General features: G+C 42.0%; 1 protein-coding gene across 1 annotated transcript; it reads left to right on the forward strand.

Annotated features, from left to right (window-relative positions):
- The first annotated feature begins 21348 nt into the window (after positions 1–21348).
- LOC149281476 (adhesion G protein-coupled receptor F5-like) lies at positions 21349–59085 on the forward strand. Its single transcript, XM_089499205.1, has 16 exons — positions 21349–21535; positions 22721–22787; positions 23299–23444; positions 41148–41257; positions 41960–42036; positions 42541–42683; positions 43987–44205; positions 44905–45111; positions 50603–50662; positions 51014–51246; positions 53356–54711; positions 55585–55626; positions 55730–55789; positions 55880–55976; positions 58336–58350; positions 59009–59085. Exons 1-16 carry the CDS (start codon positions 21349–21351, stop codon positions 59083–59085), a joined length of 3096 nt encoding a protein of 1031 aa, XP_089355331.1.
- The last annotated feature ends 13004 nt before the right edge of the window (positions 59086–72089 follow it).

Below are 72089 nucleotides of genomic sequence, written 5' to 3' on the forward strand. Positions count from 1 at the left end.
ATCGTGCCATAAAAAATGACACGTGAAATGTATTAATTATAGCAAAAACCGGAATTACCATTTTTTTTTGTAAATAAATACGTTCACTTGTGTCCCGTAGCTCATCACACAGCACTCTGGTCCTTAAAGGGTTAAAGAACAGCATTAAGGCCAGCGGTCTGCACATTCCTTTCAGATCCGTTCACCTCTCCTCCTTTTTGTTTGTTTTTAACCCCCGCATTTAGCGTTATCGTTACGCTTCTCTGCGTTAGTTATTGCCGTTGTTTCTGCTTAACTCTTCCTGTGATAAATGTACTTGTGTTGGACAGCCACATGCTACAAGGGTTAATTATACTGACAGTGAATGCTCTGTCATACACAAAGTCCCCCTAAAAATATTCAGGGATTATGTCCTCATAAAAATGGTAACCAAGAGGTGGCTGAGAATTATAGGAGTTGAAGTACATCAACAGCTATAAAGCTAACTGTGGGCCACGTCCGCAGCTTTTCCCGGGACAAGAACGGGTCTACCCCGAGCTACTTTAGATCGTGACTTATTGGTCTCTGGTTATATGATGTTGAATGCATTTTATTTAGACACTTTAATATATGATCACATTTCTATTGTTTCTATTTATTGGGGCTTTTAGGGCTGTAGAACCCTGCGATACCCTCATACCCAGCAAACATTCTGAGCTCTGAGGAAAGAGTGGCATCAGGGGAGGAAAAAAGGAAACATGGATTTGGGACTCCCAGAGGGGCTCGGAGCTATGACTCGGGAGCTGTGTGCCGGGGACCCACAGACATCTAACGTTTCACACTAACAGCGCAGCTATAGGCGTAAGGAGAAGGATAACACGGTGTGTGTAAATGACACACAACGTATTAACGTCACCAGATTTCACCCACCAATGAAAATCGCTAAAATCACACAGGTGCCGACATTCTTTCCCGTTTATTTTAAACGGAGAAGACGAAAAATGTGTGCGTTTTATAAAACTGGCAAAAATCTACAAATTTATCAAAATGACATGACAGAGTCTGGTTCCACCAAGGCAAAGAGGGACTGTCCCTCCGAAACAGGGACTCTTGGGAGGTATGAAACGCCTGGTTGGACTAGGAGCGAGCGGACGCTGGATGGGCTTCGCGGTTGGACCGGATCTCTTCAGATAGCCCCGTCCAGTTTGATCTGCCGGTCTCCAGTAAGCGTTGCAGACGGCCCCTGGGTACCTAGGGGTCCCTCATCCGCACGGCCACTTTCTGGGCCGCTAGTGAAGGAGCGTGAACTGGATTACTGGTGATAACTGGAAAGGGGCGTCAGCGGCTCCTTATCTCCCGCAGGCAGGTTCGTGTTACGTGAAACGCTGTTACTTTTGTGTTCCACATAGTGGGCTTTAAATGTTACGCAAAGACTGGAAACGCATTGTGTGCAGTTCCTTTTTAAATCAATGCCCTATTTTTAGCCCCTGATTTTGGCTTCCATTGTATACAAGGATACACAATACACAGTGCTCCTGGGGGGGGGGGTCCCGCGCTCAGAACCTCGTATAAAAACCAATATAAAAAGAAGGGCGGCTTGTAAACAAACAAACAATGTAAACAAAGGGTTTGCTTTACTGGTCCCCATGTCTGGGTACAGCCAGTCTCAGGTCCCAAGGTCTGGACTGGACGCCTTCATATAATAGTCTGATGTATGAGGATCATATTCAGTGCTTTTCCATGAAATCCCTGCTTGAATACAGGTTACTTAATTCAGAAGTCATGGTCTTCGTAAGGATCGTCATTAGAATGAGTCACTGTAGTTCAATCTTTGTGATGGACCATTAAGGGGTTAATGTTTCGAGAGCCCGATGTTCAGCGTATTTAGATACAATGATACCATTTTTATGTAAAAAAAAATAAAGAAATAAACATTTCAGCGCGATGCTTTAACCCCTTTCTGTCTGTGCACTTATACATGAATATCTTTCAGAGCACACGTCCCGTGCTGCCCATAGTCTGGAGACCTGTCCGGAATCCGGGCATTGAGCTTTTCCCGTATCATTTATCTTACGCCGGTACCCGGGTCGTTTGATGATGTGGGGTGAATATTCCTTAAGCGTAAATAAACGCCTGACATTTCTTGGCTCTGCCTCCCCCACCCGAGAGCAGTAAATCTTTGTCTTATCTCCACCGTGAGTCACGGTGATGATGATGATGACGATGATGATTCACAAACACGGTTAAGTACGGTCTGACACTGACCATACAAGACTTCATCTACAGTGACGGGGTCACGGAGAGTAAGGGGCGCTGAGAACTTCACGAGCAACCGCTCGGCGCCCCTGCCCGGGACTTAGATTAAAGCATCGTTTTTTTTAAAAAAACTTTATTTAACATGAATGATGTTAAATAAAGTTTAAAAAACCCCCGATGTTTTAAGTTAAGTCTCGGGCAGGCGCCCCTGCTACCATGGCGGCCTGTGCGGTCGCACAGGTCGCACACCCCTGCGCGCGGAGCCGGGTGTTACAGAAGCTTTCCTGGAACGCATATATATATATTAACCTTTTTTACAAGGTGTCATTTTGGTGTCTGAATTGTAACTTTTCAGCAGAAAGAAAAACTCTCGATATTTAATTCTGCCTTGAATAGAACATAGTATGTTTCGTGTGCAAATGCAAAGGACGCTCTAGTGTTCCAGGTAGTCTATGAAACAAAGAGTGCAAGGCATTTACATTTACTGGAACCTGCAGCTCCAGCGCTGCAGCTCCCACACGTCGCCATCTGATTGGCCGCTTGACACCGCCAGTGGCAGAAAAGCACTTCCATTTCCTACAAATCTGTACAGTTTTAATATCCTATTCACGTTGTTAAAGGGCCAGATTATTAAAGTGGACCCCTCTCTTTCTGCATTCTACTTCTTACACTTTTGGATGGCTTATTATTTTCACTAAAATATTAATATAAAAATCACAAACACCCCGGCTCCTTATCATACTTCTTTGGTAAACGGAAGAATGGCTCAGTCTGAATGTCCCAGCCTGACTCATGAAATGTCTTGGGAAAAGAAGGACATTAGTATGAAATGCTCTGTCTCTGTTGGATAGATGTGATTAATATGAATTATTTGAAACTGGAACCAAATGTAACCAGGAGTGGAAGTGATTTTTTTTTTCTGTGCCAAATTCAATTACGGTCGGAAGTTAAAGTTTCAGGTGATAATCTGATAATGGTAAACAGCGGTGAGTCTGTGATCTAAACCACAATTAGCCCATTGAGGAGCGTTTATGGAAGTTTTACGAGGATTACAGAGGATTATCAGTAATAGGAAACATTTTAGGCGGCGTTTAATTTAAACCTATAATTAAAGGATGATTGTAAGGAAAAACCCAAATCCAGGCTTTAAAAATCACTGACGGTTTTTTTGTTGAGATCTGACAAATTTTGAGATGGATTTAACGTCGATAATCTGGCTCTTTACTTGAAACTCAAAGAATATAATGAAATTCCGAGGGCATTTTAAAAAGCTGAGATCAGCAGAGCCAGCATTATCTGATCGATATCAGAAGTTCTCTCCCATCTCCTCCCTCACTCCTTACAGAGGCTGCCTGATCCAATCAACAACCGTCAGGAACGTAACAGCCTGCAGAGATAGCGATGATCATGGAGATCATGAGTGCAGGAAGCATCATGTCTCCGATATATACACTATTGTTCAAAAGTTTGGGGTCACTTAGAAGTGTCCTCGTTTTTTTTTTTTTTAAAGAAAAGGAAAGTTTGTCCATTAAAATAACATGAAACGGATCAGAAATCCAGCGCAGACGGGGTTAATGCTGTAAATGACTACTGTAGCTGGAAACGACTAATTTTTAATGGAATCTCTTCATAGGTGTACATAGGCCCGTTTATCACTCCCATCACTCCTTTATCACTCCCATCACTTCTGTGTTCCAATGGCACGTTGTGTTTGCTGATCCAAGTTTACGTTTAAAAGGCTAATTGATGGTTAGAAAACCATTTTGCGATTATGTTACAGCCAGAAATGTCCTTGGTTTCCATGAAAACAGCGAAGTGACCATAAATTCTGAACAGTAGTGTATATGTGATAAATAAATGCAGGCGTAATTACAAAATATTTTATTTATATGCGATAATAGGGGTTGGCCAACTTTTTGTGCTGCTCCTCTTACCTACCCATGGGGGATTTTCCCGTCACCTAATAAACTTACCACCAATCAGCTCCAGTGCTGGCTTGATGAAGCAGCCAATCAGCGACAGGGAAGCGCTCCCATTAAAATCAACGGGAACGTCTTTACACGTGTGCACCGCGGCATGTAGCGTTCAAGTAGAGCTTGGAAGATGGAGATTCAGGAGCCATATGCCCACCCCATGCATATTTAAATCCCCTTACTATGTTATTTTATAATCCTCGGCAGCACAATGCTGTCCTGGATTACAGCGCAAACATTTTAGTTTAGTAAGGAGTTGCGCAATTTCCAAAACGCTGAATTCGTTGTAATAATGACTCGTTTGTCTCAATATTTGGAGCGCGTTGTCAATGGAAGAATCATGTTCTATGCGATATGTTTGCTTTGGATTTTTCGGATAAACAAACCTTTGTTGTAAGTCCTCGGAGCTGAACATCTCCAGCGCAGGAGCGCAGCTTGGGAACTTCCTTTTCACCAGAACAATCTAGAATTTCCTGTCTTTGTTAAAAAATTAAATTCATCTTCGCAAAGGTTCCTGTTCGATTGAATTTCTCTATGAAATCTGGCTGGACATCAATGGCTCTCTAGGTATCTTATGTAAAACCGTGTTCGTGAATTGTTAATGTTAAAAAAAAAAAATGACAAAAAATGTGAACATGGATTATTGATTCAAAATCCAATCAGAAAGTTTGTCCAAATAAATAAGCTTATTAACAGATCAAAGTGCAGGCTATAAGTAAATTATTTTTCATATTTAATTAATTCATTTATTTTACTTATTTTTTTAAATTTATTTATTCATGTATTTATTTTATTTTTATTTATGTATTTATTTTATTTATGTATTTATTTTATTTATGTATTTTTTATTTTTTTTTTATTATTGCTGTACTGTCCACAGTTTATTCTGATGTCCCTACTTGGTGGAGCTATTAATGTGTTAACAATTATTTTTTGTCATTAATAATATTAGTAATTATGAAATTAAGGTAGATACATGTGCGCTATATGAACTATACTAGTCTGGATTGGCAGTGAAGGGGTTGTGTTTGTGCTTGAATTGAGTGTTACAAATTTCTACATGTGGTTTCTGATTGTATAAAGTCACAAAATCTGGCTAAAATGCATCAATTTTAGTACAGATGTTTTCTGTTAGCTTTTCTTTTTTTTTTATAAATTCGGCCCCTAGGATTTTATATTAAACCAGCCATTGAATCACTAACCATAACATAGTAACGTAGCGATTTAGGTTCGAAAGAACACACAAGTCCATTCATTTCTAGCTTGCTGTTGATCCAGAAGAAGTAACAAAAAATTCCCCATTGAAGCGATTTCCAGTTGGGAAAATTTCTTCTTGATTCCAAATCTTACTCAACAAACTTTAACTAATCCGGTCCTTATAACTGATTATATCCCCTTATATACTTCTTTGCAAAAAATCACCCAGCCCATATTTAACAGAATCTATTGACGCATAACATCTATAGATGGTGAATTCCATATCTTTATTGTTCTTCTTGCTGCTTTACGTGAAAAGTCCTTTCTTCGAGTCTGAATGGATGACCTCTCGTGCTTTCCAAAGTCCTATTAATGAGCAGGTCTTTAGAGAGCCGGCTTAGAACCTCCTTTTGGAGAACAGGTGTCCAGACTTGCACTACAAATTCAAGACGAGGTATTGATTCTTACCACAAAATCAATACCCCTTTTTATACATGACAATATCGTACTGGCTCTTGCAGCAGCTGACTGACATTGAGCACTGTTGTTAAGTTTGTTGTATGATTTCCATAACACAAACCCATCTTAGGTATAATTTACACATTTATTTATTTTCCCAAAATGCATAACTTTGCAGTTGTCAACATTACATCTCTTCTGTCACTTGGTTGCCCAGTCCTCCAATTTGACCAAACCTCCTTGGAAGAATGGAACATTGAACAAGAGTAGACCTAGGCAGGGCCGGCCCAAGACTTAATGCCGCCTGGGGCAAAGTTTAAAATGCCGCCCCCCGCGCCGACGCCGGGGGGGGGGAGCGGCATTTTAAACTTTGCAGACACCATTATCTACCCTCCCCCTTTGTACTTACCGTTAAACAGTCTAGCAGGCTCGCAGAGGAGAGAGAGAGGCGCCGAGATGGTAAGCGAAAAACCACTCGGCGCCCCTCTCTCTCCTCCGCTTTAAAAAAAAAAAAAGCGCTTGGGGCGGCAAACTTTGCCGCCCCTTCAAAAGTGCCGCCTGGGGCAATTGCCCCACTCGGCTCCATTGTAGGGCCGGCCCTGGACCTAGGACAGAACCCTAAAGGAACTCCACTTACCGCTTTTTATCCCTTACTGCTCACGATACATATATTTTTATAGATACAAATTGATAATAAATGTAGCAACTCACCTTTTTCTCAGCCGAGCTTCCATTGGATAAACCGTTGGCAACTCCGATCATGGCGTTTACAAGATCACAAAATATACGCGTAAGATTCACATTAAGGAGGGCTAGGAATTCTAATAATGTACCCCCTAAACATAATGTAAACGATATTGATGTGTATGTTAGAGCTGGAACACTGATAGTAACGCTTATCTTTATGATGTGATGTGTGTGGATGCGTGTCAATGCTATACAGCAGTTAACGTGAATTTTTGAGGTTTTTTAGATTAAACAGAGTCTGTAATGTATGATTCCGACATGCTTCACTGGCAGGGAATGATGGCCAATAACTGATAGGAACGTCGACGTATGTAACACTGTATATTCCCGGTCCTTGGAGATAATCATGGACTTCACAAAAGCACCAGAGATTATTTTTTTCACTTATTTTGTTTTCACTGATTTCTTTAAGTGCTTCTTTATATACACCTATTCACATATATATATATATCTATAAAAGGTTGCCTAGATCTCAAAATGCTTCAATTGAAAATTATATATATATATAGTTTTATATCATTATTATTATTATTAATAATCAAAAATATTAAATATGAATAGCAGCAGAAGTGGTAGCAGTTAATACAGTGGGACAATTTAAACGTGCATAGGGATAGACATATCATACTTCACCAACGTTTTCTTCCTGGATCCTGGTACAAAGGATACTGGGTAGTGTGGAGCTCATTTTCAAGCATTTAGGCTTTTTTTGTGTGAAGCATCCACAGTTAAAACACAATGTTTTAAAGCCGGGACCGGGCCTAAAAAAGGGACCGGACCTAAAAAACTGGACTGTCCTGGGAAATTCCGGACTGTTGGCAGGTATGGCATATGACTCCTGAATCTAAGCTCTGAGTCTTTACAGAATGAGTCTGATCTGCCATCGCGTTCTATGTTTCTATGAAGTTTCCTGTTTGATGTTGTCTTTGTTACTTTTCTGTATGCTATGAAGCAACGCGTTACGTTCTGTCGGGAGGATAGACGAAGCGGGGCGCTCTCTGACCGTCAGGAGACGGCTTTGCCAATAACATCCATCTTTCAATCACAATCTCCAATAAGAAATCCCAGCTAATTAGTGACCGGCAGATCTCATGAGCTCGATACAGAGGATCAAACATCAGTGCTCGGGAAGAGCGCTCAGCGGGTGCGGGAAAACACGTCTTCCCCTTCCTATGTATTGGAAATACCCGTGGATACTCTGCATAGAGCAGAACATTGAGAAGGTCCTCTGTCTGCTCTGATCACGATGTACACCATACATTCCAAGGGACAGAATCCCCCACTTCTGCATACGTACCCCACAGCATGTTACTCTACATCCCTATAATGTAAAGGAAAGGAACTTTTCCCTTATAAAGAAAAGGACATTTTGTCCATTAAAATTACATGAAATGGATGAGAAATCCAGCGCAGGCGGGGTTAATGTTGTAAATGACTATTGTAGCTGGAAACATCAGATTTTTTAATGGAATATCTTCATAGGCGTACAGAGGTCCTTTATCACTCCCATCACTCCCATCACTCCTTTTTCACTCTCATCACTCCCATCACTCCTGTGTTCCAATGGCACATTGTGTTCGCTGATCCAAGCTTACGTTTAAAAGGCTCATTTTCCATGAAAACAGCTGAGTGACTCCAAATTTTTAAACAGCAGCGTATTTGTGATGAATGCAGATGTAATCACATTATATTTTATTTATATGCTATAATAAAGGTCCACCAAATAAACTTACTACCAATAAGATCCAGTGTTGGCTTGATGAATGCTGCAAATGAGGGTCTATTCAGACCCCTGTGCGCATCTGCGGCAAGAGCTCCCATCTGGACCACAAACAAGGAGGACAGCTGCAGCAACAGGGCTGCAGCTTCTAGGTCAGATAAGTCTTTCATTTTTTTTTCGTATTGAATGCGTATTAAGGTACTGCGGCGAGTCTCCCTGCTCGGTCTCGGTGACGGCTTGTAATGCTGAGCGCCGGAAATGACATCATCTTCTGGCGCTCAGCATTACAAGCCGGCACCGAGACCGAGCTAGAGGGCTCACAGAGGAGAGAGAGGGGTGCCAAGCGGGTACTGACAACTTGGTAAGCGAAAACCACTCGGTGCCCTCTCTCTCTCTCTCTCTTCCATTGTCGGGACGGCCCTGATTGCGCCCTGATTTAACCCCTTAGCGACAATGGGCGGTCCCTAAACCCATTGGAAACAATGTATTTTGAGCCCGTACATGTACGGGCTTTGTCATTAAGGGGTTAAAGAATTCAGGCCACTTTATTTTGACTTTTATCTGCACATCTTTCTGGACCATTTTACTTTCTCCTCTATGATCTCATTCTGTAGCCTTGTTCACAAAATTTCCAGAATTTGCCAGAATGGTAGAAACCCTAAACCTGCGCAAAGCGTCTGCATTGCCTCCCTTTAGAGAAAGAGCTCAAAAAAGTGCTTTTATGTTTTGATATTTTCACCGAGCCTCACTTTTCAGTGAACTCTTCATTCATCCACACGCCGGGGATCCTGTTTCATCCGTTTCCTCGGCATTAAAAAGCCGCCACGCCGCTGCCTATATTAGGTCGTGTTCTGTGAATGGCCTCCAAAGCGCGTTTTTTAAATATTTACATTTTGGAGTGATATTTGACAAATTTCTAAATACAGAAAGTGTTATTAGGCTTTAAAAGTAATCTCTCGTTAGATCATTTACACTTGAGGTGAAATTATTTAAAAAATGACAAAGTGCAAGATACCTTAAAGATTACACTTGCTTTAATTTAAGGAAAAATCCTGTTCATAAAAACATAGAATCTGATCGGCCCCATTCGGCCCGTCTAGTCGCCCGTTCCTCCTGCTGTAAAGATCAGACCTTAATCAGTCGTTGGTGTCGTTTAAGATTCAGGAGCCGTACGCCTACCCCATGCATGTTTTAAATCTCTCATTGTGTTAGTCCCTGCCATTTCTGCTGGGAGCCTGTTCCACATAGCTACCATACTGTTAGTTGAGTGCGGATGGAACACGTTAGCAAGCCAGGGCTTAATAATTAGAGTTTAGCATTATACAGAGGTCAGACGAGATGGAAGATCCATCCAGGAAATCCCAGAAGTAACAGCGGTCAGACAGTCCAAGGTGATTAATGAGTAGTTAGATGGATAAAGGGTACAAGAGTAGTGGATATATGGCGGCAGTGCAAGCAGTAGGACAATTTACTGGATGGGAATCCAAGGCCTGGATACATTTGTCTGGAAATTGTGCTCCAAATGTTTCAAATACACAGTTACAGATCTCCCCAACCGGCCCACTCAGGACAGCCTCCATAGACTGTATAAGAAGGGGCTGCGCAGAGGGGGCTGCTGGAGGAGCTGTTCAGTGCAGATTGGAGTGACAGGTGGGGAAGTTAGCAGAAGGTTACAATAATCCAGATGGGAAGGAATGAGTAGTGTGAGATTTGGCTGGTGATTGGATGCTAGGGGTGAGAGAGCAAAATCAGGGGCAACGCCAACACAGTGAGCGGGATATGGGAATAAACCAGCAAAAAGGATTATGGATTAGGGTAGGAGATGCTGGAACGAGAACGCAGGAGAATGGTGTCCGGTGGGCAGCTAGTGGGGTAGGAGGACAAGAGGGCATCAGAAACCTTGTTAGGGGTAATAGGACTAAAGCAGCTGAGAGTGGCTGCTGGCAAGGAGAGGGGTGAGGGTGCCGTGTAAGTAGCATGATGTAGGACGACGCTATCCCTGATGCTACTTTATTTCTCTTTTCTTTTATTTAAGTGGTTGGAAAGTTCCGGTATGAAGTCAGACATTTACATACGAAGAGATAAGCAAAGATCGAAATATATATCTATAGTCACTCAGTAGCATATTGATTTTAAACATATATATATATACTGTATATATCAGTGTATAAATATATATATATATATGTACTTATATATGGCGTTAGTTGGAATGTAATTTGCTCACTTTTGTTTGTTATTTTGCGTTGTGATGTTATTTCTTTTGTGCGGCTTTCATTTGGATGCGCCCGGGGACTGCCGTCGTTTATTATGGATCCGTCTGTCTTTCCTCCCGTTTCTGGGTTGAATACCTGAGCGGTTATTGGAATTGTTACTGGAGGTCACATGATTTTTACTATTGTCCCACAGAATATCCCTTGGGGGCAGTTTCACATCCGCTCCCTATTCCAGGAGAACATACCCTTGCTGGGCCGTACAATCACATTCAAACAATCTATGGGGTTTATTTACTAAACCAGGAGTTTGTAGTTCATTATGGCGAGCAGTAAATATTGCTTGGGCTGGTTTAATTGGTAGCGTTATGGGGAATGACAGAGACGACAGATAAGTTTCTAGTTTGAGAGGCCTGAGGACTGGTCTGGGTCTGATTTTTTTTCCATCTGGCTTTTCCTGACTCTGTACCGGAGTTCTGGTGGTGTTCTATTAATAATATGGAATTTCTGAAGTGCATTTATCTGACCAGCAGCGGCATCTACTCTCTACTGAATGGTTTACGGCAGCAATCTGAAAAGGATACCTGATTTCCCCAATATTTACCTTTATGAGACCTTTACCGTAACGTGTGGCTTTTGTATATCAATTACACCATCACTTGGCACTTTAAGGCCAGCGGCCGCCTCTTCATGGCCAGCCCGTCTCTGGTCAGTGCTGGATAGGGTGACGTATAATTGTGGGTAAGGGGAGCCCCTCAGATGTGGTTTCAGGGTCACACCGAACAGACTCCCATTTAGCATTCACTAACCTGAGTGTCTGCAGGCGAGTTAGACTCACGGACTTTCCTTTTCATTGTGAATAGCGCTGCTGCAGTCAGGCAAAGCATTCATCTGGCTCTCGCGCATGTTAAGCAAATAAACCTTTGTAGATCTGCAACGTTATTACATGAGGGTTCCATGACCAAGAACAACACAGGAGCCTTTTAAGATGCCGTTTTCACGTGGGTTAGGGCATTCAGTACTATCGATGGCGTTTGCGACGTTGCTTTTAGTTACAAAAGGGTTACAAGCCCAATATAGTTCTAACACCTCCTCCCATAGGCACTCTAGAGCTCACGCTCGCCCCTACATCACATGGTTTCGGATACTCAGCTCCGTCGTCTGACTCAAACCATCTTTCTTAAATCAAGAATCACTTTGGAATACCTTGACGGGATTTCCTTCACCTACCCGCATTGTGATAATTTACACAGAACTGGGGAGAAGGTGATGGGGTTTTTTAAACGAAATCCACCAACATTTTTTTTGAAATGCCCTATTTATCTGATTTCAAGGAGAAGGAAGTATATACTGCATCCGGTTGGAATAAAACATAAATCAGTCCGGATAAAGGAAGTTCCATCGGATATAATATTTTTTCACAGCCTTCCAGCCCTCAAAGCCAGAGGACCCAGTGTTCTCCTCTGTCACAGGTATTACACTTGATCTTATCATAATCTTATTGGAGTTAGCCCTCCATCATGTATAGTGATGAAACTGCAACTCCCCTGCCAACTCCCCCTTATGGAATAAACCCCTGTATAGTGGCTGACTGCATTGCAGGTTCCTTCCAGTCTTGCGACTTCTAACAAGGGTCTCTGGAAGCCAGTCAGGGGCAATCAACAAGCAGGCACACATTGGGTTATAAAGAGGCAGGGGGTCTGTAGAACAAGAAACTGCCCCAGAGGCCCAGCGATCGGCCATGACTGGAGCCAACTGGTGGATCCGGTGGCTTCCCATGAATGGTCCTTGTATGCAAAATACCCTCTCATGCCGAAGCTAAGAGCAAAGGCGCAGGGACCGGTCCAGATCTAGGGTCAAGTTGTGTTATTTCTGTAAGACGTGCAGGGCGAGGACAGGCGAGAGAACATTCGAAGATGTCAGAGCTTTAAACATGAGCTTAGAACGTAACTATTATACTGTTTTATTTCTTCAGTGTGAAGACTGTGTTCAGTACAAGCACTTAATACTTACAAGAAACCCATTATTGCCCAGCTCTGCCCTTTGTAAACAGATACGAAGGAGCCTTATTCTCTCCGATGCACTAATCTGGCATCTCGGAGTCTTCCTGGCACCAATAAACCAGGCATTAGGAAACCGCTCAATAGCCGGCATGCTCTGTTACTCTATTAACATCATTTATTGTTTTTAGAATGTCCCTTCACTTATTATGTCTTTACAGCTCTGATTACATTGCACATGTAATAAAAACACACAATAAAAACGGAGGGTAGATAAATAGAGCAGCTTCCAAGCAGAAGTGGTAGAGGTGAATTAACTATTCATAAACCTTGTTCTTGAGACTGCCCTGGAAAAACTTGGCCTTCCCAATTAGGGGATCATAATATAATATTGACTTAATAGAAGAAGCCTGAACAAGCTTGAACCACACAGGTATAGTGAAAATGACGAAGTCGCCCTCCTTCAGTATGGCTTGGATATTAAACCACATTCCTACCCCATTCACAAAATTCTCTTCTTTATAGCAAACCGTCCTTGGCATCAATTATAAATCCATAGAAGAACGGATCAGACACAGACAAATAAAACTAACAGACGTGAGATTCCAAAATCTGGGAATGACTCTACTAATAAGAGGGCAGGCAGAGGGGAGGCAGAGGGGACAGAAGGCAGTTTTCCCCTGGGCTGCCCAGATTTGAAGACTTTCTGTGTATTGCTTGCAGTTCCTCAAATAGCCACCGGGGGTTCTAGGGATTTTTTTACAGCATTTACCCCCCGAGCTCTATCCGTTCTGCGCAGTCTTTTGGTAAAGTTGCGCTGCGCAGGACTGGATTGTGTACATTGAGTGCTGTCATCCTTGCCATCGTTGGCCACGTGATCTATGGCGCTGTGTGACCGGGCCCATGGCGTGGGTTTGCAACCCTTATTCCAGAATCAGACTTTTTGTCTTTTATTGTCGGAACATCTTTATGACGAGTATATGTGTAAATCTGTTCCAAATATCTGTTGGAAAATGGATATTTTGTATGAATTTTTTATTTTTTTTGAATCAGGAAGGAAACCTGCTTCATCTGCACTTCAGTTTCCTTTGGTTCACTACATGAGAGATCCAGAAAGCTAAAGATAACTGACAGATCTGTCTTTACATAATAGCTTAAAAGATTCAAAAGACCAGTACAACGGGAGGGTGCGCGGAAATTGGGACTGTCTACTAAAAAATGGGACACTTGGGAAGTATGCTAACAAACGGACATATGAGTTATTAGTAGGACTGGATTGATTATTAATATTCCTGCGCGCTTCTAAAATATAATCCCACAAAAATAATAAAAATAATAATAAATAAAATAATCGTCTGCAGCTTCCACCACTACAGCACTGCTACGGCCCTCGGTGGAACCAAAAAATATTTTTTTCCTGTAAATCCAGTTTTCTGCTGAATTATCAATACTGCCAATATTTGCCTTCGCCGCAGGACGCGTCGTCAAATTTCTTCCTTTTTTATTTGTATTTGGTTCTATATTTTACAATTGCATTTTTGTTTTTTTCAGAATATTCCGGTAAATTTGACACAGTTGTATTGTTTTTCAATTTACACAATTTTGATGTCATGATTTTACAGCGTTTTACAGTTATTTTTACAGACATTTTTTTGCCGTGTATTTAAAGATATGCTTAATTAAGTCACCTGCATTCAAGCAGGGATGCCAACCATGAAAGACTGGTAGCAAAAGCATCATCTGGAAGTGTTACATCACAGCAGTGTGGAACAGGTAGTAGTGAGTTCTGGACTATGAGAATCTGGTCCTTCACCCCAAGACCCTGAGACTTTGGGTCAAGCCCTGGAAGTTCCCAGGTATGATCATGAGCAGTTTCCACGCATGTAACAAGCCATGATCCCCTGCATATGCTGGATATTATCTCGCTGCTCCGTGCCCGGTGGACACCGTGGCCGTCATTCTCCAGAAAGAAGGACTAAGGACAGAGGTTCTCCTGCACTGGGCACTTCTTCCAACGAGGCAGAGCCCTGCTTGTACTCTCTCTACGCTGAATCTGTCAATGGTTTTACGGCCGCCTATCAACGGCCTCTTTAGTATCACAGGAGAACTCATTGTTCCCAGCAGAAGTGTGAAGGAGACACCACTTTACACGAATAAAGAAGTATTTCTGGGTCTCTGCATTCAGCAGTACAAAGAACGAGAGTTGGATTTAGTTTACAAAAGCAGCGTAGGTCAAACTCTGGCCCGGTAATCAGGGTTTGACTGCTGGATCCTCTGGACTAGAGGGATACAGAGGACACAGAGTGGGGTCTATTCACTAAAGGGAGAGCTGAGAGTTTCAGCTCTTTGACTTCACTTCTGCTGCAGGAAGAGCTTGGCTGGCCCTGTACAATGTATAGTTAAATCAGCAAGATTTTTCCAAAGGCTCCTCACCCACTGAATTATACATTATACAGGGCCAGCTCGGCCTTTCTTGCTGGAGAAACTTGCCAGTGTTGGCCCCACATATTGAATAGTGACGCGAGAGAGTTAAAACTAGACCCTAGGATACGTTGTTGTGTGTCACCCCATAACAGCGGCAGATGGGTAGCCTGCATAACGTGGAACCCTTGGCTTTGCCCGTAGCATGGTTTTATGGCACGGAACGGGTGTTCAGTACTTGAGAAAGCTCTCCAGCAGAAGTGCTCCAGGCTCAGGTAGTGGGGACTGGGGACATTGAAACAAACCCCCGATACCAAAAGTCTAATGGGATTTGGGGTCTTAGTTTTCACGTCTCGATTTCTAGACAGTCTCTACAGAGCTTTGATCTTCACTGGACGCGGGTTTCAGTCACACAAAGTCGAGGGTTCCTAACCTAGAACTGTCCTAGAACATTTTATCGAGGGTGCCACAGACACAATGGAAATGGCGTCTACACTTGGCTCCAGAGGACAGGCCTTGATGATAAAGGGATCTTCATGTTTAAGAGGAAAAGTTTCAACCGTTCCTCCAAACCGTCCTTTCTTGGGTTCTTTTTGGAACCCAAATCTACTTTCTCTGTTTTCTACCCCGATTTTCCACTTTTGTTTTCTAGGAGCTCAGAATGTCTGTGTTTTCTGTGAACGTCGGCGTACTGCGGTCCTGAAAGTCCCCATATTGTGTAAAGAATAATGGAAACTATGTATAAAACGATACATTGTATACAAGAGAAACTTGTATGTATTATTATTACTTATTATTATTATTATAGTTACTATAGTATTGTGAAGGGCCAGAGTTCGCCCTTCACAATACTATAGTAACTATAATAATAAAAAGGTGGGAAGTGTTACTCTCCTAAAAATCCACCTGCAAATGAAATAATTAATAATACCGTATTGGCTCGGATATAGGCCGGACCCTTAAAGTTAGGTGCTTTTTTAAAGAAAAAAATGTCTTAGTAAAAAAAAAAACACTTAGTGGAACAGATATCCTGCCGCTCTGCCCCCGCGAGATATGCTGCCACTCTGCCCCCGCGAGATATGCTGCCGCTCTGCCCCCGCGAGATATGCTGCCGCTCTGCCCCCGCGAGATATGCTGCCGCTCTGCCCCCGCGAGATATGCTGCCACTCTGCCCTCCCCAGATATGCTGCCGCTCTGCCCCCCGAGATATGCTGCCACTCTGCCCTCCCCAGACATGCTGCCGCTCTGCCCCCGCGAGATATGCTGCCACTCTGCCCCCGCGAGATATGCTGCCGCTCTGCCCCCGCGAGATATGCTGCCACTCTGCCCTCCCCAGATATGCTGCCGCTCTGCCCCCCGAGATATGCTGCCACTCTGCCCTCCCCAGACATGCTGCCGCTCTGCCCCCGCGAGATATGCTGTCACTCTGCCCCCGCGAGATATGCTGCCACTCTGCCCTCCCCAGACATGCTGCCGCTCTGCCCCCGCGAGATATGCTGTCACTCTGCCCCCCGCGAGATATGCTGCCACTCTGCCCCCGCGAGATATGCTGCCGCTCTGCCCCCGCGAGATATGCTGCCGCTCTGCCCCCGCGAGATATGCTGCCACTCTGCCCTCCCCAGATATGCTGCCGCTCTGCCCCCCGAGATATGCTGCCACTCTGCCCTCCCCAGACATGCTGCCGCTCTGCCCCCGCGAGATATGCTGCCACTCTGCCCCCGCGAGATATGCTGCCGCTCTGCCCCCGCGAGATATGCTGCCACTCTGCCCTCCCCAGATATGCTGCCGCTCTGCCCCCCGAGATATGCTGCCACTCTGCCCTCCCCAGACATGCTGCCGCTCTGCCCCCGCGAGATATGCTGTCACTCTGCCCCCGCGAGATATGCTGCCACTCTGCCCTCCCCAGACATGCTGCCGCTCTGCCCCCGCGAGATATGCTGTCACTCTGCCCCCGCGAGATATGCTGCCACTCTGCCCTCGTAGATATTGTTGGAACGCGTGAACCAGGTGGTTTGGTTTCTATATCGCCCTGTACGATGGATTTATAATATCACAGACATATTGCATAATATTTCGCCGGGCGGCATGTTTTTGGTAAGGCATCGGTCAAAGAGACGTATTTTGTTTCTTATTTCCTCGAAGGAGAAAAGCAGTGAATTGATAAGACCCGCTGAATCTCTCCCCGTGATGAGGGTCGCCCCGGGCTTATTAATGACTAATGAATGGGGTTCGCGTTACGGAATCTCCCTCCAGGAGGGCGGCGCTCTACAACAAAACCAGCATTCTCGTCTTTCTACTTCTCTACATTCCCTTTGAGTTCTTCCTTAATTCCATTGAGTTGGGGACGTTCTCGGTGAATCCCCATCCCGCTCGCTCCCCTGCTGATTTGTGCCTGAGGCATTATTTACTCGATCAGGTTCAAAGCCGCATGAATGCATGGGCGCATGCACAGGAGCGCCTTGCTGCGGCTCGCACCCAATGGGAATGCAGCGTGTGGTTTTCTTCTATTGTGTTGGGGAGAAAGAAAAGGGGTTTCGTTGGGTTTGGGGTCTTTAGAGTAAGATCCCACAGTATCGGTAGAACCCCAGAACGAGACTGGATCCCAAACAAAGCCCCGACCAGATCCCCCCCCCCGTGACTCAAACGTTAGATCTGGGGTGAGATCTAATCGCGGCTTTAGAATTTATTCCAGAATTAATGTTTCGCATCAGAAGTGGCAAAAATAAAAAAAAGGAGCAAAAGCCCTCAAAGTCACCCGGAAGCCGAAAAAGACATGTTTAAAAACAGCTGGAAATCGGGAAAAGATCACAGAAACGGCACATCAGTCCCATGTTTAAATTGACTCACTGTATTAACCTCTACAGCTTCTGCTGGGAGGCTGTTCCAGGTATCTACCATCCTCTCAGAAAAGTAAAAGACTGTTATGGGACTGTTGGCAGCTATGGATCACGATCCGATAGTTTCTCCCAACCTGCGTTAAGTTATAAGGACTCGGCTGAATCTCTCTTGGGTGGAAGATTTTGCATCTATGCTGGAAAAAACTTACTGGGACATTTCCTCCGTTTTATCAATCCCTGCTATTTGGCACAAAAATGTTATTTTAAGTTAAGAAAAGGGGGAAATAAAATGGCATAAAAATAGATAAAAATTATCTGGAGAGATAGAAGGATCTCAATACGGACGGCTTGAAGGAGATGCGATACGAAGGGTTAAAAGGGTTTAACAGGAGGGAAGTTTATTTTAATGAAGTCCATAATCTAACATTAGCTGGTCAGAGGCTTAGGTGGAATGTAAGGTTGTGATGCAGAGTAGTAGATAAGTGGAACAGCCTCCCAGCAGAAGTGGTAGAGGGTAATACAGTGAGGGGATTTAAACACGCATGGGATGGGCATACGGCTCCTGAATCTAAGGTGAGACCAACGACTGATTAAGAGTCTTTACAGCATTTCTGTTGGGAAACTTTCTTTGAGTCACACACCGGGGTCTTCAAGAGCCAAGAACAAAACAAATACCCCCCCCCCCCCTTATCCAGGGGAAGCCAGCAAGACCAGAATTTCTGCATAACTGTCACACGGAGAGAAGAGCGCAGAACGAGTCCGACGGCTTTCACAGAGAGCGACACATTCCTCCCCGACGTCACCAGGAAGTCGTCCCAGCAAAACCCCAACGCTGCTTCTGGATTATCCTCCATTCAGTCCAACGCATCGCACCGCAAACCTCAGCTCATCCCCCAACAACCTGCAAGAAAAAATCGGGGGGGAAAAAAAAAACGGACTTTTTCTACTGAGTTACCATGAACGATGCGTGATTTATAATGGAATCAACCTAAAAATTACAGAAACTCTAAGCGTCAGCGCCGTCAGATCAACGGCCGGGTTGTTGGAGCGCTGAGGTGAGTGGTACGTCCGTAAAATGTATGTCTAAAGCTACCGTTATTATTAACTTTACCGGGAGCGTAGTAGATACGTGGAACAGCATCCCAGCAGAAGTGGTTTAAACACACATGGGACAGGCATACGGCTCCTGAATATAAGACGAGACCAGCGACTGAGTGTTTACAGCAGGAGAAATGAAATGGGTTTTACCGGCCGTGAAAGTCTACGTTTCTATGCTCCTCATCATTTATATAGCGCCATCATATTCCGCAGCGCTGTACAACGGGACGAAACCAAACATGTATGAATGACTTTGTGTTAGTGTTGAATATTGCGTTTTGAAATAACTAATCGTATGAATACGGGTGAAACAGAGACATTTGGCTGCAAAAGTGTTAAAGGGGGCAAATCTGTTCACAACCAGCGTCTGCAGCGGTGTACATAACGATTATCATCTTAACAAAGCAGTTTTACCCCGGCTTAACTGAGGAATCTGTATATTCGCTTGGGGTCGTTATGTATTACCGTATTTCTGGTGGAATTATTTATATGCGGGATGTGCATTTTTTTGATCACAGCAGAGCATGTTCAGTTGTTTCCTATTCACGCTGTAAGTTGCAGGTGCATTGTGTTGCGATGGTGTAGCGGCTGGGTGCAGAGAGATGCAGACTCATCACCTTTCTGTACTATTTGGTATCCATCACGACACGTTATATATATATATATATATATATATATATAAGGGATTCCATGTGTTTCTAGGAATCTGCATGGTTTACCTTACTTAGAGGGTGGTAAATAAGTGGAACAGACTCCTAACAGAGGTGGTAGAGGTTAATACAGTGAAGGAATGTAAACATGCATGGGATAGACGTACGGCTCCTGAATCTATACGGGTCTTACCTGCCATCAGATTCTGCGTGTCTGCATAGGACGGGTGATACCAGGGATGAGACGGGGAGAATCCAGCATAAATTATGGTCCAATAGGAGTAGAGAGCTTACACCTGTTATAAATAAATGTGTTAATATGGCGGATGGGGTGGAATAAATATGGTAAGCTCAGCCCTATCATTCCATTAGATTTTTATATATATATATATATATATATATATATAGCGCTAACAGATTCCGTAGCGCTGTTATAACAGGTCATTGGGAAATCATTGGATCACTCAGTGATGACCCGTCTCATCTGCTCTTTATTTCATGAGCTTCCACGTTCACATGTCACGCCAGCCGTATGCATATCACACGTATGTGCAAAGTGTTTGATTATATTTCTGCTGGCGAGTTACTTTGTGGATCGCCATGCCTGCGTGTTAGGAAACGCTTCGCTGATTATGTGATAGAATCCTACAATATACACATTGTATAATAACATTAATATTACACGATAGAAACATTTACATACATTATACAATGATCTAACAAAGCCGTATGTCTATCCCATGCATGTTTAATACCCTGACTGTATTACCCACTACCACTTCTGCTGGGAGGCTGCTCTATTTACCTACCACGTGTCCCTGAAGCTCCCATGTCGATTGATTAAAGTCACGGTTTGTCTCCCCGGAGAAGAATGTGTCATTTTGTATTAGAATCCCATTTTTTGGTGGCCCCGTTGGGTTGATTGTTGATTGAAGACACATTAGAAGTCTATGTGAGGGTCGGGCCGCGCACGTTGTTATTGCTCCAAAAATCTTTTTAAAAATAGATTTTTCCGGCATTTCTCCCAGGGCTTCGCTTTATTCCAGGAAAATACTGACTAAAAGTACCGCTGGGTATATGGGGCAATTAAGAGGTTTTAAAGGGTCCTATGTTAACAATGTCCCTATGCTCACTTCTTTAAAACATCATCTTGGTGACCAATACAGGCAATAACTTTTTTTTTTTGGCCGCCCCAAATAAATTTGGTCCTAAAAATTGAATTTTAAATTCCTAGAAAAACACTTAAAAAAAAAAAAGTTTTTTTAAATTCTTTTTTTTTTTATTTTTGATTTTTTTTGCCATTAAAGAAAATAGCGTTGTCCGGTATTTCCTAAGAATCTATTCCAGGCCAATGAAAGGATTAAGCTGGCTTTTTCCTTCCCTTTCATAGAAAGTAGGACTCTGTGCTGTTGTGGGGTAACATGAAATTAAAGCAGTACGTGAAAGCTGCAACTGATGTATCTGCCGTATATATATATATATATATATATATACACACACACACCGGTATATATATTATATATATAATATATATATCGTACACGGTGAGGAATTCCACACTTCACTAGCTGCCAGGTTTCAATGTTTTCCTTTAAAAGAGGTGTATTTGGCTTCGGGACGACATCTAATTAAGAGGGTGGACACAATTTAGAACGCGAGAACCCATTTAACCCATGATTTATGTTATTTAATAAGCAGGGTTAGGAGAATCATCTCTGTGATATAGTAGTCAGCCTTCCGCTATATAAGCAACACCCCCGTGTGATATATTACACCGCGGCGGGGTTGGGGTGACCGCATCGGATCGTTTTTCCGGGACATGCATACATTTCACATGTGGCTGACCATCTCGTGTAAAGCGCTGCCCCCTGCAGTATGCGGGAGGAATCAATCACGTTATACACCCCACCGGGTCCAGTCCGGTCATCCGGCTCACGGGGCAAATGTGGTAGATCGGTGGCTGCAATGCGAGCGTAAAAACGCAGCCGCGCATATTCAGCCGCTAGGTACGCTTACGCTATCCGGTGGCTGCTGGCCTTAAAGTGCTGGAAAAAAATGGTGGTCACCCTAGGTGGGGGGGGGGGGGACCCCTACTTGGGTAAGAAATGAGCCATCAAGCTGAGAGCGCGGATCGTATGTTTCCTGCAGAGTGCGTCTGTGTGAAGGAGAGACTTTAATGTGCGATATATTCTTCAAAGTCTTCTTTTTGGGTCATCGATGACCGCATCCCTCCCAGCTGCCCCGGCTTTCACGAGACCTTTCTTCTCTTTTGGCCAGAGAGACAGGGCAACCTTTTAATGTAAATAGCGCCGGGATTACTCTGAGTGCCGTTGGATTTATGAAGGAAGTTTTTTTTTTTTTTTTAAAAACCCACTTGAAATGGCATTTTATTAGACTTTGTCGGGATTAGCGTGATTGCGGAGGTTTCGGGACCTGGCCCGTCGTCGCTGTAAAGTCTCTCGTTGGGGGTAATTGGTTTCTGCAGTATAATGGCTGTGATTAACGAAATATTCCGTTTTATGGGGAGTTTATGACAAAAATGGAATGTGGAAAAGTTTCATAAAGACGTTTCTTCACGTAATTCCATTGTTATTGCGAGGCAGCCCCGCGGCCACAAGCTCTGCATGCGTTCTAATTAAAAGTCGATTCCTTTTTCTTTTATCGTCTTTAGCTGCAACCGTTGGCTCTCGTTCTGGGCCGGCTCCGCCAGTTACATGCTTGGTTTAGTTTATTGGCGTTTTTGTCTCATAAATCTGATTTTGCTCATTTATATAATATATATATAAAAAGATGTGTCTCTACAGACACGGGGTGGCGATCGGTATAGTCATGGATAACAGACATGGATCTCACAGCTTCTTCGACTTGGGCTTCACTATTATTTTCATAATGTAAATTGCGTACTATCATTTAATCATAGGATTCCCTGCTGCTATGGCAACAACGGATAGCTTGGGGCAATTAATACAAAAAGTATGTACGGGATTATCATTATTATTAACATTATTATTATTATTGTTATTACTGCAATTTTTTATTTATTATGAGAGATCTGATTAGTGATAACAATCATGCATGTATCATAAGTGGGAACATTATACATGCCTTTCAAGTGTCCCAAAGGACAGTCCCACTTTGACACCCAAATCCCTGTGTCCTCTTTTTCCTCCCCCGATGTTCCTTTTTTCTAGGAGCTCAGAATATTAGCTGGGTATGGGGGTATCATGGGTTTCTAAAAGCCCCAAAGAGCAAGTTAAAGTAAAGTGTAGCCATGCTATAAATGGGGGAATGAAGGAAAGGAGGAATGAAGTAGAGAGAGAGATGAAGGAATGAAAGAGCAGAGCCCTTGTCTTACATCTGTTCATGTTATATTTGTATTGTCCTGTCATTGTTATAGCGCTACAGGATCTGCTGCCATCTAATAAATATAATCTAATAATAATAATAATAAGGGAGGAATTTATTTTTTAATTAACACTTAATTTGAATTTTTTATTGCCTTCAGGGGTTATAAATACCTACAGAGCCCAAGGACTGACACGTCTGCTCTGATGTGGGTCGTTTTGTATCTGTCACATTATTTTTATTACATTAGAATTTGATAGAAGTTTTTTTTAGCATTGGGGTTATTGGGATTGTTCGGAGTTTCTCCTTTAAAGGCATGATATAAAGCCCCCTATTAGTATTTTGCCCCACCGTTGAAAAGCGTCTGTGGTTGCTCCTGCAAGTGTCCCTGTTTCGGCAAATCTTATTTTTTGACCCACATCAGGTCCAGACTGGCCATCTGGGGCATCGGGCAACTCCCGCTGGGCCGGTGGCTGGCAGCCCTCCATACTCACCCGGTCTGCCACTCCGGCGGCAGATCAGGTGCTGCAGTGTGCGGCTACCAGATGAATAAGCCCGGCCGCGCAATACGTGAGCCTAAAATATAATGTGAGGCTGCACACACCCAGCCGTCGGCCACAGTGACGTCATCACAGTGAGGTCATCAGATGGCTGCCATCCCTGACCCCTCTGCCCTTCTTTAACTGAACCTGCTGAGTTTTAATATTGCATTGTGGCATTCTCCCAGCTTTAACTACAACTCACATCATCCTCACCATTTCGACAAAAAAAAAGATGACGCACCCCGGCTCAGTACAATCCTATAAGAGAAAGTCATCATGTGGCTGCCTGCGGATGATGAGCATTGTAGTCTATCTTCTATAGCCGGTGCTAATAGCGGGAATGTGCTTACTTATGAGAAGTATTTACCTGTTGGAGCGGCGTATGGCTCCCGGACAGGTCTGATAACTTCATGAGATGTCTCTTTGTATTAATCCTGACTTTTGTCACAGTGACAGAGAAACAAACAGGCTTCTTTAGTGCTTTTCATGTTTGTTCAGTTGTACAGAAGCTGTTCGGATCTCCTTTTTATGGCGGTACGGGATTAGGAAAGTACATAATAAAACAGACCTGGCCCTTTCTATCTTATCCTAGTAGATTACTGAGACAGGTAGATTGTATATGCTACTGTCAATCAACAGTAGTTGTACAGTAATTCCTCCCCTGAAGACATAAACGTTGCTGATTTAACTCTTCACTGTTACGTGATGACTGTATCAGGCTCTGTCTTGATTAACGAGCGAGTGATTTCATTTGATATTCCAGATCCCTGGAAGAAACTCCAAGATGTCTCTGCTGTTACATATTCTGCTTGTGCTGCCTTCCATCATGAGGCCCGCCGAAGCTTCTCTCCTTTGGGATCTCCCGTCTTCGCTTCCAGCCATGGTGAGTTCCGTTTAGTGAATATCGTGTAAAGCTGCCAATCAGCGGCAGGAAAGTGCTGCTATTCCAATCAGTGGGAGCACTTTCTGCTCATGCCATACCCTTTCCAAGCCACGGCTGCTGATTGTAACCGGAAACATGTAGCCAAACGGCTACTTGGGAAAGGAGCGAATGTATATGGGGGGGGGGTGATTTTGCAGAATCCCTCCTTGCAAATGGGGACCACATGAAAATTTAAAGGGGGCACTCAGCTATTACATGTATTGAACTGCACATGATGGCTGGAGTATCCCTTTATTATCCAATGCCCTTTGTTAGTCTTTTAATATGGTATTTTATTACTATTACTTATCAGTTTATTTAAAGGCCAATCCTTATTTATGTAGCTGAGAGTAATGGGTGTCTGGCTCACAGCCAATGCCCACTTTTCCCCCGGGATTCGCCGGCTCAAAACACCATGATTCACGCTTTTCTCGGTGTCTGCTAAAAAGTTTACGCTACGCTCCTTGTTTATCATGTTTGTCAGAGACAAGTACATGATTTCTCCTAGATTATAGTGTTCTTTTCCCCTGGGTTATTACGGATTAGGCTCTGCTATCACCCGCTAGCCAGATGACTGTATTTACAGCACATTATCCTGATCGTCCTTTACGCGCTTCCGTAAACCCGAACAGGCAAAACAGTGCATCGGAGCCATGGAAGGAGAAAGTTTACACTCAGAACGTAGCCTCTTATTCCTCAGGAACTCGTAGATAAACATTTTTCAGAGAATAGTTCTAAATGGTCGGGTGGATAAGCAGAATTAGAAATCAAGTTTCCTTCCAAGGTTTAACCCAGGAAGGCTTAGTGTGAAGTCTGGAGATCTTTGCCCTGGGGGGGGGGGGGGGCGGTGATGATGAGCTGGGAACCCATTAAAATCAGCACAAAAGATATTGGAAAACGAAACAAATGACATCATGGGAGCTGATTAAAAAAAAACAAAGTAATATTCCAAATGAAAATGGAACGAGGACTATGAAGGGTCCAAACGGCCGAAGCTCCAACAGCTTAGAAAGATAATAGATGAGCTCGTAGGATTGGAGAATATGTCACCCTACACTGTACATTCTAATAAATGTAAAAAAAAAATAGAACTATATCAAATATTCTTAAACAGAAGAGAAATCAAGAGAAGTAAATCAGATTAGTGTCCTAGCTATTCTCCTAGGGGACATTATTTTCTTGATGTTCCTTTTTTCTCTCTCTCTCTCTATCTTCTTTTTTCTCTGTTGCTTATATGTTAACTGTAAACAATGTATTGTTTTTTTTTTTTACTTTATGTATGTAATAATACTGCTGAGTATACATATTTGACAGATTGTATTTTTGGACTTTCTTAATAAATAAATAACAAATAAAATCAGTGCTGAGTTCAGTGCCAGCTGCCGTGTTCTACAAAAGGAACCTGTTGGGTTCTGAGAAAAGTTTGGCCACGTAATGCGGTAACTGAACACAGACCATAGAGAATGCAGCCCGTAAACTTTACTTTATTATATATATTTGTATAATTGGGACATTTCTCTCCCTTTAGTGCATACATGCTAATATATCATACATCATACACATAGAACTTGACATCAGATCGGACCCATTCCGCCTGTCTAGTCGCCCCGTTTCTCCCGCTGTAAAGACTCAGACCTTAATCAGTCGTCGGTCTCGTCTTATATTCAGGAGCTGTATGTCTATCCCATGCATGTTTAATGCCCTCACTGTATTACCCGCTACCACTTCTGCTGAGAGGCGGTTCCATTTATCTACCACCTTTTAAAAAAAAAGACACATCACTAATCACTTATGAGTTTGCGACTTTGCAATCTTGAATTTGAAAATGAAAAGTTAGTTTTTTCTTACTATACGGTATAAATTCTCCTCTACCTGCACGTCCTGTTCTCTCATTGAGATGACATTGCCTTTACACTCTTTACCTTTTGCTCTTTGTAATAATATATGAAATGCGGTTTTCGCTTATACGATCCTATAACCTGAAGCTTTACGAACCACATGCTTAACGTACATGACTTCTTTACACACCAACCCTTATTAACCCTCCGAGGCAACATTGGAGATGTCTTACTCACTCTACGGCGACGATGTCTCTACTCTCCATATCTTATACTGAAAATATAACACTTGGGGTAAAGTCAAAGCCCCACTACAGTGAAAGTTCTAAGACGCCGTACGTTCTGTGCAGGAAACAAAACAAACAAAAAAGTCTGTGTTGTAAATATAAAACGGGCAAATAACTTTAGCAGATCTCTCATTTACTCTTTTATCTAAAGGTTTATTTACATAATAACACTGTGGGGTTTTTTTTAGACTTAATTTCGGTTTCTATATCTGCTTTTTGTGTCACATGACAATTAAGTGTTTCCGCAGCCGTCATACTTGCTGCCGAGTGCCGGGGTATGGCATGTCCCAACACACTGACAGCCAGCTATGGAGGCTCGGCATGGCCATCCATAATGTAAATGGGCCGGTGGGTTAGCGCAGAGATCTCCCATGTAACTGGCCCATTGAGGCCACTGGGAATCCCAACCCCTTAACAGGGCTATCTGCCTTGAGTTTTGCCCCCTGGACCTGCCACCCGATGCCAGGATTCGCCAGCGGGTACAGCTCGCTCTCTTCTGCGTGCGTAAGAAGCGAGTTTATACAAAATGTACACCCCGCGGCACTTTCAATAAAAACTCTAACATTTCCTCATATGGTGAAGTTGACTTTTTTGATTTCGATGTTTTTTTTCCCCCCCTTCTCCGAAAGTGGCTAATTTCATTAAACTCCGTGATCTGTTTGGCATGGTTCGCTATCTCTATATAAGGCCGCGGCGCGATGATACGGGGAATTTTCGCGTCCACGCTATTTTGTCTACGGTGACCGTAAAACACGCTGGAACAATTAGAACTCTGATTAAACCCAGAGCCGGCCTTCGCGATCGGAAGATGCGGTTACTGGATGCTGGCATGGGATCCCCTTCTTTCTGTTTGCAGGAATTAACCTTTCTGTCAGGACCAAGATTAACTTCTCTTTAATTCTCGTACACAGCACTCCCACTGAACCTAATCTCTCTCTCTGCGCTTGGCTTGGTGTCAGCCCCTGTTCAATCCCAGTTCCCTGCACCGAGATACTGGGATGTGATGGATCTTTAACCCTTTTTGGGGTGACGCTTTGCTTTTGAATTCCTTCGCACCCTCTCTGGCAGTCAAAGGGTTAAGCTACGATGAAATTCCAGCCAAAAATATGGGGGGTATAAAGAAGGATTCTGATGCAAAAGTAGTATTTTTTGGGGGGTGTAGACAGCGGCATAACAGGGAGCCAGTCTCGTTCCCTGCGTTTTTATTATCTTTTATTTATATAGCTCCAACATTTCCCACGGGTCTTCTAACAGTCCCTACATTGAAAGGGTCTGACAAAACTAGGACTGACAGACTAAGACAAACCGATAGATTAGGTAAAGAGCGCCCTGCTCACAAGAGCTTACAATCTAAAGGCAATGGGAGCACCATGAGGTCGGGAATGGGGGCGCCATAACTTGGCCCATCAACACTATGGAGGACTGAGCCAAGTTAACCCTTTAACTGGGATATGATGGCACATCTGGATTTCTTTCCCCTTCATCTCCAGTTTAGTGGATAGACTTTGGGATATGCCCCCCCCCCCAAAAAAAAACATATGGGGGAAACATAGGAGAATATAGCAAAGGATCGCGAGCGTAAGGTAACCGCAGAGCAGGAGCCGTGCGCTTATTATCTCTACCATGTTATAACAAGGTGGCCTCCACGCTACACAACTCTGTATGAACTTTATTGGGTGCAGGTATCATGTTATAATAACTAGAAATTATATAAGAAAAAAAAATAAATGGAGTCTGATAAATCACCCAAATCCAATGTATCTGATGTATCTATCTGTATCTCTTCCAGTATCAAAGAGGCAGCAATGGGACTGGATCTGAAAACTTCATGGAGAGAGGTTTATCAAGACACAAGCGTGCAAGTAATGGAGCTTCCGTTATTACTATGTTACCAATGTACTCATATATACAGTATATACAGTATACATATATACCGGTATATGTGTTCTATATCCCTGTGTTCAAAGAAGCAGATGTCTGGCTCCATGCTTATCCCACGAGGAATCTGCTATGTGTATAGTGTATATGATACGGTGCGTTTCACCTATACAATCGCTGTAGTATATATATGTATATATATATATATATATACAGGTCCCGGGGTTCTTTTCATTCATGGCAGTGCGATTTGATGTTTGCCGGTCACCGCCTTTGTCTTCGTAGGTAATCCTGCTTTGAAAGCAGAGCCGGGCAGGGTGCGGCGGGGAAGAGATTCCTTCTGCTGAATTATCTGCTGGCATTCAGAGATCTATGAGAGGATTAGCGCTCAGGAACCGATGACTTGAGTTTGCACGGGTTATGATATATCCTTAAATATATGTCCTTAAAGAGAAGCTCTCCCTCCGCAGGGTACCATATGCTTAGTGAGCGCATGGAGCCCCTCACAACTAATCTGTATTTTAGAGGGGCTTTTTTTTTTTTTTGGGGGGGTTGTGGAATCTCGCCGTTTATCTTCAATCCTTGTGATCGTTAGAATTTTTAAATTATATTTTTACGGATAACGCGTGCGTTGAGCACATACCTGGGAACTAAATGAGCGGACCCTGAGACCCTAGGTTTTAACCCTTTAATGGCCCACTCTATAAAGCGACTCACAGAATGTGTTATAACGAGCAACGTAATTACAATAGACACATTTGGAATCACTGAGACAAAAATAATAAGGATTATGGGGATAAAATGTAATTCTAGTGCAGTGCCAAAAGTTATGCTGTTGCCATAGCAACTGAGGCAGCATCCCCAGGAAGTTCTTATGTATAGTTATGTATAAAGAGCAGAGGGGTAAATGTAGAGCACGAAGCAGGGAAAATCTCTTTGTACAATAAGAATAACCCCTATTGGTAAATTCACTTGATAAGTGATCTGTGTGCATTTTAATCATGCCATTCACGTGAATTTAGTACTCCTACGCACATGGCGCGTGTCTTTTTCCTCCTCCGCAGGCTGACGTTTTTCATTGTTAATGTTTGACGGCCGACAGCTTTGAGCCATGACTAACCAATCTATCGATGGTTATCTGCACTTGGTAACATCAGACGGCCATTTAAATAGAAAGAAGTTTGGATCACAGTGCCCTTCACTTTCTACTCTGATTTATTAACACCTGGGCTTCTCATTTGGTGGTTTGCTCTCTGCTATATCGCCGGAAAAATCCCTGCTTGAATACAGATAACTTTATTCAGGATATCTCTAGCTCCTGTCAAGTCATGGTTTCCATAGCAACCATCAGTAGAACCGTTTGGTTCCATGGCCGGGCTGGGGATGACGAGGCAGCCCCTCCAGCTACCTGCAGCTCTCCATTTTCATAATGCGAGTGGGCGGTCCCACTGACATTCGTGGGCGGTCCCACTGACATTCTTGGGCGGTCCCACTGACATTCGTGGGCGGTCCAACATTTTTTGAAGAGGATGTAGGCGGGGAGTGGGCGTGGCTTAACACAGCTTTGGGGACCCAGATTTTCTCCAAAGTTACCTGGAGACCCAGGGAAGTGTCGCTTCACCCAGAGCCTCCGGGGCCAAACCCAGAGTTCTCACGTATGCCCCGGGACATTTGCCCGTGGGTGAGATGGCCAGTCCAGGCCTGTTTGGTTGCCACCGTTCATATATAAAGACCGGGTATGCCAGTTACTTTCAGGGTAAGGATTCCCCTCCTGCGATACATAACATTTACGGAGTCACTATGACAATGGCCTGCAGTTAATAACATGGTGAGAAAGCATCCGTTTTCTTTGATTTTGGTGGCTTATGGCTAGAAATAGTTTGGGAAACACGTCTTTAAAGGTCATGTATGTGTGAAATTCTTAGCGCTCTTGCTTTTGTCTCGAGGAATAAGCGGATCTGACGGCGGTAAGCTCCCGTCTCGCTGCGTGCGTAAACGCGCGTTTGTTTGCGGGGTTAGCAGCATTCTTGGTTATTAGACTGTTACATTTGCTTTATAAAGTTTCTTTAAATATTCTGACAATAGAATAGGGGGGGATGTGCGCTGTTGTTATAACTGACACAGACTGACCTTTAAGGTGAGTTTGTTAAAAATGCTAAGGGTGTGGAAATAACACAAAGAATAAGTCGCATGTGATTGGCGCTATGCATTAAACGACCCGTGAAGATGAAACGTACATGGCTCTGGCGCATAAAGAATATCCATCAAAACTGTGCTTGGAGAACTAGCACAACCCCCAGCACTGTATAAAATAATAACCCCCCCCCAGTGCTGTATACAGTAATATAACCCCGAGTTGCATACAGTAATAACCCCCAGAGGTGAATACAGTAATAACCCCCCAGTGCTGTATACAGTAATAACCCCCAGCGCTGTATACAGTAATATAACCCCAGAGCTGTATACAGTAATATAACCCCCAGCGCTGTATACAGTAATATAACCCCCAGCGCTGTATACAGTAATATAACCCCCAGCGCTGTATACAGTAATATAACCCCCAGCGCTGTATACAATAATATAACCCCCAGCGCTGTATACAGTAATATAACCCCCAGCGCTGTATACAGTAATATAACCCCCAGCGCCTTATACAGTAATATAACCCCCAGCACTGTATACAGTAATATAACCCCCAGCGCTGTATACAGTAATATAACCCCCAGCACTGTATACAGTAATATAACCCCCAGCGCTATATACAGTAATATAACCCCCAGTGCTGTATACAGTAATATAACCCCCAGCGCTGTATACAGTAATATAACCCCCAGCACTGTATACAGTAATATAACCCCCAGCACTGTATACAGTAATATAACAAACAAATAGCTGAATATTTTGAAAACTTTAATCTGATACTAGTAGAAAAATGGTGGGCGTTCCCTGTTAATCTTTATCACTAATAAAATAGTGTATTATATTATTATTAAATGTAAAATATTTATATATTTTTTTATATTGTGTGAGTATATATATATATATATACCGGTATTTCACGCATCGGCCAGTCCAGAACCTCTCTGTGATGAATAACTTCACAGTGATGTTACAGTTGCTAACAACACAGAGACCACCTGGCACAGAGACCACCTGGCACAGAGACCACCTGGCACAGAGACCACCTGGCACAGAGACCACCTGGCACACAGACCGGGATCATAAAACACGAGGATCGGTTCACACTCCCTGGAAAAGTAGGAATAAGAACACAAATTAATCTTCGCGAGTCTCACAAGTCAAACGTTCTGACAGACAGAACATTTTACTCAGCAGCCAGACAGCGTCTTGTAACGGAGAACATGTCAGTTTGTAGGAATTCATTCCAAGGTTCTTTTGTAATAGGACCAAATCTTTTTAATTCCTGCATTTATTCAGCTGGTTTAATATGATAAAAAAATAAGCAATACAAATATACAATAAAATATGCATAAAAACAGAAAAAAACATTAACCAAATTCCCTAGTGTGTTTAGCTGTATCAGATCTGCTGTTTAATCACTTACTATAAACTTTTTTTTTTAAGTTTCTATGGCAACAGCCTATGAGCGCCTGCTCGTATGTCACATGACAATTATTCCCTGCAAAAATCATGAATGAAGCAAAATTTTACATGATTAAAGATAATTACACTTTTAGTGCTGCATTTAGCTGAATACATGGCACTTTTAAATGCTTGAACCTGTTTACTAACCTCATGTGATAATATATATAATATAATATAATGTATATATATATCTTTATGATTTTGCATAGTTGAAATATTCCCTCTCTGGCGGTACGCGGTACGTATCTCCATTAAAGCTCTAATTTATGTGAAAGGGCTGAATTTTGCTTATAAGCCGTTACGTTTGATATATGCTGCGTGACGGCTGCATTATTACTGTTATTTATCTTTATTGCAGTCTGTTCTGCACGGCAGTGAAATAAGAAGGATCGTGTAACTCACTTAGATAAGCCGCCCCGTCGTTGCAATCACGTCTCCGTAATAAGACATTTTATTTCTAATTCACCGTTATATTCTTCGGATTTATTTGGGAAGTGGGTTCGGTGGTTGTTCTTTTCATATCTGATCCTCGTAGGTAACTATTATATTTCCCACCTGAATTTCCTTCCCCGGGGCACTGACACCTAGTCCTACTACCCCTTGCCACCCCTTTGTGGGCTATACATGCGCAGATTGAGGGTGAGCTAGGGTAATATAGACTAAATATGGAAAACGCGTTGAGTTGACCACTGAGGACCATCTTTCTGATACCCCTACAAAACAGAATGAAAAGCTAATCAACTGTTTAGTCTGTCTATATGGAGTTGAGTCCTATAGAGGAGCTACTGGGTTGTAGTTATACATCATGGCGGAGTGGAGAAGACAATAGCTGAAGTATGGATGCCACTGAGTTTAGGTGGAAGTTCAAGTGAGCTAAGGGGTGACGTATTTCTTCACTAAAAGGGTTGAGGAGACGTGGGACAGTCTTCCAGCAGAAGTGGTTGAGTTTAACCTAGAATGGAAATTTAAGGAAACATGGGATATTCGTGATAAATTCTATGGGGGAGATTCACCAAGATGGCGCAGGTCCCTCTCCCTACCCTACCCAGAGTCTAAACACTACCCCTAATCAGAGTTCCCAGGTACGGTGGGTAACTTAGACGTTTCCAACAGTCCTTTGAAGCACCGGCATTTATTAGGTTTGTTTATCGGTTCCACTGAATCTTCATCCCAAATTTTTACTTCTGCCCCTGGTCTCTCTCAGTACAGACAGCGGAGCTGGTACAACCTCTCTCGACTAATCCAGAAATATAAATAGTGAGAGAGGGAAAACAAACAGATCCGTATCGGTTACGGCTCCTGCTTATAAGGAGAATCCTCAACTTCTCTGTGCATTTAAAGGGACAGCTCTGGAGCGGGCTCCGCTGGCCCCGCCGGACGCACAGCTCACACTTCTAAGTAATATGACTTTAAAGACGTCTCGCTGCTGTTTTACAAGGCGAAGCAAGCGTTTCTTTCTAGTGACTAAACATCAGGGTATCTTCCGGGAGCTTTTATTTACAGGGCCGGATTAAAATCTCAGGAATTTACATAGATACGTAGATAATGACGCCAAGCGATGTAAGCGTGTCTGCGGGCTGGATCTACACGTTACATGTGTTTTAATATCATTCAGCATGTGACCGGGTATATTCAGCTGGGGGCCAAGCGCTGCCCCACAGGATCTGTCGTTGCAGATGTGGGGCGTTATCGGCCACCGGCCCACCCGATGAGCCAGATGGCCGGTCCGAGTCTGAGACCCGTCGAAGTAGGGCTTCTCCCAAACCTTACCTAGGGGTTACATGCAGAGCACTAATGACCTGTTTCCATTCATGTCTGGGTCCCCTTCAACCAATAGGTTTGTTGCTCTGTCCATTAGACCACAGGTTTCATTGAAAAACAAAAATATATCATAAAAACACATTTTTGTTACATTTGCAGACCTTATAAGGAAACGAGCATCTATTTCTTTCAAAAAGATCCCTCTTTGAAAAAGTCCTCGTTTGGCAGACACAGGATCCGATATAAATGTTGGGTTTTCTCTATGCTGTGCCAGTGCGTGCTGGCCTTCCACGCCACGCAGCAAAGCTGATGCGAGCAAAGGGGACTGCATTTTTACAAAAACAAATTAACAATGCGATTGATAAAGGTGCGGGGTTCTAACCCACAATCGGTATTCTAAATTAATAAAAAAATAAACAACACAAATACTGCATCACTTCAGTGGCATAACAAAACATGCTGGGAGCCCCCTGCGAGACAGACATTGGGGGGCTCTAAGCTCCCCACTACACACACAGTAGCATGCTTACACACACAAAGTGACACACACAGTAGCATGCTAACATACAGACACTAATGCACACAGACAAACATTACACACTAACACACAAAGCTATAATTACACATACATAGTAACACACACAGCTATACTTACACATACATAGTAACACACACACATACAGCTATACTTATACATAGTAACACACACAGCTATACTTACACGTACATAGTAACACACAGCTATACTAACACAAACATTGTAACACACACACACATACAGCTATACTTATACATAGTAACACACACAGCTATACTTACACATACATAGTAGCACACAGCTATACTAACACAAACATTGTAACACACACACATACAGCTATACTTATACATAGTAACACATACAGCTATACTTACACATACATAGTAACACACAGCTATACTAACACAAACATTGTAACACACACACACCTCTACCTTTGTTGGCCGAGAAAGGGGGATCCAGTAGCATACTTAAAATAACATAACACACACAGCATAATACTAACTTATACACCCATATAACACATTTACACAAACATACTCACACACAGTAACATACTTACACACACACATATATGCATACATGAAGTAACATACAGTTCTGGCAGGTTTCATAGCGCTATCGCAGCTGGAGGCGATTAGAATTAAAGGTTACAATTAAAATTACAATAGCATGAACTAACATGAGAAAGGCCCTGGTCTAGTGAGCTTACAATCTATTTTTACTTTTTAGTTACAATTTACTTTTAGTCATAACATAATGGGTGTAGAAAATGTAAGACAAATATCCACATTGCTAGATGACCCCCGGCGTGTATCTTTTCTGCTGTCCCTGATAAATTTACCCTGATAACGGTGCAGAAAATATCAGGTGTCTGCGCTGCCATCTACTGGCCAGGTAATGTCATTTACAGGCGATCAGAACAAAAAAAGGACTAATTCTGCCAGTAAATAAATGAGAGAGAATTTTAAACGCAAGATTCATTTCATTCTCAACGATTATTAATCAAGTTTTACCCCATTCATGAATGTCTCGGACTGCAATCATTTCCTGGATCATAGTAATTTCTAAACATATATTTATTAAAAAAATGCATCATGGATGATAGGAATATCTGATTTATTTTTTTTGGCATTTTCTGAAAATGTTTTTTTTTAAACAATTAAAAATATAAAAACACATTTTATATAGTAAGTATATGTGTTATATTCTGATTAAAGCTGCTTTGCAATGGCAGAAAGCTACAGCCGGATATGGGGAATATGGAAAGTTTTAGGGGTTACTTTTGGAAATGTAATTGTTAAGAAAAAAAAAATTTAAAAGAAAGGGGTGCCCTGAAATAGATCTGGCTTTGAATATATAAATGATAGGGCCGTGAACCCCAAAAGTAGTAATATAATATAACCCTCCCGCCTGTCTGCAACACACTGCAGGCAAATAGTCTATACATAGTATGGGGTCCCTTTAAGTCAGTAAAGTGAATTGTGTCGATTTGTTGAATTGAATACGATTTGTTACTGTATATAATTGATTTTTATTATATTTCTAGCCGGAGACGCAGAATATTCCGTGGATATTGAAATCAGTTTCCAGGATCCGGTATTACAAAACGAAATCAGGACCTTTATAAACACCCTGACGTTTCCCATAGCGCTCAACGACTCTGCGTCCAACATAAAAAGCATCAACGTAACAACAGGTACATTTCTGGAAATCTGCAAGTTTTCTGAAAATATTTTTTAACCCCTTAAGGAGAACGGGTTGTCCTTAAACCCATTAGAAACAATGCATTGTGAGAAGGGGTTAAAAAGTCGTGCCTCATAGAAATTTCTGATTTTTTTTTTTATAGAAAACCTTCCAGGATCATAGAATTTTTTTTTTTTAATATTCTGAAAGTAGCGAATTAGGGCATTTGTTGAAATGATTACAAAGGATTATGGTCAGTGGCGTCGGCAGGGGGGGGCCAGAGGGGGCCATGGCCCCCCCCTACATCATGCTGTGCCCCCCGGTGTGCCCCCCCAATTGAAACGCCGGCTTTTTTTTTTTTTTAATAGACCCGGAGGAGAGAGTGAGAGGCGCCGAGCGGTTGCTGAGGAATAAGTTCTCAGCAACCGTTCGGCGCCTCTCACTCTTCTCCGCGACCGCGAGGCCTCTTCCTGGTTCGCAGTGCCGGCATTTCAAGCCGAGCGCCGGTATATGTCGTCATATCCGGCGCCCAGCAGTGAAGCCGGCAGAACCAGGGATACAGAGACCTCGCGATCTCACCGCTGGACAAGCCCAAGGTAAGTGAACTTCAAAGGGGGGGTTAGAAAGTTAGGAGGGGGTTAGAGAGTCAGAAGAGGTAGATAGGAAGGGAGAAGGGGTAGATAAGGATAGATTGGGAGGGAGAGGGGATAGATTGGGAGGGAGAGGGGGTAGATTGGGAGGGAGATGGGGGTGGATGGGATACATTGGGAGGGAGAGGGGATAGTTAGGATTGATTGGGAGGGAGAGGGGGTAGATAGGATAGATTGGGAGGGAGAGGGGGGTACATAGGATAGATTGGGAGGGAGAGGGGGGTACATAGGATAGATTAGGAGGGAGAGGGGGTACATAGGATAGATTGGGAGGCAGATGTGGTAGATAGAGAGGCAGTTGTGGTAGATAGGATAGATTGGGAGGGAGAGGTCTTTATGGGACAAAAACGGCGTACGTTCAGCTGTTTGGGGACAAAGTTGACATAATGTGTAACTTAGGTGCTGGTCAGGTTCTATGTGGGCAGTGTGGACGCCAGGGCTGGCTTTGGGGTGTGTGACCAGTGATCTATGCCTGTAATTTAGGGGGGTTTATCTATACCTTTAATGCAGAGTTTATATGTAATTTCCAATTGATTTATATCTGCAAAGCTGGGTTTTGTGTCATTCTGTTCATCTGTATCGGCTATATTTCCATACATTATTAATGTTTACCTGCAAATATAGGATTTGCATGTCTTATTCAGTTGATCAATACCTGGAGTGCTGTTTCCATGTGTTGATTATTTGATCTATACCTTCAGTGCTGAGTGTTCATGTGATTTCCAGTTGATATATACCTGCAATGCTGGGTTTGTGTGTTCTGTTGGTTTATACCTGCAATGCTATGTTTCCATACATTATTTATGTATACCTGCAAATACAAGGTTTTTTTTAATCTCATTCAGTTGCATGTGCTGTTTCCATGTGTTGTTTGTTTGATCTATACCTGAACTACAGGGTGTAAGTAAAAGAGCGCTATGGTTTAGTGAATGAGGGGACAAAGGGACTCTGGGGATGATTACAGGGGAGAGGACTTCTCAATGTCACGGTGCAGTCAGAAGGAGGGAACACTGCACTGACTCTCACTGTCTTCCCCTGATCTGCAGCCAGTGTGGCAAATATATTGGCAGCAGGGGCTAATATTAATATATATCGGAAGCTGGGACTAATGTTTATATATATCGGCTGCAGGGCCTATTATCAATAAATATTGGCTGCAGGGGCTAATATTTATATATATTGGCTGCAGGGACTAATAATATATATCGGCAGTAGGGGCTAATATTAATATATGTTGGCAGCAGGGTATAATTTCTATGTATATCGGCAGCAGGGTATAATATAAGTATGTATCCGCAGCAGGGGCTAATATTAATATATATCCGCAGCAGGGGTTAATATTAATATATATCTGCAGCAGGGTCTAATATTTCTATATATCTGCAGCAGGGTCTAATATTTATATATATTGTCAGCAGGGGCTAATATTAAATAATGAAAAATAACTGTCACTTTAGCTGTTATTTTGAAATCATATTTTAATCACAGTCTTTACTTCAAAGAGATAAGTGCATATTATGTAGTTAAAAATGCACGTCTAACGTGTGTGTGTGTGTGTGTGTATATATATATATATATATATATATAGTGTATATGTACCGTTTTATAATTGGCCCCCCTACTTTGGTCCCTGGCCCCCCATGTGCCCCCCCTAAATATGAAACCTGGAGACGCCACTGATTATGGTGTGTTGTTGTTTTTTTTAAAGCCTGCAGTCAAGCGAACGGGAGTCTGCAGTGTACATGCGAAGACGGTTACGTGTGGCCCAGTGCAATCTGCCGAACATACGCGGCCTGTGTTGGGTCAACTAAGCCCTGCAGCTGTATCACAATGCAGCAATACAATGGATTATACTGTCAGCTAAAACTTGGTAAGAAACCAACAGAAAAGGCCCAGCATCGTCTAGACTCACTGAGCAAAACGGACAAAACCAGGTGGCAGAGGACACCACCCTGGAACATTCCCCAGAAACTGCATAGGAAAAAACCATACAATGAGCACAGAATGGATCAGACAATGGTGTAAATGCTGCCTGAACATAGAACTAAAGACTTAGACCTTAATCAGCCATTGATCTTGCCTTGCATCAGATTCTCTCAATGTATTGGCATTTACCCCTTCTACTGGGAGACTGTTCCATTTATCTATCCCAGCTGTGCTTCCAGTCTACCCCTCCTGCATTTGACCCTGCCACCCCACACACACCTAGGGTCCCATCCCTTCCCACCACCAACATGTCATGGGCTGGAAATGTTTGGAGGGGGATATGTACTCATTAATACAGATTTACAGATGTTGCCATCATTTAAAGGGCCAGTTCTTTAACAACAGATTTTAGGTTCCCCCTCCAGACCTGTAACCCCAGGGAGCTATGTTATTATTATGCTATAATAGGTTTTTATAGCACCATCATATTCCATAGCGCTGTACAATGGGTGAACAGGACATAACAAGTAGTGCATCACATAACAATTTGGACTTACAGAAACAAGAGGTGCTCAAAGGAGCTTGCAATCTAGAAACAGATGAACAGCATGTGACATTTTATAGTATAGGTGCCATTTGTCATAGTGTTAATGTGTATATAGTGTATATGTGTATGTATATATATATACGGTATATATAGTATATATGTATATATATAGTGTATATGTGTGTGTGTGTGTATATATATATACGGTATATATAGTATATATGTATATATATAGTGTATATGTGTGTGTGTGTATATATATATATATATATATATAGTGTATATGTGTATATAGCAGGGGTGTCCAAGTTTTTTCTGCAGTGGGCCACTTCATCAGAATTGTATACGTGCGCGGGCCGCACTCATTTTTCACTGTGACAAAAAATATGGCCTTTAATAAAATTATGCAGATTAAAATAAAGTAAAATGACACAAAACCTTTACTCTTCCTCTCACTGATTTCTGGGCCTTGAAAGTTTTGCGACTACAAATTCAGGATTCCCTAGATTTATTCTAGGGATGAACTAAAATAAAAATTCTGGACCAAAACATTCAGGGTTCACTTAGCCAAAACCAAAAATGACCCCCACCTTTAAAAATAATAAAAACTCACATGTTTAATAAAAGTAGGTAACACACAATTGGACAAAATTAGCAATATGACTTGGCATAATAGGAGTGTGATTGCTAACAGCAATCACACTCCTATCATGCCAAGTCAGCCAGTACATGCTGGTACAGGGTGGCTGTAAGTGATGTGCAGACCCCATACTGCTGGCAGCATCACTACACAAGGGGGGCAGCTAGCTAGGTTTCAGCATGTACTGGCTGACTTGGCATGATAGGAGTGTGATTGCTAACAGTAGTCACAGTCCCATCATGCCTAGGTTCCAGCACTTACACATCCATCCAGTAAATGCTGGAACCTAGGCATGATGGGACTGTGATTGCTGTTAGCAATCACACTCCTATCATGCCAAGTCAGCCAGTACATGCTGGTACAGGGTGGCTGTAAGTGCAGACCCCATACTGCTGGCAGCATCACTACACAAGGGGGGCAGCTGGCCAGGTTTCAGCATGTACTGGCTGACTTGGCACGATAGGAGTGTGATTGCTAACAGCAATCACAGTCCCATCATGCCTAGGTTGCAGCACTTTCACATCCATGCTATCACACACACACACACACACACACACACTTATTCATATAATCATTAATTCACAGATTCATTCCCTCAATCACACACACTCATTCAAACACCCTCCCCACCCCCTTACCTGCACTGCAGCTCCTCGATGCCGCTCACTTCAGCAGGGGGCACGGCCTCCCTCTGCCTTCTCTGCTAAAGCACAGAGGAAGTAGGATGTCACGTGAACTCCGCTTCCTCTGTGCAGTCCAGAAGACCCTCCCACAAGTAAGTAGCAGGGCTTGAGGTGCGGCTCGCGTAAGATCGGTTGCCCTGGCTGCCGATCTTACGCGGGCCGCACCTCGAGGTCTCGCGGGCCGCATGTTGGACGCCCCTGGTATATAGTGTATATGTATATATATATATAGTGTATATAGTGTATATGTATATATATATATAGTGTATATGTGTATATAGTGTATATGTATATATATATATATATATATACAGTATATATAGTGTATATGTATATATGTATGTATATATATATATATATATAGTGTATATATGTATATGTATTTATATATATATAGTGTGTATGTGTATATATGTGTATATATATATATATATTGTATATAGTGTATATGTGTATATATATATACAGTATATATAGTGTATATGTATGTATATATATATATAGTATATATATATATATATATAGTGTATATATGTATATGTATTTATATATATATAGTGTATATGTGTATATGTATATATATATATATGGTATATATAGTGTATATGTGTATATATATATATATAAAGTCCAAAATATATATATATATAGTGTATATGTGTGTGTGGATATGTATATATACATATATATATATAGTGTATATGTGCATATGTATTAGTCTGTAATGCCTGTTTGATACATTGTCCTTCTCTTATCCCTCCTGTAGCCACAGTGAACATAACCTTGAGCCTTAGCATTATTAAAGAGTTCACGCCTGCTTTTAAGGACCCCTCTAACAAAGAATATAAAGAGCTTAAGGCTGCTTTGGAAACTGCGGTAAGTATAGCATGTGTTCCGTACACGTGAATAATTAGCCATATTAGAAAAATTAAGAAAAAGAGCACATTTGGCAAAGATTTAAATGAAGTATAACAGATTGTGAGATTTTGAGACTATTTAGGTCTCTTCTTCTAATATGCCCGGAGAAGAGACCTAGATGGTCCTGAAAGCTTGCAATCTATTATACGGTACTTCAGGTAGCCAATAATGGCATCATCTTATTTAATAATTGGTCCATGCATTTTGGACGAGTTTTCTTATTGGCTAGGTTGAGAGCATGATGCTTTTAAAAGCCCCTGCTGGGGAGAAAGCTTGATTTTAGCCCATACCCAATCATGTATATCGAACTCACAGGTTTAGTTCCACATTACTGATTCATTAGTTTTAGACACGGCTCTGGAGCCTCTCCATTGGTATGACGTAGATTTAAACGTCGATCTAGGTGTTACTAATTAATTGCTGTTAATTAATGACTGTCAATGTTCTCTCGTTTCCAGTTTTCTAACAGTTATAAGTCACTGCCTGGTTTTGAGAAAGCGGAAGTTATAATGTTCAGGTGAGACCCGACTGCTGTGATCTCCTGTTTGTAAGACTGCGCGGGAGATGACTTTAACTTCTCCTACATCACCGCGGGTCCTACAACGACTTTACGAGCCTTTTGGCCGATAACCAACCATTTTCATGCTCTATTTCTTCTAGCATAACTGGGGACTTTATGGCTCAGGCTACCCCAAGACCCCCGTGTGGGATGCGGGCAGGAGGTCTTACTACAATCAGTGAGTGGTCCCACTGACATCGGTGGGAGGTCTTGCTGACGTTGGTGGGCAATAACGCTGAATCAGTGGGTGTTCTGGCTGACATCGGTGGGCTTTCTCGCTGATGTCGCGAGACACTCTGCTGTTTAAGGGGGAAATGGGCACGGATAGGCGCATGTCAGAACATTGTTTATAAATACATCCCTACACGTTTCCTAACATGTTCTGTTAAAAAAATAGTATAACTTTTGCTTCCGCCCCAGAGAAACTCGCTCAAGGTTGTGTCTGCCTGACGAACGTGCCACAAGCACCATGCCCTATACCCGCCCCATGGAACGTTAGGATAGACTGGGAGCCCCTGGGTGGCCACCATTCCAGGAAGGAATACGTCTTTTTGTATATACGTGTGCTGGAGGCTACTTACCGACGGTGGACCCATACACCGATCTGCTCTTAGAACTACAGTATTTTTGCTCCATCTGTTATTGTCTTCCTTGGAGAAGTAACGCAGCATCTTGATTTCAGGCCGGGAAGTATTGTCGCTGATTACACAATCGTCGCAGAGCCGGTCAACGCTTCCACAATTCAGGATGCAAACAATAACTTAGTTACAAGCTTGAGCGCCGATTACACTCTGGGCAACCCAGCTGTGCGCAACACTATAACCGGTAAGAGCTTTACGTCTTTGGACCTTAATGCATTGATTTTTCCTTAAACAAAAACTCAAACAAAAAGAATATGTTTGATCTACACCCATAGAAAGCACTCCGTTATTCAATGCAATGCTAAATACTTTCTTTCCTAACAATATTCAATAGTGAGATATGTTTTTATAGTGTTAATTCCAACACCTCCCTTGGCTCAAAATATAACAGTATGCCCCTGGCCTTTTTTGTCCTCATATATTTAAAGGGACATTCCACTAATTCTAATATAAGACAAAGATAGCGCGAGTAAACACAAAATGCAGCTTTGAAATGATTATTTTATTTATTGACGCTAATCAATACCTATATCACCCATGTGAAAAAGTAATCGCCCCCCTAAACCTAATAACTGGTTGTGTCACCCCTGGGGCGGCAACAACTGCAATAAAGCATTTGTGATAATTGTCTTTCCACCCTTGTGGAGGAATTGTGGTTGCTCTTCTTGGAAGAATTGCTTTAATTCATCCGGAGAGGGTTTTTGAGCAGGAACTGCCATTTTAAGGTCACATTTTTGGATTCAAGCCTCCAAAACCATCATTTTGTTCATTTGAGCCATTCAGAGGTGGACTTGCTTGTGTGCTTCGGATCATTGTCCTGCTGCATAACCCGACCCACACTTGAGCTTTAGGTCTGGGACTGATCCCGGACGTTCCCCTCCAGGACTTTCTGGTAGGCAGCGGAATTCATGGTTCCATCGATTATGACAAGTCGCTCAGGTCCTGAAGCAGCAAGGCAGCCCCAGACCATCACACCGTGTGTGACTATTGGTATGGTTCTTATTGTGGAATGCTGTGTTAGCCTTACGCCAGATGGAACGGGACACGCGTCTTCCAAAAAGTTCCACTTTTGACTCATCAGCCCAGAGAATATTATCCCAACAGTGTTTGGGGTTTTTGGTAAATATGAGACGAGCCTTAGTGTTCTATTTGGTCAGCGGTGGTTTTCTCCTTGTAACTCTCCCATGGATGTCATTTTTCTTTCTTATTGTGGAATTGTGAACATGGACCTCAACTGAGGCAAATGAGGTCTGACGTTCTTCACATGTTAGTCTGGGGTCTTTTGTGACCTCCTGGATAAGTGGTAGTTGGAGGAAATTTGGTAGGGAAATGCTTTAGAGAATATCTACCCCACCACCTTCTATGCCGTAATTGGAGTTATAATGTATACATATTCTGGACAGCCTTTAAAAAAAAATAAAGATCAGGATTATCCATTTGGAATGTATGATGTATTCAACCATTTATTTGAAATGTTTTCTTTACAGGACAGAGTACTGTCTCTACATCCCACACCTACATGTTCGTTGGCGATCGTTCGATAATATTATGCAAAGTGAATGTCAGCTCCTACACCAGCGTTGATTGGTTCATTAACGGCACGGAAAAGCTCCAAAATGACACTCAATATTCGTATAATGTTACAGTGATCAATGGCTCGGTGATGTCGTTCTTAACCATAAATTCACTGGCTGCCACCAATTCAGGTACGTGCAGAACTCTTTTATAAAAGGCGTTTTAATATGATTGTGATTTCGTTTATTACAATGTTAGCGCTATCGCTGGGATCTGGGGGTCTTACCGCTTTCCAAGAGTCTTAGCGTAGAGGGCATATGGCTTTTCGTGAGATTTGGGGAATGGGCAGTAAAGTGAGACGTTGAGTATGGCAGTAAAGATGCAGAATTCGCTTCCTACAGACACAAGAAAGAAAGAGCTGGTAGCCTTTTTAGCAGGGACAAGTAGCCATAAAAACCTAGGAGCACTCTCTGTGCGTTCATGTGGGGGATCTGGTTAGACCCCTCTGGAACACATCTCCAGAAAGCATAGGAAAAGGGAGCCGTGGAATGAGGCAAATTTATACAGAATAGGGGATTCTGCATTGGCAAGTGGGACCAAACGACATTTTAAAGGGACAACACAGCTTTTTATGCATGAAAGTACATCCGATGTCTGGAATGTCCCCTTACAATGTCCCTTAAACCCGGATCTGTTTACCATTGGTACCATTGTAGTTATCTGTAGGATGAGTTAATAAAGTATATCTGCCTACAGCTTTTTGTCAGTCGGTGTAATTTTGGAAATATTCAGTTAAAAAGTGGTAAAGCAGATATTTGCTGAAGAAAGTGGCATAACCTCTAATCTCTAATAATCTTCTCTGCCTTCTTCTCTCCCTTCTGTAATTTCAGGAACCTACAAATGCATTGTCAACCAAAATACTGATAGCTTCGTAGCCGAAATGAACTTAAAAGTGCTCCCCATAACCGTGAGCATAGTAACCGAAACGGTCCGGTGTAACAGTACCGCCGTGTCCGTACTGAGTTGCTGCACCGATGAAGGAATTGACTTGCTTTCGCTGACGTGCTATAATACTAGCGGAAATAAATATGTAGACAGTAAGTTCTATAGAATATACAAATTACCAATCAGAATGTCATATATTCCTCCATAATGATGCTAAAAACCACTTATTTTGATAACAACACAATTTTTTTAGTTGCACTTGACTATAAATTGCTTGTCTCACTCAGTTAAGTTGGCAGTCCGGTTAAGGGTTAACCAGCAACATATTCTGGCCTGTAACTGATTGGCTGCTTTAAGCAGATATAAGGAAAGTACTCAGACTGAAATCATGCAAGTCATCTCGCATGTCCTCACCTGAATCTCGCAAAATATTTACCTTCCCAACAAAAACTATTTGTAATAAAAAAAATATATAAAGAAATGGGGTCTCCAAGTCCCTCTATTAACAGGGAGAGGGGGAAATATATATGAGTTATGTGTATTTTTAAAGACTTGAAGATGTATTTAAATTTTGAGCTCTATAATAAGAAAACCTGGCATTGATGGCTCTGTTGTCATTATGAACATCTGTTTTACAGGAGTTTCAGGTGGGCCCATAGATAAATGTCGTACGTATAACATCACTGCAAGCCCAGACCAGTGCTCGTATGGCAATACGGCCACTTACCAATGTGCGTGCACCTCTGCAAACGGTGCCAGCCAAAACAAAAACATCACTGTGACCCTTCAACAAACCCGTAAGTAAAATACATTAGTGGGTCTTATGAATAAAATTGTTACATTCTCATGTCACTAAATTTATTAGCTATAAACTATATCTAAATGGGAAACACTTGCTTACCACAAGGGATCTGAGATCTGTGGCAAAATTAGCCTTTTAACTTACCCAGGAGAACGTCCCACGCTGGGCCACCTGGAGCTCTCACTCTTCTGGGGAGTGGCTTGTGTGGGGGCGGGGTTATCCATATATAAAGGCGTGGATAGCATAGTTAGATTTACATTAAGGAGGACTAGGGGGTGAAGTGGTAAGAAAGGTGGGAACGATCAAATGCTGCTCCCCTGCCCAGAGCAGATGAAGGTGGTCTAGAGACCCGGGGAAATAGGTCTCCATCTGGAGAATCCAGGCCAAACCTGGAGAGTTCATAGGCACGTTAATTAGTTTCTTTTTTCTTGAGCCTGCACTTACAAAGCCTGCCATCAAAGGGAAAACCTAACAACGATTAGGGAGCAACAACTTAATAGGAACAGGTAATCATGTAGACCTCGAAAACAGGTTAGAATGGCTTCTTCCATGGTTCATAAAAAAGATAGGATTTCAATGTATACATTTTGCTTATTTTACTAACACCCATGCATAATATATTGAACCGTGAAACCGAAGATTTAGGAAAGCAACAGAATTAATTGAATATAGCTGTGTATCACTTCATTGTGCTCCTTCTTTTATTTGAAATAGCTGTTCTACAAATAAATTCTACGGCTGACAGCATACATCTGTCGGAAGGGAAGCCGCTGTTCTTGGAATGCTCAAGTAATATGGACACCAAGATATCGTGGAGGTTTAGCAGTGGTGGTATCGATGAAGCCGTTCAAACTGACTGGTACAACCAGAGAACCAATCGCAATTCCATACTCCATGTACCTAGGATAACCAAATTCTGGAATGGTAGGTAACACATGTATCGATGGATTCCTGTGGGGGGTTTTCTCTTTCTAAATACAAGAACTAATAACCTAGCACTGGAGGTCAGTGTCATGGGTGCTGCCCCCTGTAACACTAAATAATACAAAAAGAGACTAAAAATGAACTCCGCAGCGCTCACTAATAGGATATATGGATAATTCCCCCAACTTCCGTAATAGTCTAAAGCATGCAATATTTTAATAGTTTAATAGCTCCCATACTAATTAACCCTCTTACTTTTTCTTATACGTAAGGAAGAATATAAATAGAAAAAAACCCTACACAATAAAAGTGAAATAATTTTTTGGGGACAGGGGAATCATTTAAAGGAACCTCTCAGCTATCACGTAAATCCAAATGAATACGATGGCTGGAGCGTCCCTTTGGGTGGCGATAAGTAAGACCACTTAATTATCCCTTTTAATTGCTGGATACATCTTTGTTAGGTTACTCTCGTTAATGTATTAAAACTGTGAAAAATGCCAGAATAATTACAATTAAATAATATGTGTCTTTTTCTCTTTTTTTTCTCCTAACAGGTACTATTATTTGTGTGGCAGAAAATAACCCAATATCTGTAAATAAATCCGTTATTGTGTACAGTCTGACTTCATCAGATCAAATTAATGTTAATCCGGTGGGATCCTTTTACGTTTGTGATTTTCCTATAACTTTTACGTGCTGCGTGGATGACATTGCAGCGTACAAATCTGCAACAATAAACATTTCAGGAAAAAATCCACAAGGTAAGGATAATAATAAAAATATTTGCTCTGCCAAGGTACTAGCGATCATCAGTATGAAGTTTGTAAGCGGTGGTTTTTAATGCAGAAGAACTCGTTCTGCGTTTCGTATGTTATTGTATCTTATGTGTAGTGGTAAAAGTACACACAGAGGTCCTTTCAGTACGGTATCTTGTACCCGCTATGTACACTCGCTTACATGTCACCCCAGTTTGGTTTCCCCCCTCATTTTATCCATTGTTTTAAGGAAGAAGCCCCGGATTCCCTGTTCGCTATAAGAAACACTCTGGACGGCTGCTAAGCCTTTCCCGTTTGCCAGAACGGCTCCTCAAGTTGTATTTCAGAGCTCCCCTAGGGGTGACTTAGGGCAGCAACCCCCAAACACAACTTTTATAGTACGGAATGCCAGGATATGATGTCATAATACCTCTTACTGGTTATTACTGGTCTGCCAAGGTCTTCAGGTAGCCCCGAATCAGGGCCAGCTTTAGGGGTGTGCGGCCGCACAGGGCGCCATGGTAGCAGGGGCGCCTGCCCGGGACTTAAATTAAAGCATCGGGGTTTTTTTGTTTTGTTTTTTTTAAAACTTTTTTTAACATCATTCATGTTAAATAAAGTTTAAAAAAAAAACAAAAAAAGCCCGATGCTCGTGAAGTTCTCAGCAACCGCTCGGTGCCCCTTACTCTCCATGACTCCATCGCGGTGCCGGCATCTCATGTTGAGCGCCGGACTATTCCGACGCTCAACATGAAATGCCGGCAGAGCGAGAAGACGGACGCCTGCCGCTCTCACCACAGGACTCCGGCAACAAGGTAAGTGAGGGGGGGTGTAGTTTGAAGGGGCAGAGGGGGGGGGTGTAGTTTGAAGGGGCGGGGGGGTGTAGTTTGAAGGGGCAGAGGGGGGGGTAGTTTGAAGGGGCAGGGGGGGTGTAGTTTGAAGGGGCAGAGTGGGGTGTAGTTTGAAGGGGCAGAGGGGGGTGTAGTTTGAAGGGGGGGTGTAGTTTGAAGGGGCAGAGGGGGGGTGTAGTTTGAAGGGGCAGAGGGGGGTGTAGTTTGAAGGGGCAGGGGGGGGTGTAGTTTGAAGGGGCAGAGGGGGGTGTAGTTTGAAGGGGCAGAGGGGGGTGTAGTTTGAAGGGGCAGGGGGGGTGTAGTTTGAAGGGGGGGTGTAGTTTGAAAGGGGCAGAGGGGGGGTGTAGGTTGAAGGGGGGGTGTAGTTTGAAGGGGCAGAGGGGGGTGTAGTTTGAAGGGGCAGGGGGGGTGTAGTTTGAAGGGGCAGAGGGGGGTGTAGTTTGAAGGGGCAGAGGGGGGTGTAGTTTGAAGGGGCAGGGGGGGTGTAGTTTGAAGGGGGGGTGTAGTTTGAAAGGGGCAGAGGGGGGTGTGTAGTTTGAAGGGGCAGAGGAGGGGGTGTAGTTTGAAGGGGCAGAGGAGGGGGTGTAGTTTGAAGGGGCAGAGGGGGGGTGTAGTTTGAAGGGGCAGAGGGGGGGTGTAGTTTGAAGGGGCGGGGGGGTGTAGTTTGAAGGGGCGGGGGGGTGTAGTTTGAAGGGGCAGAGGGGGGTGTAGTTTGAAGGGGCAGAGGGGGGGTGTAGTTTGAAGGGGCAGAGGGGGGGTGTAGTTTGAAGGGGCAGAGGGGGGTGTAGTTTGAAGGGGCAGGGGGGGTAGTTTGAAGGGGCAGGGGGGGTAGTTTGAAGGGGCAGAGGGGGGGTAGTTTGAAGGGGCAGAGGGGGTAGTTTGAAGGGGCAGAGGGGGGGTAGTTTGAAGGGGCAGAGGTAGTTTGAGGGGAGGTAGTTTGAAGGGGCAGAGGGGGGTAGTTTGAAGGTTCAGAGAGAGGGGTAGTGAGGGGGGGCACCAGAGGAGTAGTCCGCATAGGGCGCCACAACGCCTACGGCCGGCTCTGCCCGGAATTACCCACAGCCCCTAAAGTAACGGATTACATCATTTTACATTCTCAGCTTTAAATGCTGGTTTTGCAAGGCGGGGGGGGGTATAACATTACCCCCGCTGTCCTTAAGAGCTTTATTAGGGCTTTTCCTTTATCAGATAGGGAGATTTTGGAAGGGTTTAATTTGTTAGACTTTTTTTTAACCTTATTAACTATGTAACTATGCAAAAGCATGTGCCAAAAAAAAAGGAAATTATACGGGAAAAATGACAATGAAATATATGTGAAGTACTTTGATGTTTGTCCCCGAGTGTCTGCTGGCGTCCCGAGTTGAGTTATTAAGCGGAATTTTCCTGCTCGTTTCACACCGAACTTGCTGGTTCTGAGATCGCAAGCTGTGCCTGAGACAGAGCGTCTTACAGATAGTATTCTACAACTAAATATGTGTCTACATCATGTGTTATTAAATGTCGTGACAATGTTAACGTGTTGCATCTTTTTTAGCTATGGCCACAAGCGGGAATTGCTTTTTGTACACGTACACTCCTATCGACTGCACTGGCCCTATAGAGGCTTTCAGCACTATTTCTAATCACATAAGTGATACCGTTACTAGCGGGAGAATGACATTAAGCCCAAGAAAGCAAGCGGGTAAGAATACTTTATTGTTACTAACATGCATAGTATTTTCTCGAGTATAGTACATTTCCTTGTCTTAAATCCGTACATTTATGGCCGGTATCTTCCATTCTATTTGACATTGAAGCAGAATGTGACAGCAGATCTGACCCATTCTCCCCGTCTCGTCGCCCGTTTCTCCTCCAGTAAAGTCTTAAACCTTAATCAGTCGTTGGTCTCGTCTGAGATTCAGGAGCCGTATGTCTATCCCTTGCATGTTTAAATCCCCTCACTGTATTACCCTCTACCACTTCTGCTGGGAGTCTGTTCCATTTAACTAGCACCCTGTTACACTCCTTAGTCGGCTCACATGAGACTGGTAGTCATTAATACTATTTGCTAAAAGTCACGATCCTACGAGGCGCATTCCAGCCTGATACAAGTAAAGCAGATCTGTCATTTTCTACCATCCAGGCATAGAAATATATTTTTCAGGACTAAGGGGTAAGTTTGCATTGGCCTCCTTGTTACTGTATAAATGTGAGAAATGTACGATAGAAAGATAATGGTATTATAATGCATTTCGGGTGTTTGTTTGTAGATCATGATTACAATTCAAAGTAGCATTGATTGATTAACCTCTTGTTAAAACCTTTGCAGATATTAAATGCAATACTACTCTGGGCATTGGAAGCATTGGAGACACGATAACAGTTTCATGTGAGACAATTAATGCGACTCTGACAGGGAATCAAATATACGAGTGCTCTCAAAATGGTGCTTGGAACCCAAAGGACGGACGAATAACCTGTTTTTCGGCACGTCTTAATAGACTTGATCTGGATTTTCAGGTAATAAAAAACAGTTTATATGTATTGTTGTTTTTTTGTTTCTGTAAATCCAAATTTACAGAAGCCCTGAATACACATGCCTGTAGCCCAAAGAGTAACCCCACACAATACCCCGAATAACAGACCCAACACGAGCTTTATTAACATTCACATAACATCATATAATAATAACACGTAACTTTAACAACCCGCCAGCTACCAAACCTTTTGGGTCCGGTAGGTGGTTCCAGTACCACGTGCACCATGAGTCTTGGTCCGTCCGATGCCATCAGGCGTCTTCAGGACATGCCTACCCAAACTCCTGGATCACAAACTCATAAGCGCTGGCTGGGGGGAGGGGTTGGGATCAACACCACTACCGCAGAGCCGGACCACCCATCAGGCCCGGGTCTGCACCCGCCACCCGAAGATAGCACCCTGCAACCCAGCATTAAAAATATCAAGACCAATATGGTTAGGGTGGTGGGATCCGCCACAGTGCAGGGGCTCATGTACCAGCGGCAGCCAACATAGGGCAGCGGGTGAGACGGGGTCATTAGCAACAACCATAGGTTACCATCTTGCATATTAAAGGTAATAGATAAAAACTGCTAAATTTGCCCTAAGTTTAGAAATACCCAATGTTTTTTTGCCTTTTTCCACACGTTATTGGGGCAATAAGTACAAGTAGCGTTTTGCTATTTCAAGACCATTTTTTCCAAATCTGGTTATTCTGCCCCCTTGTGCTATTTTGAACATCTTTGAAGTCGGCCAATACAATTTACCCCATCAAACCATGTATGGTTAAAAACTAGACACCCCGGGTGTTTCAAATGCTAGTATTTTAACTCTTTCCCTGCACTAATTCTACCATCAGTCTTTGTCAAACGTTGTGGTATTTTTCAACTAGACACCCCAGGGTATTTCAAATGCTGGTATTTTAACTCTTTGCATGCACACATTTTACCACCAGTCAAAGTTTGCACCAGTATTTTTGTGTTTTTTTCCCACACACATTCTACATTAGATATTAATGTACAGCTCTTGGTATATACAGCTTACTGTCACACAACACCCTAATATCATGCGTTCAGCAACATCTCGTGCATGGATTTGTCAAGTTGTTTAGGGGCTAAAAGGCCACATTTAGGACATGTGCATTGTTTTACAACATGCATTTCTCAAATTGGAAATTAGACATCTGGTCATCCTTCCCCGTGTGTTAATTGGGCCATTGTTAAACCCGGCCAATTTAATTTACCATTAACTCATACATTTTTTAAAACTAGACACCCCTCGGGCATTTAACATACCGGTTTTTTATCTCTTTTTATACAAGAATTGTTTGTGAAGATATAGCATTACTTTTAGGATTTGCTCAGAAAAATAAACTTTGACGTTGATGACAGACATCGAGGCATTACAGCAACACTGCTTTCTTCACCTGTTTAAAGTCATGACGTGCTAGGCACATCAATTGTGGTTAACTGGCTGTTTTTCCCAGCAATTGTCGTCAAGGGGCTAATATACAAAATAAAAAAAATAAACAATTCAAATACTTAGGGAGAAGCTGCAGAGCTGCAGCACAACGCCCCCTCTGTGGTCCGAAGCTTGAAGCAGCCAATCAGTAGCAGTAAAGCAATTACTTGTTATACTTTGTATCTCAATGTGATGTTAGTCATTTTACGCTGTATGAAATGTAATAGAATTCCGTCTATTTTGGGGTTTTTTTAGGCGCTTACAAGCCCAGGATCTGAAGCAAACATACCAAATTTGCTTGTACAACTGAGTAGTACGGTAACAAGCGAACAGGCCAATGTGACATCTTCACCAAGGAATATCCAACTTGTATTAAATATATTGTCTGCGTCTGCACGTCTTTCTAACACGGTAGAAGAAGCAATGATGCAGGTAAGAGTTTATCGTAAATTGGGTAATAAAAACAGATCGGGCAGCATAACCGTGGCAAAAGTATAGCAAGTAAAAAAAATAAAATAATTTTACAGAACAAAAAACTATAATACTTACAAACAACAATTTCTATTGGCCGTTTCTACCAAAAAAATGTATTACCCCTAATAAAATATCCCTGAACACCCACCAAGAAGAAGTAGTAAGGTCGCTCATTATTTTAACTATTTCTACAATATAAATGCCCCAATCCATTGAGTCTCTAACTACCCCTTACCACTGAGAATGCCCCTCGAATGTTCCTACAATGGCAGATGTGTTAAGAACAACATGAAAAAAAACAAAACAAGTAATATGCTGAACTACTCTACGAAACCAAAATATCATTAAAAAAAGAGGAATTAATAAATATTAATGTAAAATTACTTTATATTGTTCTATGCAAAAACAATAAATAATAATAATCGTCATCATTGATGCGAATGATTCTTAATTTAACGGAAAACTCTGGGCCGGAATTGACCCTTTCTTATACCAATTCTGGTCCTGACATCGTAAAATAGATTTTCAGTACTATTACTTACTAATTTTGACAATATATTGTATTTTTTTAAAATAATATGTATATTTTTTTTTTACTAATTTCACTGTTTTTTTTTGTTTCCTTGGTAGAATTTCCTTACGGGCGTCAACGTTATTGTCGATCGCACGTCCACAGCGGCTTGGTCAGAAGCCGAAAACCGAACAAGGCAAAGTTCAGAGCTCCTTAAATCTGTAGAAGAGTTTGCACGCAAATTAGATTTCAATGGAAATATTTCCATAAGGAACAACTCAAACGTCCAATTAGCAGGGGTCATTCGGACGGAATCAACCCCCGAATATAAAAAAGACTTCGTTTTTAACAATAGCGATAATTTAACAGGAAAAGTTGCAATTGGGAACCTCAACGCTATTGCGGAAAACTCAAGAATCGTCAGCATTGCCTACGCTACCCTAAAGGACGTTTTACCCTTGGAGGATAATAATACCGTGAACGGTCTGGTCATGACGACGGTTGCTAATATAACCAATATGGAAGCGTTTAATATCTCCATGACCTTCCGAAAAAGCAACGTAACTTTAAACAAGGCAAGCTGTGTTTTCTGGAATCTTACAACCAATAATTGGGATAGTAACGGGTGCCGTCCTACAAGCCGTGGAGACGATGTGATATGCGAATGCGACCACCTGACCTCCTTTTCCATCCTCATGTCCTATGAAACGCAATTTACCGAGACCGAACGTCTAATTTTGGATTATATTACTTACATTGGCGTTGGGATTTCTATGTTTAGCTTGGTTATATGCATCTTCGTTGAAGTCACAGTATGGAAGTCAGTGACTAAGAACAAAACGTCGTACATGCGCCACGTATGCTTGGTGAACATCGCCGTTTCGCTATTGGTCGCGGATATTTGGTTTGTCATCGGTGCTGCGTTAGCTCCTAAAGTGCCAAAGGAGGTATCAGATGCCTGCGTGGCTGTAACTTTCTTTACCCATTTTTTTTACCTATCTTTGTTTTTCTGGATGCTAACAATGGGACTCATTCTCTTTTACCGCCTTGTCTACGTTTTACACGACATGAGCAAAACCATCATGATGACCATCTCTTTTGTTCTGGGCTACGGTTGCCCTCTCGTTATTTCGGTGATCACGGTGGCAAGTACCCAACCCTTTAAAACATATACTTCAGACGAAGCATGTTGGCTCAACACCAAGACGAGCAATGCGTTCATTGCGTTTGTCGTACCCGCTTTAATCATACTGCTTGTGAACACCCTCATTGTTCTTGTGGTTGTCGTTAAAATTCTAAGACCTTCCATAGGAGACAAACCGAAAAAGGAGGAGAAGAGCGCGTTAAATAACATTCTAAAATGCATAGTCATCTTAACGCCTCTGCTGGGGCTTACATGGGGCTTTGGCATCGGAACATTGAGCATTAACAAGGCTTGGATCCATGGCATTTTTGCTGGATTGAACTCCCTTCAGGTAAGCAAAACTAATATTCCAATGTTAATATTATATTATTATCTATTATTATATTGTATTGTTATTATTGTTATTATTGTTAATTACAATGCCCAGCTCACAAGTCCTGATTAAGGATTTTTTAAATACCATTTACAGAGTGTTGTGTAGAAACACAGAATTTGACAGCAGATCAGGCACATTCGGCCCATCTGGTCAGCCATTGTTCCTGCTGTAAAGACTCAGCCCTTAGTGAGTCGTGGGTCTCGTCTCACATGCCTATCCCATGCGTGTTTGAAATATGTATGAATAACTATTCTGCTGGAAAGCGGATAAAGTGTTACCATCGCTGTGTCCACAAACCCAACACAAATGTTCCTTGGTCCAAAGTCTAGTCTTGTCCAGGCCCTGCCTCTTGCCCGCCCCATGCATTCTTAAATTACTTCAGTTTTTAGGAATTGGATTCCGTGTGAATGTAGCTCCTCTGTTGTGGTCCATGTACTCGGGCTTCCCACACTGATTATCCGGTCATCTTCCTTCTTTCGATGCTTCTACAGGTGGCTGAAGTTGGGGAGTAGGGTGTAGTTTCAATGCATGGTGTATATGTGGAGCTAAAATATTACATACCTGAGAACCCAAAGTTTCAGGATAATGCCCCAATCTCATGGTGTGGGGGCAGATTCTCAGGGTCACGCAATATGAAGCTGACTCCTTATTCTGCACTGCTGTGATCATATATAAGACTCCCAGTGGCTGCTTTAACCGCTGTTGGGTTTGGTTACTATCCCTACTCGAATGCAGATAACTCAATTAAATGTATCTTTAAATAATGATAAGTCCAGGTTTCTCTTAGAACCTTTTTAATAATGTTCCTAAATTATCCATATTTTTCAGGGTCTATTTATTCTGCTGTTTGGATGTTTGTTGGACAAAAAGGTAGGTGTCATACATACAGCGCACATCGCCCTCTAATTTCTCAATGGAGAAACACAATAAGCCGTAATAAATGTATCTCTTATGTCTCTTTATAACAACACAGGTACGAGAGGCCCTATTGAACAAATTCTCACTGACCAGATGGGTTTCACAACAGACCAGGGTATGCAGTTTGTTTATTTTTGGTTTTTTTATATACGTAATATATTATAAGCCCACAAGTCATAAATTTAATAATTTTTACCTTCTGCAGAGCACCAATACCAATTCATCAGAGTCACCGTTCTCTAAAGGAAACGTTACCAAAGGGGGCAGCCGCAAAGGAATCATCAACCCGTTTGGTAAAAAAGGTATGTACTAAAAAAAAATTTTCAAAAATCTTGTGTTATATTTATTATTTTTATTATTTATTTAGATATCACCATGTTCACAGCGCTGTATAATACAGAGGTAGAGAGGCCAAGAATAGGTGGTGTTCTACTTTAAGGTGGACCATGGGAATCAAAAGGAGAGGGGCTTAAAAACAGTCTTCTTATGGGCGTTCAAAATGTTACCGTGATTTCTTTGCGGAACGGCTCTGTCGTACTTACTGGGCACCTGAGAGCATGTGACATGACAGGCCCATCCAAAACATAAAGGCATTACAGCTCTCCTATACTGTCAGGGCAGGGTTGTGACATCACAGGGTGATGTGACATCGCAGTCTGCTCACATCACTTTCTCTTTTAGCTTGGACAGTGCCAATTTAGCACACGCAGAAAAGACAGGAACAGTCCGGATAATTAGAAAAACTGCAATGACTTCCAATAGTTAAGACATTAGCCTGCTTGTTAGGATATGATTGCAAACTCTGTTAATTTAGCGCATTTTAGGGCACTTGATACTTTCAACAGCACTAACCTAAATACAACAGCGTGCAAAAAAAGCTTTAATGCACCGGAATATCTTCTTTACAAACGTTATACAAAACCGTAATATAGCGTGGTACTGGAACAATAGCCGTTTTATTCAAGTAATCGATGCTTTAGAATGTTTGTGCATGTATTGTTTGGTTTCCCATGATGCTCTCTGCTTGTCATTGAGCTCTTGCTGTGATGTTGCTGTGATCAACTGACAACTTTGACCTCTTGATCGCAAAGTGAATAAACTAATTAAAGATACTATTCTGGGAATGATTTAATCTGGAATGTCATCTAGATCAGGAGTCTCCAACAGGTAGCTTCATGGCGGCCAATGAGTAGATCAATTTAATCCGATGGAACTAAGCATCAAAGAACAAATTGAAAATACTAAATATTACATTCGTGAAAGATTTTAAAAGTTTCATTTCTTTTTGGCTTCCATACATTTCTCCAGATAGCCCAGGTGACTTGCCTGTAATCATAAGAACGTTGGAGACCCCTGTTCTAGATTTACGGTGGAGATTTCTCACTTTCTCTCTCTTCTGAAGGGACCCGGTATATATCTTGATATTGCAAATAGGAAGTGTTAACACTGGGCAACTTTATTTATGATGCTGGGCTCAATTAGCATACCAGGCTGTTCAGAGGGGCGGGCCCTGGTCACAGGAGTCGGGGGTCAGCTGTCCATGGAAGTGAAATTGGGCACAATACTAACTACTCAACAAGTAGAGTAGCTCCTAGACCCATACACCTCTATGGCCAATCCAGGTATGCTAATTAAGAGACATCTAAAAATTACAGCCAAGGAAACGTTACAAAGCGTGCAGCAGTCTCATCTTTTCCATTGATTCCCAACAAAAAGCGTTACTGCTAAAGGGAAAGAACAAAAATATCCAAGTCTCAAACGCATCAGTAGAAATATAAACAAAATAAATCCGCTCTCGGTTCCCCATTCTCGCTACAGTTCCATTTGCCTTCTTTTTCTTAATCATTTTAGGATTTCGGTTACTCTCTCCTCTCCCCATGTCCCAGTTAAGATATCCCATCCTTGCTCAAAGGAGAAGTGTCTGAGGATCCCGGCTCCTCACTCCATCCGTTGCGTTCCTTGTTTCCCTGTCCTCTGTTGAGTCCTGTACCATGTATGTCTTGTCTGGTTATGTTTCCTGCTTGGTCTCCCTGGTCCTTGCTCTGTCCCCCTTGCTTACATCCTGCATATTCGTCTGGAAAGCTATGTTTCAAGCCTGCTCCAGGTTGCCCGCAGGATATCACTTTGTTTTGTTCTATGCTATGTCAGGGCGCTGGTATGTGGCCGCACAACCTTAGGTGCTCAACACACCAGGCCCTGTCCATCTCAGCTACTGCGCAATACCTCCTGAACTCCATCTTTGGGCGCTCTGGGTCATTACAGTCTTCTGTATGGACCCAGTCCCTGACACTTTCATTTTTTTATTCTTTTAACACAAGAGGAGCACTTTGTCTTTGTGTAAACATAGCCCCTTTTTATTTATTGTTAACGCTACTTGCTTTCGCGCACCCATCGGCTGGTTCATCGTACGTTTTATGGCATTCTCTGCTCTTGCAATTCGAGAATCTATACGTCCCTTCCACGAAAATCCTACCCTGCTAATAAATGCAAGAAAACAATAAAATCAATATTTTCCAACAAATCAAACTATATCAACAATTGATTCTAAAATTAATAATTAATTGCCAAGGGATATTTCTGCGTCATAACACAGTGTGCACACAACCTTTGTTTTTAACCAATTTTGGTACTCATTATTTCCCCCCCCTTTATATTTTTCAGGTCTTGGTAACACTGGTGAGTCCTGACAGTTTTTTTCTGTATATATTTATACCGAAGAGTTTGGGACATTTTTTATATTGTTTAAAATAGTCCATTACTTATCTCCAAAAAGGCATTCATTCAAAAAGTGAAAATCTCACACTGTAGGTAGTTTTAACAGTGGAGGTCAGTGGAAGGTATACCCAGGAACTTACTGAGAGGTGTGGCTAACAAGCCATGTAGGTGGAGTTAGTCCTGCGTGGGGCAGGGCTAGCCCCCAGAGGTCTTGAGTTGGCAGAAAAGTGGGTGGGGAGTGGGCATGGCTAAACACTGCTCCTCCTTCCACTGGGAAAGTGTCCCGGAGATGCTGGGAAACATCAGTCCTTCTTGGAGACTCCGAGTCCAACGTTACAAAAGGTTTTCAACGTGGTTTAACAGGAATCGATTTCCCTAGATCTGTTTTAAATGACTGAAGCGTGAACGTATGGGTATTTGGTGCAATTATCGGCATACTGGGTCATGTGTACAGCCGGTATTGGCTTGCCTGTAGACAAGCCTCTCTTCCTCCGATACTAATTACTACTCAAAACAAGGCGGAGCTTTAGACCCAAGGCTCGAGGGCAAACACAGACTACGGAAGTGCTACATTAATGGATCCAGTAACTTAACGGTTGTTCTTGTTTGTTGTCAACAGGAGCTTACAACATTTCTTCTGCACAGTTGAGTTCTTCGAGTGACATGGCGTCAAACTCCTATTCTATACTCAACTGACAATGAAAGGGACTTCCGTTGAATATCTGTGTTACGTATCAACGTGTGTCCGGACATTGCGTAAAATATACTGAATGCACTTTATTTGCATATTTTTAATGCCTCTATCAACCCTTCACTACACCGTGTTACAGAAGAATGACGTCAACGGTTGAATAACTTTTAGGTGTGGCAATAACTGGGCTCACGCTCCAAGTTCAGTGTTGATAGTCATTGCATTCATCGCCAGCTGGTGTAGCCCAGTGATACAAATGCAGTCCAGCCGTCGACTGCCACAATTCACATAATCCCCAGGGGCCCGTGTGCCGCTCTGTAAGCAAAGTGTTTTGGTGCTCTACAAGCTCGGAGGATCATAGGAGATCCAGAGTTCCTGCCTCAAATCTTCTGCCGTTTTCTGGATCAAGATGAGAAGTTTGTATAAACTTAACATGGAATATCCGGACTTCTCTTCTACAACGACATCAGTGTTTGATACGGCTATCTAATCACATGTATAATACTACACATCTTATGACATCATGGACTTCATATAACAGTTCCAAGATAAGAGCAGGACAATGCCAGGTTCTCAAGACTCTAGAAGAATAAAGACCACTTGAAACAAGAACTTATTTTGAACAATTTTTAATGCCTTTTTTCTTTTTGAACGAGAAGTAAGTGTAGGGGGATATGAATGCCAGCTTTTGCCGACAATGTACAGAGACAGTTTTTTTTATACATAGACATGAGGTCAAAGCTGTATTTTAACCATGAGAGAACCAGCGGGAGTACATAGCGTAAGGGGTTAAAATATAGACATTCTCAGATATAGGTTTGTTTTTTTTAGGAAAAAGAAATAAAATATTCAGCTTGTTGGTGGTTCTTGAGGATTTATCTGTATTTTATCGAACAAAAGTTATACAATAATGCAACAGTTTGTATTAAATATTTATTTCAGTGTAATTTGATAACCAAATATTATAAATTTCATACTATTTTCTCAAAAACTCTTTAAATGAGTATATCAATAATTTATTTACACATGGTTTCTGTGCTCTTTAAACGCTGATGTGTGCGATACTATGTATCCCTTTATGTAAATGCAGTGTGTGTGCTTTGCATAAACATATGTAGAATTGCAAGCGACTTGTATGGGACTTAAAATGATTGGCTCCACAAAATCACTTCCAGATGTGTTATGCAAATTAGCTAACATGAAAAAATACATTAAAAAATTAATTATTTTGGACGGCAATGATTTTTTATCTATCCCCGCAGAATAGATTTTCCACGGGCATGTGGAGTAGAGCCAACAAATACCCAGTTTACTTTTGATCTATACAAATGCTTGCTGTTGAGACGACTAAGTCGCTTGTATATGGAGCTATAATGAACAAACTTCTGTGCACTGTTACACACAGAAATTGCTGAATAATACTATTTATTATGTTTTTGTTTCTCACTTTCAAAAATGTGTATGCTGTCTTTTAAATGTAACATACGTTTTCCGTTACAAACTGTTTTGGTATCTTATATAAAAAAATATTTTAAAAAAAAATGTTTTTTTTCCAGTATCACTTATTATCATTTAAGAACTGATATGTTTGGATATGATGGGTTTGATACAGTTTTTTAGTAATAAGTTTTTTATTGTAAGTAAGTAGGTCATTAGTCTTTGTTACCGATTTATTTCTGTTGTCAGATTTTATATTTCACAACAATTTTTAAAGGCTTTCTGTCAGATATCCTTGCTCTGCCATCCAAACAATACTAATAGTGAGCAAAAGGTATATAAGTTGATCTACACAAAGTGCTGTGTCAGTTATATTAGGTTATGTTTTCTCTCTTACCCCTCAAGTACACATAGGGTTAATAGCCCCGTTAGGTGATCCGCTTCCTCAGTGCTGCTCAATGGGTTATTTACAATGGAGATCTCTGATCACCCTAAAAAGCCCATTTACCCTATGGAGTCCTCCATAGCATAGCATCACCAGGATATGATGTCATATCCACACACGCAGACTGGGGGCTCTGCCATTGGTCAGGCCTAGGCCAGCGCCAACAATAAATATGTCACCGCATAGTAGTGATATGCCGCTTAACATGGAAAATGAAGCCTGTCGATCACACCACCTGGGTAAATTATGGAAAGCACCTATAGGCACTGCTTCCACGTGCATCCCAGGGAAGATCCAGGCTATGGCTACCTGGAGCCCTTCTTCTACTGAGGGTATACTGGTGGGTGATCCGCAGATGTCATTGGGCAGTTCGCTCATTTCAAAAAACATGGTAGGAGAGGAAGTGGGCAGGGAAACTTGTATGAATCTGTTCTATTTTACCCCAGTGGAGCTGCACCGGTGATTCTTTTTAATCTGAAATTCTGAGCTTGTTTTACCCCATGTTGCCATTAGGGGCAGCAGAGGGCTGTGTGAAACTCATTTAACTAAATGTCATATAGGTGACACAGGACAGGCAGGCAAGTGAATGGAACTAAAAATTGCACATGAGATATATCAATATACAGAATATGACAGAGTAGTACATACACCATATAACCAAAAGTATGCAGACAGCCCTAATTATTGATTATTGAACCCTAATTCTGTGTTCCAGCCGCACTATAAAAGCAGCCATCTCTATAGACAGACATCGGCGGTAGAACGGGTCATACTGAAGAGCTCAGTGACTTTAAACATGGCCCTGTCATAGAATGGCAACTTTGCCACAAGTCAGTTTTTGAAATGTCTGCCCTGGTAGATCTGCCCCGGTCCGCTGGAAGCGCTATTATTGTGAAGTGGAAGCATCTAGGAGTAACAGCTCAGCCATAAGGAGGTAGACCACTCACAGAGCGGGGTCATGGAGTGCTGAAGTGTGTAACGTGTAAAATGGCACGTCCTCTACAGGCCCGGCCCAAGACATTGTGCTGCCTGGGGCAAAGGGTGAAATCCTGCCCCCCCTCTGAAAAAAAGTGCAGCAAAAACCGGCAAAAACAAAAAACACAAAAAGAAAATTCTGGTTAAATTTGTGAGCATGCATGTCTAATCCATGTGTGTGTGAACATGGCTGTGTAATTGTGTGTGTGTGAGCATGGATGTGTAGCTATTTAGGGACAATAATGGCACAGACCAGCTGTTAGGGGCAAAGATGGCACAGGCAGAGTGTGTGGGGGTCAAAGATAGCACTGTGGGACATGTTGCTATTTGTGGGGCCCCGGGGCAATTTTCTCACCATGGCCCTGTGGTTTCTAGTTACACCCCTGCTGCCAGCAGATTCTAGGTTTCTATGTACAAGCTTAAAATACAAAACATCTTCAGTTAAAAAGACTGCAGATGTAGGTGGAATCAGGAAATGTTCTTTAAAATAGCAGATTGTATGCTGGCTGACCGGAGGTTCTCTGAACACAAAATACTTCTGAATATCACGTCTTATTATCTGTGGACGGGACAGGGATTGTAGATGGGAAATTGTATCAACTAACTGAAATGGGACACTTCCAGACGTAGCTCTAATTAAAACAATTCTTGTCTAAAAAGTAAGTACTGTCTTATTTTATATACTACTAATACTTCCGCTTCTTAAAGACATCATTGTCTGAATCGTATATTAACTGTTTGAGTTCCAGAGGTTTGTGCAACCCAGCATAACAATACAATACCTGTACAGCTCCATGCCTCTAAAAGGCTCCATGTCTCTAAAAGGGTTAAAAATAGATTGAAGTAGATTGTTTATGTGGGAAAGAGAAATTATTATTATTAGATAAAGTCATGTTCAATCATTTCGAAATGAAAATACTTTGGCGATTACTGACTGTGAATGGCAGGTGACATGAAACAAATTAATGTTTCTGTTCTTTGTGAAGAAGAATATTTCATATATGGTGTGTATTTAGGTTTTCAATAATGCATTAAACCAGGCCAACTCGGCTAATTGGATGGTGAGATACAATGTTTAAGGTCACCCTAAACCAGGCATGTCCAAAGTCCGGCCCGAGGGCCAATTGCGGCCCGTGTTCTGGACTGATAAGGCCCCACAGATAAGTTGCCCAATTATAGATCTGTTTTTTTGATATTAAAGGCAGAGTGATTTAACACCTGCTTAGATTTGTTATCCAAGTCACAAAATGAAAAGTATGCCGTTTTCAATAAACTTTGCATAAAACAGTTAATTTGCATTTAATTTTAATGGTTCAAAGAATGTCAGGCAAAATGGTCGGCCCTCGCACATGTTCACTTCATCAAATCTGGCACTCTTCGAAAAAAGTTTGGACATGCCTGCCCTAAACCATGTTGAACTCTCTCTCGGTTTAGTAATTTAAGTGTAAGTTCCCAGAAACACATTACATTACATTAACCACATTACAAAAAAACAAAGAATTAGAATAATAAATAACTTTTTTATTATAACAATTCCTAGTATCATTTATTAGTCTGTGATATTGGACAGTCTCCTGCATATGAAAAGTTAATTGGCCGAGTCTCTTCTTGCACCACATCTAAATTTTATTGAATTTGCCCAAAAGAAAATGATCTAAATCTGGTAGCCAAAATGTCATTTGCTGTAAAATACGGTAAATAGGGCACCAACCTTCTAAAGAAAACTACACAAAACATAAATATAGAGCATGACATTGTTCTACATCAAATTTGTATTCACAGGTTGCAATGTTTAGTAACTGAGCCGTCATTCCTCATTCCATTTTAACAACACACCCTCTCCATACCTTTATTCCATCAGTGAACGCCTGTCACCCGTATTTATTTATCTCCTACCCATTTATCAAGGTGTCATCTACTAAGGGCACTTATTCACCTAACATTACACTTTGAATACAATGAATATCCAATCAGGTCAATGACTGACATCTACACCAAGTACACTAACACCAATAGCCTGTTATGTGAAATATAGAAGCATTCTATCCCCTATACGCAATTTTTGAGAGTTGTATTTGGAACATTTCCCTCATTAACACATAAACTTTGTAACAGTATCATTAGGGGGGGGGGTGTGCATCACCAGACTGGAAAACACTTCTACATTAAAGGGTACTAAAGATGTCTGACTGATCATCTTATTTTTCTATTGAAGTACCCATGTAGGTTAACACCTTAAAAGAGCGAGTTTCTCAACATAAAATATTAGAAAGGGTTTTTTGTGGCAGTATGCCACAGTACGGTGTACCGCCACCTCCAGCGGTCAGCCAGGTGTCCGTCAGCATGGCTGCTCTCTTCAGAGGCAGACTGTAGGAGCGGGGCAGGTTGGGGTGGTCACAGATTTCTCCTTAACCAGTCTATAATGAAGGGGCCACGAGGTCTGGAGCTCCCCCTCGCTGAGTGCCAGTGATTGATGCTTAGCCCTGGGATATGATGTCATATCTCGACGCTCAATACTGAAGGAACATAACTCACCTTCCCAACACAGGACAGAAAAGGAGAGGGAAGTAAGCATCTGGCTGCAAGGGGCAGAAAAGTGTATGTATGGGTAAAGGATAGTTAGTGCATATGTATGGGTAGAGGATCATGGCCAGTTTCTGGTATGGTCGTGCCCCTGCCTCTTGCCCCCCCCCCCATATGGGATATGTTATGTTGTAATACTGTTAGCACTTAATAAATAAAAAAAACATGTTTTGGTATGACACTTGTATCTTGCAACTCCCAAGTCCACATTATTAATCTATGGATGAGATAATGGAGATACCTGGCAAATTCCATCTTTATTCACCAAATGAAGCCGCATCATGTTACGCTATTAATATCGTGTATCTTGTTGCAGATACTCACAGCACTATGACAGCGCTGCCAAGGATAAAGTATGTCCTTCTATGCTTCCTTTTGTCTGAAATCAGAACGATAAGTCAACAAGATCAGTTCCTTCCAAATGTAAGTTATCAAAATCACATTCCGTAAATACTTTAATGGCGCATTTTACAGAATGTGAAATTCAAAACGGGCCCCCCCCCAAAAAGTGTTAATTTCTAATGCATTTAGAAAAATATTTACTATTTAACAGTAAGGGATTCATGTGCTGCTACTTCCAACCCTGCAGGAGATGCTGGTCCTTATAAAGCAGCTCTTTTAAAGAAGTCGGAGTTACTTTTACAAGCTTGTTCACCTTAGTTGGTATAGTCATCGCTGAGGATGTATACCCATATTTATTTATATGGGAGCATAACTACAATAAATGGCCACCACTGGTCTTAAATGTCAACTAGGAATAGAGAAAATGGGGCCAAATCACTGACAGGTTAAGAAAAGTGACCCACAGGCCCACTTTACAGCTCAGATTTCCAGCCGCTTTGATGGTTTCTTATCACCTGTTTATATAACAAACTTACGATCAGAATCTCACTGTAAAAAATGCCATTTATTTAGAAAATACTCTTCCTGATATTGGAATGTCGTCGAAACTGTTCTACATTCCTTTCTGACATGCAAACACACTGTGCTGGCCAAATACAGGACATAACTGATAGGGTTGGCCAGATGAAACCACGACTCCGGGAATAAAAAACTAATCCCTGGGTCTTTATGTCCCAGGAGCTGTTGTCCAGTGTCCATTTGATTCAGATACAGGGTTTCCTAGACATCTCAACTCTTTCCTCCTTTAGCTCTTCTTTTTTTCCATTATCCTTTCTCTATCTGTTTCATTCTCTATCCCTTCTCTCCTTTTTGCTCTTTTTACTGCCTCTTTTTTTCTCGGCTATTTTTCTCCTTTCCATTTTACTCTTTCCCTCTCTTCTCTTCTTTCACCCCCCCCCCCCCCGGAGACACATAAAAGCAGAGTAAGCTGCATTAAAGGACCCAGAGACCCCGGGAAGCAATACTTTACCCAGAGGCTTTGGGTCATACCTAGAGAGTCTCCAGCTACTCCCGGATGGCAGGGATGACCATTTGGCACCTGACTTCATTGCCTTGCTGGAACGTATGACCTCTCCTCACTCAGAAGCTATGGTAAACCAGTTTGAACAACGTATACATTTCCAGCACCCTGTTTAACAGTTTCAGTGCTGAGCTGTCTTGCAGCCTCATGTAGAATCCCCATAATAGGAAGCCTTAAGCCCTGAAATAACCCCGTGTGACCCTGTGTGTTGTGTGAAACAAATCAGATACGAGTCCAATAGAGATGGGGAGGACAGAGAAAAAGTGCATTGTGGTAAGTATTGTATGCATATAATAGGTAATGTCAGTAAAAGTGAAATTATAAATCATGTGGCAGGGTTGGATTGACATGTGGCTGCAGAAGCCACACCCACTGAGACCACACCTCTACTAATTACATTATATTTATTAATATATGGAGCCGGCAGATACTGTAGCACCCCCCAATAACATGTGGTAATGTATCAGATTTATATAGGAAAATATTATTAAAAATATTATTATTAACAATTATTTTTCTAGACACTCGGAAGAGATCAAGCTGGACATGATGATAATTTTATCCGTGGGAAGCGTGCAGGTAAATGGATCATGGTTTCTCGATATAATAAACAGAGATACGGTATATAAAAATCAGGTTACAGAATCTTTATGAAACTGCGGCACAAGAGTCAGGTTTCCAAAATACGGCAAACCACCGCAGGCTGGCCATGCACTTCAGAAAGGTGCTGTAGGTAGGTAGATAATCGTCAGCCCCAGCCTTGCTCCTCCTGGTCTATGGCCAACCAAGGCGTCCTGGTTTGGATACCTGAAATGTTGGAGGGTAAGCTACCGGGATAGGGCTCCAACCAGGGGAGGGCTGGTGATGGAGAAAGTGGGGGCTTTTCAAGTTTTTTTAAGATTTTGGGTGACTTTGTGAAGCTTTTGTAAGTGTTTTGTAGCAATTCTATATATGGCTACAAGGTTCCGTGGAGTAAATTGGACTTTAGGTGGCATTTAATCTACTTTCCTAGGAATCGGCGATCTTCGTGTCTAATACTTTGTTACAGATTGTGTGCGAGGTCTTACTGATTTCAGCTTCTTACGTTTCCAGCTGATGACGTGACAGGAACGTATACCGCTGTCATCGACATCAGTTTTGAGAATTCTAAACTGAGATCGGAGTTACAGAACTTGCTGGGGGACACAGGCATTTACAACTCACTGGCTCCTTCCATTACAGTCACACAAGCAACAGCCGCATCAGGTGAAAACACATACAACACAAACGCCCTTTAAGTGCTGCTATATATTTTTTACTCCTAATAGACATATTGAGTCATAATACCCATTTTTTGTTTCGGTTTACAAGGCTGCAGCGTGAATGAGACGAACGCAATCTGCCGTTGTGAGAAGGACTATGAATGTGTTGGCGTCACATCGTGTGTAGACTCGCAATGCGACTGTATCACGCCATTCCCAACGGAAGAATATTGCAGAGGTAAGAAAATCTTGCGGGGGGGGGGTAATTGCGGTGTTCAAATATAACTTGCATAATGCTCATTAGATGGCTGAGCATACTAGGAGCTGGTAAGGCTATCTACCTGCTTTTATAAATCTAATGTTTACATTGTAAAAAAGAAAATATACTGTGTATATATATATATATATTGTTATAGATAGGTCAAAAGAAGGTAGCCTGATAACCAGTGGCATGTTTTGGCCTAGGCCGAAATCAGGGGCCAATCACCCTACTGAGAGATCAGGTACCCCAGGATGCCACTTAATGGTTATACACGGCCTCTATAGAATGTGTTACGAGTGATGCGTGTCATTAAGGTGAGGCGTTATGACATCATCCCCATCAGTGCTGGAGGCAGCTGGGGAACTGCTCAGGGTTGGACCTAGGGCAGCCCCAGCGTAAAGATTTCCCTGCTGCCCCCCACCCTCATTTATACCTCTCTAACCTTAACACCCCCCTCCCATAAATTTGAGCCTTTCAAGATGACCTATCTGAGTATTCCTCTCCTCTATATTGGTGCTACGTGGAATTGAAATAAGATGTAGAGGCAGGGTTACCTCCAAATATTATCAGAAAGGGTGGTGGGGCAGACAGAACCAGGTAGTAAGTGGGCTACACCACACATCCCCATCTTAAAATAAAGCAATGCCCCGGAGACCTAATAATCACTTGGGATACCTAGATCCTCCAGAACGAAAGCATCAGCAGTAACCGCTTTCCCAAGACGCAGCCCCCTCCGGCCCCACACCCAGAAGCTTTAATCCCCCATTGCAAAATTACAAAAAAAGAAGAAAATGGAAAATTAAATATACAACTTTTGTCATGTTTAGCTCCACCACAGCTTTAACGCTAAATATGTGGCATTACATATTATTAGAGGGCCTCGGATGTACTATATTATCGTGTTTCATTAAATTTGTTCACGTTAATCTCATTTTATTCCCACCCATTCTGTGCCCTTAATCCCACCACCGCTTCTGAATGAAAGACGCAGGACACTAACCCTCGGATAGGTCTTCTATCACCCCTGAATTTTAGGGATGTGTGGAATAAGTCCAATTATCGTAGGAGAGGTTGGGTTGACCATTCACAGTAATATACATTAGTATTTTACCGACATTTTGAACAGATAAAATAGTTTTATGTTTGAGATGTCACACAAACAGCGAGTTGTCTCTCTGCACATTTTCCACATATTTTGTTTGACATTTATTCTGTAGCAACCCGCCCTTATGAAAAATGACAACTCCCTAGTTATTATTATCACAGTAATAGCCGAAAAACATGTGAGTGCCGTCGACTGAACAGAGGAAAACTATGCGGGTACAGGAATCCTCAGCGGGCAGAATAATTCAGAGAATAATTCCTCCCCAGGGATCTTTCATTTAACATTACGGTGGCGGTAATTTTCTGATTGCTAACTATGTGCATTTTCAATAAGAAATCAACGAGAAGCAATATTTTAGGATCACACATTCTGCCAAACCAAGCTTCGGTTTGCACATTGAATATTTCTTACTTCAACTCTAAGTGGGTCGTCGTTAATTATTGTGAATAAAACTTACATTTGATTATTTTATCTGATAAGGGAACCTCTACCTTCATTTCAATATGCATACTTTTCTTGATAAAGCACTAGCCTAATATAATTAAATAAATGCAAATATTCATTCATTTAGAGTTCCATATTACATGTGATGGGGGCTTTCTACATTAGCTAACTCTGACACGGTCCATTAAAAACATTTTTTTCCAGTGATTCACTAATGGTGGCAACGAAGTTCTTCTAATAATCCTCTACTCTAAGACCATGAAACCCTGAAAATGGTATCCGTTCCCATCTTTTATTTTTTTCTGATATTATTTAGGACTTTAAAGGACTTTATTCGTTTTTCAGCTATAAGAAACATCAAATTATCCCCAGAGAAGCCTTTCGTTGGGGACAGTATAACCCTAATGTGCCTGTTTAGTGGAACCTCCACAAGCGTTTCTTGGTTACATGAGTCTACAAGACTTCTGAATGGCTCGAGACACCTTATTATTAACAACGAACAAAATACCACCCTTACAATCAACAATGTTAGCATGGATGATGCAGGTAAAACACATTTCTGAGTCCATAGATTGTATTTTTACATCAGATTAGAACATTTTATGGCGTATTTTATTCTGTATGCCAAGAGTAAGAGGCCTATGGAATCAAATACCTCCAATAGCTTCCCGATCAGGAAACTCATATTAGTTAGATACTTTACAACAAATACATAAACACCCATCAGAGAATTTGGACAGAGGAGCCATGAGCGTCCTAATCAACTCAGGACAGTTGGCAGTTCTGTAAACGGAATGGATTGATATCTCATACGCATTCCCCTAGAGGTGCAGCTCTTTCAGTAACCCCGTAGAGTCATTATTTGATTATGGTAGTATTTCTTGACAGGCACTCAGGAACCCGAATCCGTGATGTATATATAAGGGACATTGGCCAAGAGGTGGCCAAGTACAACACATCTGCCCCCATCTCAATCCAAACTATGTACTCAGTACAAAGAACTGTTGTTTCAAGTAGAACAAAGACTTATCCTGAAACATACGCCGGTCTGTGAAAGTTTATGTATAGAACATTTAAGTTCTCATGCAAATACCTAGTGATCATGGTGGGCGGGGGGGGGGGATCAGAGTTATCCCCGGGCCGGTCCAAAATTCTTGAAACAGGGCATGTCTGAGTCTCTGGTATGTTTTAGTGCAAGTGTGTTTTAGAGTGAGTGTGTATGTGTTAATGTTTGTGTGTTTATGTGTGCTATTGTGAGTGTGTGTGCTAGTGCGTAGGTTACTGAGGTGGGGTAAGGAGCCAGGCATTACTTAGCAGTACCTGCCCCCCTACCCCCAGGGCAGAAGGTGCCAGCCCTCACCTGACACATCATGTGTTATACAGGCAGCACATTCTGTTAACCTGCAACATGCGCCACCTAGTGTGCGGCATGATAATAACAGCCGACAGTGTATCAATTAACAATGCAGATGTAAATGGTATGTACATACATACTATAGAACAATAACAACAGCACAGACCTTCGTTAATTTTATAGCTACCCTGGCCGGTCAGATATACAATTTTGTACCGGTAAGAGGAGACAGGAACAAGTGGTTGCAGTGAGGGTATTTCCGCCTGCCAGGGGATGTAAATATTATTACTTATTGGTTTATATGACGCTACCATATTCCCCAGCACTGTGCAATGGGTAAACATGACACAAGTACTGCATAAAATAACAATCTGGACTTACAGGGGAAAAAAAACAACAGAAGCAGCTGGAGAAGAGTATACGGTTAGTTCACATGAAGCTCTGAAGCTGCGACAACTTTCACTCAACCTAGTCAGAAAAATATATAAATGGGAACTGGTGCCAATTAAGTCGTCCATCATTAAGTTCTCCCTCCCTACATACGACAATCCGCAAATTAACAAGAGGGGAGGAAAAAAATCATGCAAATCCTGGGACAGGAAGTTTAGATAACGTGCATATGGGGTGTATATATATATTATATATATATATATATACACACGCACACTGGGCTATTGACACTGATAAATGCATTTTTAATCTTTAATCATGCATTTATTTACTGCATACATTGATTTGTGGGAGCACAAGAACTACAAATCTTTAAATATTATCCACAATTTTCCATTAACATTTAAAAAAAAAATACAATTCCGTGTCTGGCACTCGGAATCAGACCAGCTTTGATAGCTTAAGTGACTCCCAAGAAAGAAATCATGTACTGTTACCTTGCAATGCCACTTCTTTTGCTAGGTACGTACACCTGTGATGTTACAGCTGGCGGAGAATCACAAGTCCAGAAAATTCCGGTGCAAATTACAAAGTTAGAAATTATTACTACGGCCGACGCTGATGTTGTTTGTAATAACACAAAACTTGAACTGACTTGTTGCAGCGAAGACATTCGCATGTTCGGCATCACGTGGGAAATATCAGGATCATCAAGCATCGCTGGTAAGGATGTTTTTTCCTAGCACAATTTTATTACCATACACCTTCAGTGTATTTTTACTTTTTTTTCACTTAATCGGTCAATAATGTAAGATGCTGTACTTTGCTGTTCGAACCAAATTTTTTTAATAAATGGCAAAATGTTGTGGCTAAAGTCAGAAATTATATGTATTTAAGTATATGTTTTGTATTATACCATAAATAACACAAAAAAATGAATAGGCATGAAATAAGCTGGTAAACCTTGAGTATTTGGACATTTTTGTTTACTTGGTAATAGAACACAAAACATGCAGTCTGAACTCACGCGTCCCCTTAATAATTATATAATAATAATAATTGCCCCCGGGCAATTTGAAGTTGTTGGAAACAGTAGCTGTGAGTGTGGACGTTCCAAAAGAAAACTACTGAAAAAATTGTAGTGTTGTTATGCTTGGTGGATTAATATACATGTATGGGGGGTTTTTGTTGTTGGAGAAGGTTATTTATTTTTGGATAACTGATTTTTGAATTCATTTCCAGGAACCTCAAGCTCCAACTCATCTTGCGGTATTTATACTATAACGGCCAGCGAGACACAGTGCCGTGCAGTCAAGTCTGGCTCCACTACAAATTATACGTGCGTTTATC

Source organism: Sceloporus occidentalis, unplaced genomic scaffold (assembly GCF_023333645.1).
Source record: "Sceloporus occidentalis isolate IW3139 unplaced genomic scaffold, rSceOcc1.0.p SCAF_131, whole genome shotgun sequence".
NCBI classification, from domain to species: domain Eukaryota; kingdom Metazoa; phylum Chordata; class Lepidosauria; order Squamata; family Phrynosomatidae; genus Sceloporus; species Sceloporus occidentalis.

Coding starts and splice junctions, on each gene's coding strand:
- LOC149281476 (XM_089499205.1), top strand. CDS start 21,349: ATGCATACATTTCACATGTGGCTGACCATCTCGTGTAAAGCGCTGCCC. Junction 41,258..41,959: donor AGGCTGCTTTGGAAACTGCG/GTAAGTATAGCA, acceptor TATTTCTTCTAG/CATAACTGGGGACTTTATGG. Junction 54,712..55,584: donor CTGGATTGAACTCCCTTCAG/GTAAGCAAAACT, acceptor CATATTTTTCAG/GGTCTATTTATTCTGCTGTT.